Source organism: Plecotus auritus (genome assembly GCF_963455305.1).
Source record: "Plecotus auritus genome assembly, chromosome: 2".
Lineage (NCBI taxonomy): Eukaryota > Metazoa > Chordata > Mammalia > Chiroptera > Vespertilionidae > Plecotus > Plecotus auritus.
In genome coordinates, this window is record NC_137771.1 from 102,713,167 (window position 1) to 102,785,255 (window position 72,089).

General features: G+C 46.2%; 1 protein-coding gene across 3 annotated transcripts; it reads right to left on the bottom strand.

Annotated features, from left to right (window-relative positions):
* Nucleotides 1-12,914: 12,914 nt before the first annotated feature.
* RPIA (ribose 5-phosphate isomerase A) lies at nucleotides 12,915-50,356 on the bottom strand. 3 transcript variants are annotated; one of them, XM_080658188.1, is made up of 9 exons: nucleotides 50,032-50,356; nucleotides 43,753-43,813; nucleotides 42,007-42,062; nucleotides 36,407-36,466; nucleotides 30,469-30,533; nucleotides 29,153-29,221; nucleotides 28,328-28,469; nucleotides 23,838-23,937; nucleotides 12,915-13,784 (listed from the first exon to the last, which is right to left on the bottom strand). In XM_080658188.1, the coding sequence occupies exons 1-9, from the start codon at nucleotides 50,311-50,313 to the stop codon at nucleotides 13,687-13,689; spliced, it is 933 nt and encodes a 310-aa protein (XP_080514314.1). In that variant the 5' UTR covers nucleotides 50,314-50,356; the 3' UTR covers nucleotides 12,915-13,686. The 3 variants fall into 3 exon arrangements, with proteins under 3 accessions (XP_080514314.1, XP_080514316.1, XP_080514315.1); XM_080658189.1 differs by lacking the exon at nucleotides 12,915-13,784 and adding an exon at nucleotides 21,363-22,201 and having other exon boundaries at nucleotides 50,032-50,346; XM_080658190.1 differs by lacking the exon at nucleotides 23,838-23,937 and having other exon boundaries at nucleotides 50,032-50,355.
* Between the last annotated feature and the right edge of the window lie 21,733 nt (nucleotides 50,357-72,089).

Sequence of the window (72,089 nt, forward strand, 5' to 3'; positions counted from 1 at the left end):
TATTCTGAATTCTTTTTCTAACCTATTACATGCCTCTGTTTCACTTATCTGCCTTCTGGTGATTCTTCCTTTTCTTTCCTTTTAGGGTTTCTTTGTCCACCCATTTTTTATCTCACCAATAGATCTAGATTTTGAGTCAAGCAGGGGCTGCTCCTTGGGTGGCAGTGGCTCCTTGGGCTGCAGTTGCTCCCCAGGTAGTTGTGGCAGTGGCTGCTCCTCAGTAGGCAGTGGCTCCTCTGGTGGGTGCTGTTCGCAGCAGTGGTTGCTCCTCTGGCAGGTGAGGGGAGGCTGCTCGCACAGCTTCTGCTCCTTGAACGGGGGTGGGCTGATCACGAGGCTGCTGCTCCTCAAATAGGGGTGGGCTGCATGCAGCTGCTGCTCCTTGGACGGGGGCGGGTTGCTCATGTGACTGTTGCTTCTCAGACTGGAGCAGACTGCTCATGTCCTTGTATGGGGGCTGGCTGCATGTGGCTTCTCGGACCGGACGGGCTGCTCATGAGGCTGCTGCTCCTTGGACAGGGGCAGGTTGCTCCCAGGGCTGCTGCTCCTGCAATGGGCGTGGGCTGCTCGCATGGCTACTGCTCCTTGGACGGAGGCGGGCCGCTCACCCGACTGCTGCTCATCCGATGGATGCGGGCTGCACATCCGGGGCGGGCTGCTCACGCGGTTGTTGCTCCTCAGACAGGGGTGGGCTGCTCGTGTGGTTGTTGCTCCTCAGATGGGAGATGGGCTGCTCATGCGGCTGCTGCTCCTTAGATGGGAGTGAGCTGCATGTTCAACTGCTGCTCCTTGGATTAAGGTGGGCCACTCACCCAGCTGCTGCTCATCATACAAGTGTGGGCTGCATGTGGCTGCTGCTCCTCAGACATGGGCAGTCTGCTTGCAGAGCTGCTGCTCCTCAAACAGGAGCGAGCTGCTCACACAACTGCTGCTCCTCAGATGGGGGCAGGCTGCTTGTGTGGCTGCTGTTCCTCGGATTGGGGCAGGTAGCTCACGCAGCTGCTGTTCCTCAGATGAGTGCAGGGTGCAGTCTGCACACAGCTGCTGCTCCTCGGACTGGGGCGGGCTGTGTGGGGCTTCCGCTCCTTAGTCGTGGGCGGGCTATTCATGCAGCTGCTTCTCCTCAGACAGGGGTGGGCTGCTCGCATATTTGCTACTCCTCGGATGGGGGAGTGGGCCACTCACACAGCTGCTGTTCCTTGGACAGGGGCAGGGCACATGAGGATGCTCTTCATTGGCTTGGGGTGGGCTGCCCATGGGGCTGCTGTTGCTTGGACAGAGCGGGCTGCTCACATGTCTGCTGCTCATGTGGTCACAGTGCCCTGGGCTAAAGTGTTGGGCCAGTCAGAGGGGAGCGTGCTTCAGAACTCACAGGAGCCTGCACCCGGGGTGGCTGGAGACTCAGTGACTGTGGGACCACAGCTGCAGTAGCAGGTCCCTGGTAGAGTCCCAGGTAGAATCTGAGGGCACCCTGGGTGGAGGTAAGGCTGGGTTCCCAGTTACAGCAGCTGTCCTCTTCAAAAAGGTGAGGCATCTGAAGAAGAGCCAGCCTCCTGGTGCTGTTTGCAAGGGTAGCAGAGGCTGCCTATTTAGGCGACCCCAGTTAGCCTGCCCCCAAAGGTCCTGCAGGATCTAACTGTGACACACACACACACACACACACACACACACACACACACACCACGTGACCACACACTCCTCTTTTGCTCCGTCCCTCACTCACGCTCTCTCCCTCACTGCCGCCTTCTTCCTGCCTTTGTAGTTGGGTCTGGGGTATTATTGACCTGTTTGTGGATGGAGTTTTCTCTCCAGGTGTCTGGTTATGTGGCTCGGTCTCTAGCACATTGGCCGGACAGGATAAAATTCTCCTTGACAAGACACAACACAAAGGAAACAAAACATGAATGTACTCAGGACACCAATAACCCCAATATAAGTGACCATCTGAGAAAAGAGAATTAGGGGAGAGAAAAGAGAGCACAAATGATATCAAAGAGAGAAAAAAAGATAAGAGAGAAACGAAAAAGGAAGAAAAAGGAGAATCCTATATAATAAAGAGGTAATATGCATATTGACCATCACTCGAACACACAAGATGGCCGCCCCCATGTGGTCAAAGATAGCCGCCCCCATGTGGACACAAGATGGCCATCACAAGATGGCCAGCAGGGGAGTGCAGTTGTGGGTGATCAGGCCAGAAAGGGAGGGCAGTTGTGGGGACCAGGCCTGCAGGGGAGGGCAGTTGGGGGGGACCAGACCTGCAGAGGAGGGCAGTTGGGGGGACCAGGCCTGCAGGGGAGAGCAGTTGGGGGGGACCAGGCCCACAGGGGAGGGCAGTTGGGGGGGACCAGGCCTGCAGAGGTGTGCAGTTGGGGGGGACCAGGCCTGCAGAGGAGGGCAGTTGGGGGGGACCAGGCCCACGGGGGAGGGCAGTTGGGGGCAACCAGGCCTGCTGGGGAGAGCAGTTGAGGGGAGAACCAGGCCTGCAGGGAGGTCATTTGGGGGTGACCAAGCCAGCAGGGGAGGGCAGTTAGGGGTGACCAGGCTGGCAGATGAGGGCGGTTGGGGGCAACCAGGCCTGCAGGGGAGAACAGTTAGGGGTGACCAGGCCAGCAGAGGAGGTTCGTTAGAGGTAATTGGGCCAGCAGGGGATCAGTTAGGCATTGATCAGGCTGGCAGGGGAGTGGTTAGGGGGTGATCAGGCTGGCAGGCAGAAGCAGTTATGGGGCAATCAGGCAGGTAGGCAGGTGAGCTTTTGGGAGCCAGCAGTGCTGGATTGTGAGAGGGATGGCCGACTGCCCGTTTAGGCCCGATCCCACCAGGATCGGGCCTAAACGGGCAGTCAGGCATCCCTCGATGGGTCCCAGATTGAAGAGGGTGCAGGCTGGGCTGAGGGACGCCCCCCAGTACATGAATTTGCTGCACCAGGCCTCTAGTATAAATATATATATGGAGAAAACACCACAGAACAAACAGATAAACCAAAAAAAAGTGCAAACACCAAACACCCAGCAAAGAGAGTGGGGGCAGAATCTGTAGAGGCTGAGCTTATATACAAAAACTAGAGGTCCAGTGCACAAAATTTGTGCACATGGGGGGGGCAGGGTGTCCCTCAGCCCAGCCTGCACCCTCTCCAATCTGGAACCCCGCACATGGGATCGGGCCTAAACGGGCTGTGGACATCCTTCTCACAATCCAGGACTGCTGGCTCCCAACTGCTTGCCTGCCTGCCTTCCTGATTGCCCCTAACTGCTTCTGCCTGCCAGCCTGATCACCTCCTAACCACTCCCCTGCCAGCCTGATGATATCTAACTGCTCCCCTGCCAGCCTGTTTGCCCCCAACTTCCCTCCTCTGCTGGCCTGGTCACCCCTAATTGCCCTCCCCTGCAGGCTTGATCGCCCCCAACTGCCCTCCCTTGCAGGCCTGGTCCCTCCCAACTACCCTCCCCTGCTGGCCATCTTGTGGCAGCCATCTTGTGTCCATATGGTGGCAGCCATCTTTGACCACATGGGGGCAGCCATCTTGTGTGTTGGAGTGATGGTCAATCTGCATATTACTCTTTTATTAGATAGGATAGAGGACTGGTGCATGGGTGGGGGCCAGCTGGTTTGCCCTGAAGGGTCTCCCGGATCAGGGTGGGGGTTTCCTTGGGGTGTGGGGCGGCCTGGGCAAGGGGCCTGTGGTGGTTTGCAGGCCGGCCACGCCCACCAGAGACCCAAGCGGAGGCCCTGGTATCTGGGGTTTATTTATCTTCTACAATTGAAACTTTGTATCCTGGAGTGGAGCCAAGCTTTCTGCTTGCTCCGTGGAGGCAGCCATTTCTGTTGGGATTTATGTATCTTCTATAGTTGAAACTTTGTAGCCTTAAGTGGAGTCCTGGGCTGGCCAGGGTGTGCGGAAAGCTTGGCTTCCTCCATTGCCAGGGAAACCCAAGCCTCCTTCCTGCTCTCTCCATCTTGGTTGGGGTTAATTTGCATACTCGCTCCTGATTGGCTAGTGGGCGTGGCTAGTGGGCGTGGCTTGTGGGTGTAGTGGAGTGGTGGTTAATTTGCATATTACTCTTTTATTAGATAGGATAAGGTTAAGAATTGGATGAATATGGGGAGGACCTCAGTTCCGTATAGAGGAAGTAGAAAGGGGATGAGTGGATAAGAAGAAAGAGAACAAAATAATAATAATAATAAATTTACAAAAAAATTGATTTAAAATGGTATAAAAAATAAAAAATAGCAAGTAAAATAGAATGATGAAAAATAATGTGAAAAGAAATAGAAAATAAAGCAAAAAACAAAAAAGGAAAATAAAGGAAAAAAGAGATAAAATAATAATAAAATAAAATGAAAATGAAAAAGTGAAATGTCATTTCTTTGGCTGGCTTAAGATCCCAGTCTTCTGTACTGTCTGCAGTTTCTGTTTTCTGTTGCTTGGACTAAAGGCCTCTCTTTAGGCCAGTCCCTGTGGACTCTCAGGGACTATTCAGGTTTTTTTTTCCTTTGTACCCCTCAGGGCATAGTTTGGGTGTGGCTGTACTGGTTGCCTGGAGACTGGAGTGAGGGGCTATCTCTTCAGGAGAAAATGGTTGTCCAAGTCCCAGGCTCAGGCATGACTCAGCACCAGACTCACTGCCACTTCTCCTGGATCCCTTCCTCTCCCCAGGCTCTCCCCAGACTCCACAAGTCCGCACCTTCTCCTGCACGGGTGAGTGTCCTTATCCGAAAGGTCCTATGAACCAGGTTCAGTGAAGCAAAGCACAGGCCACAGAGAGGGGAAAGACTGCGCCTCTGTGAGCTCCTCTCCTGCCAGCACTGCGCGTTCTGGTCAGCTTTTCAGGCTGCCTCCTCTGGGCTCAGTCTTTCGTGACTGTGGACCCAGATCTAGAATCCCCTGACACCAGCAATCCTGTGGACCTCCTTTCCACAGTCAGATGCTGTGCCTGTCCCAAGGGATGCGGCTTGGTGCCGTGTGGTTTCCCTCTGACCCTCTGGGCTCAGAGGTCTGGCAGATCTCTCCTGCCCAGATCCTTGATTTTACCTTTCTCCAGGGGTCCTCTGCCCTTCCTGGCTGCAAATTGTCTCACCAGCTGAGTGTCCTTCACCAATTCGGGGTGGATGTTATTTGTTTCAGCTCATTCTATCTGCTCCGGGACAAGGCTCGGGACACATCCATCTATTCTGCCGCCATAGATATACAGATGTATAGGTGAATGAAATTTTTTCAGGATTTTTATATTTGTGTTCACAAAGATAACAGCCTTTACTTTTTCTCTTTTAATGACCTTACTAATTTTTGGAATGCAGGTTATTAAAACCTCATAATAATTTTACAAGTATTTCCTTTTTGTAATATTCACATAGGTTTGTGTAATTTTGATAAGGTATCAAGTCACCAGTCAAGCATATATGAGATAGATATTTTCTTTCTAGGAAGGTTTTTATTACAAATTTTATATTACTTTTTGCCTTAACATTGTTTTATCTATTTACTGTCATAGGCTCTATAATTTTCCCCTTTTAATTTCTGATATTGTGGGTTATGTCTTTTTTTTCTTCTCATTTTATTCTCTCTTCCCTTCATCAAATAGTGATAGGCTTCAGATCTATCTGGTGGTGCATGGCTCATGGGACCTGTGGGTTCTTCAGGCTGAAACTGTTCACCCTTTTACATTTAATACTATGGAAATGTTGAGACATCAGTTTCTCTTTACTAAACTGGGACCAGTGATTAAGTATCCCCTTCCAACAACATGAAATTTTTTTGCTCTTAACTGATACAGTTCAGACAAGCAGTGCAAATTAAAGGAGATAAACAACATTAATTGATATGAAGTGTCTTTAAATAAAAAATTCATTTGACAAGAAATGAACAGTCCTTTCACTACACAAAATAAGCAGTCTTTTGGGAGTAAATCTGGCTTACTGCATCTTTCTCAATCATATTAAACACATGCTACCTACCCAAATCTTTGAAACCACCAGCTCCCTATGCCTCAACCACTACCTGAGGGTTGAACACTTCTTTTTCACTCTAGTCCTTGCCTCTACAGGCCAGTGCCACCTTGTATGTGATTTAAAACAACATTTGTCACTAAAGCCATTTTGAATAGAGTGAATTAGACTTCTGTAGTGGGGTCAAAGATGCCTGGATCATCGTCTGAACATCACTGGATGAGTTGTATGAGAACAGAACTTGTGAGTGTCCCAGCTGCTTGTCCTCCCACTGTATCCCTAACAACCTCACAGGATAAGCCTCCACTGCTCTCAAGCTTCATCTCAGTGAGTCTGATGTTTTCATCTCAAAGAGAGGTTTCATAATCATAAAAATAGCTCACAAGTCGATTGTTATTAACAGGAAAAGTTGGCAAGTCTCAGTGTAATGAAGGCATTCCTAAGACAGTAATCCTTATATTTTTAGACTAGGGGCCCGGTGCATGAAATTCATGCACTGGGTGTGGGGAGGTCCCTCAGTCCAGCCTGACCCTCTCACAGACTAGGAGCCCTCAGCCTAAGCTGCAGTCTGGCCTCCCTCTGCGGGAGGCGACCGGGCTGATCAGGGGAAGGCGCCAACCCCATTACCCCGCTGCTGCAGCCACTGCCGGCCACTGCAGCCGCCAAGGTGTTTTCATCAACACAGACTCCAGTCCCTTCACCATGAAAAAATGACAACTTTCTTTAGGCATTTTCAAGATGTGTCTTTCATAGGATATGACATTTCTGTTTTTTTATCCTCACCTGAGGATGTTTCCATTGATTTTTAGAGAGTGTGGAAGAGAGAGGGAGGGAGAGACAGAGAAACATCAATGTGAGAGGGACACTTTGATTGGTTGCCTCCTGCATGAGCCCTGACCTGGGTCCCGGCCAGGAGGAGCCTAGGTACATGCCCTTGATCAGAATTGAACCCGGACCCTGCGGTCGGCAGGCCAAGGCATATCCACTGAGCCAAATCCACTAGGGCAGGATATGACATTTCTTAGCCCTCCAGCAGTGGACCTTCGTTTTTTCCTCCAGGAGTGTGGTGGAAAAACCCTAGATCACCTTTTTGGTTTCTTATTACCCAAGTTACCAAGAACATTACCAGTGGCGTACAGGGAGCTTAGCCAATGAGCAGTCAGAAAAGGTGTTTCCTCTGCAGCTCATGCGCAGAGGCAAGACTGCTGGCAATCCAAGGCTGGCACACCCCACCCACCCCCCGTCTCCAGGCCTGCTCAAGCCTCCTCCACGGCTTGGGCAGGCCCCCCGCCCTGCTCTGCTCAAGCCTCTACAGAGGCTTGGGCAGGGACCCCCAGCTCTGTTGAAGGTGGCTTGGGCAGGGCCCCCACCCCTGGCTCTGCTCAGGCCCTGCTCAAGCCTCCGCAGTGGCTTGGGCAGGGCCCCACAGCTCCGATCAAGCCTGTGCCGTGGCTTGGGCAGGGCCCCCACTGCTCCGCTCCAGCCCTGCTCAAGCCTCTGCCACCCTGACCCCAGCCTGTTCGGTGCCAAGGCCCATAGGCCAGAGTGGCCAGGGGCATTCTGGGACCCTGGTAGTTCAGGGCCTATAGGCTCAGAGTGAACTGGGTCCTGAGGATGTTCCCAGGACCCAGGCCGCTGAGCACCTGCGTATGCAAATTAACCCACCATCTCTGTTGGGTTAATTTGCATACTCACTCCTGACTGGCTGGTGGGCATTGCAGAGGTACAGTCAATTTGAATCTTTCTCTTTTATTAGTATAGATCATCATTGCACAGATATACACAGCATATATCCAATATATAGAGAAAATATCCATGAACCAATACTTACCATTGATTCATAGGACATACCCTTATTTTTTATTCTCTTCTATTTTACTCTATTTTATTCTACTACAGTTATAACATACAGTATATCATATTATGTCATACTAGAGGCCTGGTGCATGGGATTCATGCACTGGTGGGAGGCGTGGCCTGCAGGGATTGGCCCACCATGAAAGAACTGCTCATCCCGGTCAGTGAAGCAGCTGTGGACCCACTCCCGCAGCAGTAGCAGCTGCTCATCCTGGTCAGCCAAGTGGTGCTCCCACTGTGGGAGTGCACTGACCACTAGGGGGAAGCTCCTGTGTCGAGCGTCTGCCCCCTGGTGATCAGTGTGCGTCATAGCGACTGGTCGGCCGGTAGTTCTGGTCATTCCACCATTCCATCACTGGGCTTTTATTATATAGGACTAGGGGCCCAGTGCATGAATTCATGCACCTTGAAAGGAACTGTGGGCCGCGAGGCTGCTGGAGGCACAGAGGCAGGTCTTGGCCCATCCTCCATGCCCCCACCCAGCACCTCCTGTTGCGGCCCCCAATCTCCTGTCTACCTGCAGCCCCGCTCCCGCCGACACTGCTCCCATGGTCTGACGGCACCGGCCCACTTGCACCCACTGCCAGTGCAAGCAGGGATGGTGCAGTCAGTGAGTGCAAGTGGTAGCTGCTGCCCCAATCGCCCCTCAGGAGCAGAAGAAGGTGGAGAAGCCCTCAGGAGTGATCAGGGCCAACAGCCACTGTTTGCACCAACTGATGGTGCTGAGCAATAGGGACCAGCACAGGCTCTGGTGCCAGCAGTGAGTGTGAGCGGGGCCATTGCCAACAGTGGGTGCAAGAGGCAGCTGCCAAACCCAATTGCCCCTCAGGAGCAGGGGGAGGTGTAGAAGTCCTCAGGGGCAATTGGGGCCAACAGCCACCACTCGTACCCGCTGATGGCACTGAGTGATCAGGGCCGGCACTGGGCGCTGGCAGCAGGTGCAAGTGGGGCCAGCGCCAGCAGCAGGTGTGAGCGCCCGGCAGGACTGCAGCATGCAGGAGCAAGGAATTTTCAGTAAGCACCAGAGGCTCGCACTGATGACAGCTATTGGTGCGCCGCCTTGGTCTGGCACCCCTGCTCTAACATCCCACTGTGGCTGATGCCCACCATGTTCTGTGCTCTGCCACCTGCTGCCAACACCCACCATGTTCTGCGCATGCCCCCTGGTGGTCAGCGCATGTCATTGCGACTGGTTGTTTGGTTGTTTGCTTGTTCGGTTGTTCCACCATTCAGTCTATTTGCATATTAGGTATATATATATATATATATATATATATATATATATATATATATATAGACAAGAGGACCAGTGCACGAAATTCGTGCACTAAGAGGAGGGGTCCCTCAGCCCAGACTGCACCCCCTTGTATTTCTGGATCCCTCAGGGGATGTCCAACTGATGGCTTAGGCCAGCTCCCTATGGACTGTCGGACATCTTTAGTGCTGCCGCGGAGGCAGGAGAGGCTCCCACCGCTGCTACTGCTCTAGCCAGCCATGAGCCCAGCTTCTGGCTGAGCGGTGCACCCCCTGTGGGAGCACACTGACCACCAGGGGACAGCTCCTGCATTGAGCATCTGCCCCCTGGTGGTCAGTGCATGTCATAGCAACCGGTTGTTCTGCTGTTTGGTCAATTTGCATATTAGCCTTTTATTATATAGGATAATGTCTTATTATGGGCAAGGCCTCTAATTCAATTTTTTTAAGTAGTTAAAGGGAGGGGCAGAATTTTCACTTGAGCCTGAAGCTAAAATTGCCCTTAGCTCAAAAATCTGCATACCACTGAGACACATCTTGGTGAGGCTCATTCTGAACCCCCACAATCTTCTATTATGTGTATAAGTATTGAGAACCATCTTATCTCTTTAGTGAAAGGAACCTTTTGTTATGTTACAATGACTAATTTGATCTCATGAGTTGTGTTTTGGCTTCAAGCCTGTATCCAGTATTCATGCAGCAACTTCAGCTTTTCTGTTCAATATTTACCTGGCGTATCTTTTATTTTCTCTAAAATTTCTAGATTTTTATGTATTAGATAGGAATAGCCCATGGACACAGACAATAGTCTGGTGAAGGCTTGAAAGAGGTGGGTGCAGGGTGGAGGAGATCAATGGGAGAAATAAAAACTAAGACAAAGGGACATTTGTAATACTTTCAACAATAAAGATACATTTTAAATAAAGGAAAATAACTTATTTGAAAAGAGTTTAATGTGAAGTAATATAAGTTATTGCTCTACACTGTGCTTTATATTCTGAACTCCTCCCAAAGAGATATTGACCCTATGCTCACTTAATATTAATTAACCCTATGTTCACTGACTGAACGACTGACTTCCACCATGCTGACCCAGCACTGACTGCCACGGGGGCTACAATCAGACCCTACTTTTCTCTCCGGGCCTCTGTCCGGGCCTGATCGCAACCCCCTCGGCAGTCAGTGCTGGATCGCTGAGGCACCTGCAGCATGGCAGTCAGTGCTGGGTCGCCAACCCAGCACTGACTGCAGGACTGACTTCCGGTGTTCGGTCAAGACTTTGGTTGTTTTGGATGTTTTGGACCCTGGCTCTTTATATCTGTAGATTATATTATACAGTAGATATATTATTGTATCTGGTCATGAAATTCTAATTTCTTGGTCCACGCACAGATAAAATCCTCCATTTAATAAAATACTGCCATAGGGAATATGTTTCTTTTTAAAATTAAATTTATTGGGGTAATATTGTTTAATAAAATTATATAGGTTTTGCCCCAGCCGGGTGGCTTGGTTGGTTGGAACATCATCCCGTACACCAGGGGTCCTCAAACTTTTTAAACAGGGGGCCAGTTCACTGTCCCTCAGACTGTTGGAGGGACTATAGTTTAAAAAAAAACTATGAACAAATTCCTATGCGCACTGTGGGCCCTGGACAAGTTGGCTGCTAAGCAGGACAGGCAGCGGCACCCGGCGGGCCGGATAAATGGCCTCGGCGGGCCGCATGTGGCCCACGGGCCGTAGTTTGAGGACCCCTGCGCCAAATGCTACCAGAGACTGTTGGTTCTGTTTAAACCCAGAACCCCCCTACTACGTTAGAATAGGGGCAAATGCTACTGTTGGTTCAGACTCATCAGACATTAGAAATGTTTCAATTACAAACCCCTCAAGGGGTGTGCAGATGGGGGCAAACCCCAAAATTAACCCTTGGGGATTTCCAGGGACGAGGTACTTGTGTTATGTCCTCAGAGTTAGATTTATCAAAATCCCCCTATGGTGAATCCTGTTCCTCAGTACTGAGGTTTGGTCAGGACAATGAAAAGGAGACAGACCGGTATCTAGTGGCCCCTGAAGGTACCTGGTTCGCGTGCACCACAGGAATCACTCCTTGTACCTCTCCTCTGACACTGATGCACCCACGCAAGCCTTCCTTATGCGTCTTAGCTCATATCCTACCCCAGGTATACTACTATTCTGGGGAGGGAGGGCGCGAGCACCTAGGTCTAGCCCCTGGGTGAGTTCGTAGAGCCCTGGTAATTGTCCCCCTGCTTGTCGGTCTGGGAATAGCCGGATCAGCTGCAACAGGCACTACAGCACGGGTCAAGGGGGACAAAAACTTTAAGGAACTTAGCAGCCAAGTAGATTTAGACTTAAGCACCCTAGAGGAGAATGAAAACCGCTTAGAAGGTTCTCTCAGTTCTTTAGCAGAAGTAGTCTTACAAAATAGAAGGGGTTTAGACTTATTATTCATGAAGCAAGAAGGACTCTGTATGGCCTTAGGAGAAACTTGCTGTTTTTATACCAACCATTCCGGGGTCATCAGAGAAAGCCTAAGTCAACTCAGAAAAAAACTCCAAGATAGACAGGAAAGGCAAAGAACTGAGGGAAACTGGTATGAAAATCTATTCTCTTGGTCCCCATAGCTAACAACACTCCTAACATCTCTAGCAGGATCTTTGATCTTATTGCTAATAGCAGCAACATTTGGGCCCTATCTTATAAATAGCCTCACCAACTATGTACAAAGGCAGATACAGGCAGTAAAGCTGATGGTCCTGCGTACTCACTATCATCATGTCTGCACTGATGATAAAGAAACAATGATTTGATTCTCCCATAAAACCAGTGAAGAATGTTAGAGAGTGGGAATTTTTGAGCACTCGGGAGAGGCCGTGGACTATGCCCCAGATAGGGTTGTCAGTGCTGACACCAGGCCAGACCTTGAGATATGGTCTCATGGACCCTTTCCCCTTGCACCTCACAAAATAGCCTTGCAAGATAGAAAACTGTCAGCTTTCTGAAGAACAGGATAACCCTGTAAATAACATGGTCGTCAATAGCATGGCCCTAACATTATTTGGGAAAAACTGTTTTGTCTTGGGTTACTTACTCTGCAAAAACAGGATGTGGTTAATGTACTTAAAAGTGGTCTTGCACAAAGGGTCGGGGCTGCTCTCTGACCTCCCCCAGGAGAGAGGGCAGTTGCCGGCCGGCAATAAAGGCTCCCTAAATTTTAATTTGGTCTGGACTCCAGTGGTCTTTACTCGTGTTCGCTCCACAACACCTTCAGTCCTGATTAACTTTAATTCTGCAATTTAATTTAGGAGAAATTTAGATGTCAACCAATTTGTATCTACAATCCAATCTTCAAAACAGAGGGCAAGCCAACTGTCCCAAGTATTGTGCAAAGTCAGCATGGACAGATCAGGGTTCTCAGATGAGTCCCCCCCGTCCCATGAGACTTACCACTGAGTGCTCACAGCCTCTCCTGTCTATGAGGCTGTCTGAACAAGTCACTGCTCACTGGGCACACAATGAAGACTACAGTGGAGGGAATAAAGGTGAAATTCAGGTCACCCATGTCACTGCTTGTCAGCTGCCACAACTAAAGGTTTCACTAATATAAAACTTGGGAATAATTTGTGATTTGTTTAGCTGTGCTATACTCAACTAACAAAATAAAATTGACACCAAGCTCTCTCAGAAATAAAGGAAATATTTACCTACTCTTTGGCTCAAGATTTCTTGAGTAAATTCCACCCCTTATCAGAGATCCAATGTAAACCGGGTGAGCAAAATGGATTTCTACTTGACCACAAAACTGCTGCAAATTCTATAGTAAAGACAAAGGCTAAGAATGGCACCATATTTTTTATTCCAACCCTCAAACAATATAAAGAGGTAAGAACTTCTGATGCTGAGCCATGCAAGTAATAATAAAGGAACAGGTAAAATACTAACAACAAAAAGACAAGCATTTAAAAGTGTCTCATTTCAAGTGCTTCTGGCCACCTGCTTCCAATAGCAGGGTTCCGAGTGAAGCCCTGGCCTTCACAGAACCACCAGTTTCTCCCTGAAAGTTTACAATCACTGCACACCACACCCTACTTCTGTAAACCACACCTTGAAAAGTACAACAAGTACTGTGCGTAATCACAACAAAACTGAATCCCAGGAAGGAGCGAGGAAGAAAAGTGAGCTCTCATGCTTCCAGTAAGGTGTCAGGGAAGCACTGCTGCTGGGCCCTTCCTTTATCAGTTTAAAGAAAAATTCTGATTTACATAATTCACCAAACTCAATATTCAGAAGCTTAAACAGCAGGCTCACGTTAAAAGTTTAAAAGACAGTCCCCCTCTTTTTATTTTGGTAAATGCTTTATATAAAACATGAAATCAAGTTGTACCTTATTTTAAAAACACAGCATTTTTAATAGTAAAAATATATGTTTATACTTCTCTTTTTAAAAAAGACATTTAATAACAATACAAGAAGGCTGGATTTCACTCCCCACCCCACCCCACCCTGCCAGCAGGACCCTGGCACAGATACATTAAGGCAAAGGCTCCGGGAGAGGCGTGTCCACCTGCTGTGGGCAGGGATTCCAAGTGAGCACACTGCACACCTGTAGCATCAGCAGCAAGGCTTCTCCCGCATGTTCACTGAGCCGTCCTGCATCCCGAAGTAGACCCTCTCAGCCATGTTGATGAACAGACCAGTGTCCACCACACCTGCAGGACAAAGGACAGAAGGAAACATTAAGTTTCAGCTTCCCAAGGCAAGAAAAGAATCAAGGATCTCAGGTTCAGTAGGAGCAGCGACCATCAGCAACACTGGACAAATGAAAAGAGATTCTCATTATTTCCTCTTACAATTCCTTTCTCCCCTGCTTTCTACGCCCATATATAGCAAGCTCTCTTCTGCTCAGAGCCTTTGGTCATGCTGCTCCCTTTGTCTGCACTAGTCATCTTTGAGAGCTTCAAAGCTGCCTCTTCTCTGTTCTCCAGATGCCATATGACAAGTCATTTTCCAGTTGAAAGGTCTCCCATGACTACTCTACATAACCATTCCCAGGTACTCTAAATCACACTGTCAGCCTTACAGGTTTTCCCAGAGCCCAAGAGGATATTTGCAGTGTGTATATACAACCAAAGACCTCCATCAAATTCTATAAGCAACTCTCCAAATCAGTCAGAAGACAGACAACCTAGCAGAAAAATGGGCAAAAGACTCAGGAGATTCTCCACAAAAAAAAGTTATCCAAAATGGCAAATAAACATGAAAAATGGGGGTCAAACAAGACAAAAAGGAATGCAAATTATAACTATAAGACCCCACCAACTGCTCCCCAAGAAAGAGTAGGATGAAATTTGATGAGGATGAAAAAGACTTTTCTACACGTGAACAGAGGGAGTAATTGGCAAACCACTTTGGAAAATGTTTGTTGATATATTCTCTAAAGCCAAACATATTCATACCTAATGATCCAGCAATTCTACTCGTTATATAAGCAACTGTTAGGAATACATATGGTCATCAAAAAACATGTACAAGAATGTTCACAGCAGTACTTTCCCTAGTAGCTAAAAACTGGAAACACCCAAATCCTCTGCTCATCAAGAGCAGAATGAATGCCCTAGCCCGTTTGGCTCAGTGGATAGAGCGTCGGCCTGTGGACTGAAGGGTCCCAGGTTCGATCCCGGTCAAGGGCATGTACTTTGGTTGCGGGCACATCCTCAGTAGGGGGTGTGCAGGAGGCAGCTGATCGATGTTTCTCGCTCATCGATGTTCTAACTCTCTATCCCTCTCCCTCTCTGTAAAAACCCAATAAAATAAATTTTAAAAAAAGAGCAGAATGAATATGCAAACTTTCTTTCACACACATAAATATGATGGAATACTATTCAGCAATAAGAACTAACTACAAGTGTGAGCAACCTGTACTGAAAATATTTACATCATCCAGTTAACCCTAAACAATTGGGTGCCAACCTCCCTTAGAGCAGAAGACTGAAGTATAACTACAGTTGGCCCTCTGCATAAGCTGGACTAACCTTTGGGCAGCATGGATTTCAACCACTAATGTTAACTGAAAAATCTGCATATAAGTGGACTCACACAGTTTGAATCCTGTGTTGTTCAAGGGTCAACTATATGCACATATGCTACAATGAAATAATAGTGTTCAAGTATCAGAAAAAAGTTTAATGGGGAAAGTGGCACCTGCATAAGGTGCCATTAGGTAAATTGGTACAATCCATGCAGAGCAATTCAACACCATCTAGAACACAAGACACACTTATCCTTTGATCTAGTGACTCCCTTCTAGCAAAGGACTGGAAACAAATATCCCCTAATGGAGAGCTGGGTAAATAAAATATGCAATACTTATAAAATGAAATGTTACACATTATTTTATAACACTGGTTTAGTGGTGATAAACTCCTTTAGCTTTTTCTTGTCTGGGAAGCTCTTTATTTCTCCTTTGATTTTAGATGATAGCCTTGCTGGGTAGACTTGTCTAGGCTGAAGGTCCTTGCATTTCATCACTTTGAGTATTTCTTGATAATCCCTTCTGGCCTGAAAAGTTTCTGTTGAGAAATCAGCTGACAGTTTTATGGGAGTTCCCTTGAAGGTAACTTAACTGCTTTTCTCTTGCTGCTTTTAATATTTTCTCTTTGTCTTTAACCTTTACATCATTGGGGTCATCTTGTTTGGGACTCTGTGTTTCCTGGACTTGTGTATCTATATCCTACACCAAGTTAGAGAAGTATTCAGTCATTATTTCTTCAAATACATACTCAATTCCTTACTCTCTTTTCTAGTACCCGTATGATACGGATGTTGTTATGCTTCATGTTGTCCCAGTGGTCCCTTTAAATTATCCTCTAATCTACTTTTTGTTTCTAATTGGATGTTTTCTGCTACCTTGTCTTCCAAATCGCTGATTTAATCCTCTGCTTCATCTAATCTGCTGCTGATTCTTTCTAATGTATTCATTTGTTATTGTATTCTTCATTTCAGACAAATTCTTTGTGATTTCTATGTCATTTTTTATGCTTACTATCTCTTTAAGTTCTCACTGAGTTCATCTATTCTTCCCCTAAGTTCCTTGACCATCCTTATAACCATTGTTTTGAACTCTCTATCTGGTAGATTACTTGCCTCCATTTCATTTAGTTCTTTTTCTGAATATTTCTCCTGTTCTTGCATTTGGGGCATGTTTCTTTGTCTCCACATTTTGGCTGCCTTGCTGTATTCGTTTCTGTGTATTAGGCTGAACTGCTGTCTCCCATTCTTGGTAAGATGGCCTTATGTAGTAGGTGTCCTGTGGGGCTCAACAGCACAGTCTCCTTGATCACCTGAGTTAGGTGCTCTAGGAATGTCCCTTGTGTGGGTTATATGAACCCTCCTGTTTTAGTTGAGTCTTGACTGCTGATGACCCTTGGGCTGGCTATGTGTAGGGATGACCCTTGGGCTGGCTAACTGTGAGTGTTGAATGCAACCATAGTATATGAGGTACTGTGTGGGGGCTGACCCACAAGGCAGAATGTGCCTCAGGAGGGGCTGTTATCTGCAAAGATCTCCCTCTGGGTGTGTCACTTGTGGAGCTAATTTCTTGTGTTCAGATGTGGTCTGAAGCCTGACACTGGATGTACTGGTTCTGGGGCCTCTTGGGAGAAACACTGGTATAGGTCAATGCCAGTTGCTACCTATGACTGCCTATTTAGAGCTCCAAAGCAATCCGTAGTTAGTGGCTGCCTCTGCTGGGCATCAGTGCATATGGGAAGAGCCAAGCTGGGCCTGAGGCAGAATACCTACCACCAGAACTGAGCCTGGGGCAGGTCAGCAAAAGACACAGCACCCAAGACCCAGCTCCACCAGCTGGCTGCCTGTTTAACTCAGCCACTAAAATAGCCAGCGCTGCATGAGTTACATGAGGCAAGTTCTCAGAGAGTCACCAGGTAGCAACAATAGGTATTCTCCAGATCTATACAGGATTCAATATCAGTGCCAGTGCTGAGATTGAGGGAACTCAGCAAAAGTGTAAGGGTATCCAAGTCCAGCTGCCACCCTGCCAGGTGCCCATAAACCTTTGTTCTAAGGCAGGGTCTCAAGGAGTTATCAAAGTGAGGCCAGCATAGTTCATCAGGCTAAAACAGAGTAAGAATTGTTCATGCAGAGGGAGTGCTCTGCACAGGAACAGTGACCAGTCAGTGTGTGCAGGGAATAATGGTCTTCACTTGAAAGCCACACAACTAAGTCTCTCCCTATGTGTCTCCAACACCCCCTGAGTCTTCGGGCCCTCCTTGAGAGTCCCTCAAGAAAGACTGCAGGAAAAACCAAGATGGCGGCCTAGGTAAACACCTAAAGTGCTGCCTCGCACAATAATTTCAAAACTACAACTAAAAGAAAAAACGGACATCATCCAGAACCACAGCAAGGCTGGCTGAGTGGAAATTCTACAACTAGAAAGAAAGAGAAAAGCACACTGAGACTCAAAGGAGCTGCAGGAGGCAGAGGTACTGAGACATGCGTGCGCAGAGAGGACTGGCAATTGAGTGCTCAGCGGGCTTTCTCAAGTGGGAGGGAGACAAAAGCTCCCGACTGCACTGAACTCCAGTTCCGGGCAAGACTCTGGGGACCCAGACTCATATGTGGTGAAACTGGTCTGTCAGGAAAGAGAAAAGCACACTGAGACTAAGAAGAACTGCGGAAGGCAGAGGTACCGAGGCGCGCGCGGAGAGGGTGGGCAACTGAGTATACGGCTGGCTTTCTCAAGCGGGAAGGAGACAAAAGCTCCCGACTGCACTGAACTCCAGTTCCGGGCGAGACTCTGACAGGACCCAGACTCATTTGGGGAGAAACTGGACTGTCTGGCAGCAGGCGGAACTCGAGGGCGGCTTTCTCTCAGAGGTGTGTGCAGCAATTACCACGGGACACTGTGACACAGGGGCCTATTAGGGCAGGGCTGACGGGAAACCAATTTGTCTGCTCCGCCCCATCCAAGCTGAGCACAGAGGCTTTTGCAAGCATGGTCTCATAAGGGTATCTCCAGCACAGAAGTTCTCCCAGCTTAGACACAGCTGATCCTCACAGCCAATTGGCCTGGAGGTCAATTCCTCCCAGTGATACCAACAACAATCAAGGCTTAACGACAACAAGACTGTGCACACAGCCCACAAAGGGGTGCACCAAGAGTGTCCATCTCAGGTAACTGGGGAGGCCGACCCACTGGGCCCTATAGGACACCTGGCACACAAAGCCACTCTATCAACTCAGGGAAGCAACGAAATGCGGAGACAAAGAAACAGATCACAAATGAAAGAAATGGAGGAAAGCAAACGACTGGATATAGAGTTCAAAACCACGGTTATAAGGTTTTTCAAGAATTTTCTAGAAAAGGCCGATAAATTTAGCGAGACCCTCGAAGATATGAAAAAGGACCAACTAGAAATTAAACATACACTGACTGAAATAAAAAACATTATACAGAGACCCAACACAGACTAGAGGAACGCAAGAATCAAGTCAAAGAATTGAAATACAAAGAAGCAAAAAACACTCAACCAGAAAAGCAAAAAGAAAAAAGAATCCAAAAATATGAAGATCATGTAAGGAGCCTCTGGGACAACTTCAAGTGTACCAACATCCGAATTATGGGGGTGCCAGAAGAAGAGAGAGAGCAAGATACTGAAAACCTATTTGAAGAAATAATGACTGAAAATTTCCTCCACCTGGTGAAAGAAATAGACTTACAAGTCCAGGAAGCACACAGAACCCCAAACAAAAGGAATCCAAAGAGGACCACACCAAGACACATCATAATTAAAATGCCAAGAGCAAAAGACAAAGAGAGAATCTTAAAAGCAGCCAGAGAAAAACAGTTAATTACCTACAAGGGAGCACCCATACGATTGTCAGCTGATTTCTCAGCAGAAACTATGCAGGCCAGAAGGGAGTGGCAAGAAATATTCACAGTTATGAATAGCAAGAATCTACAACCAAGATTTCTCTACCCAGCAAAGTTATCATTCAGAATGGAAAGTCAGATAAAGAGCTTCATAAATAATAAAAAGCTAAAGGAGTTCATCACCACCAAACCAGTATTATATGAAATGCTGAAAGATATTCTTTAAGAAGAAGAAAAAGGTAAAGATAAAAATTATGAACAAATACATATCTATCAACAAGTGAACCTAAAAATCAAGTGAATAAAAAAATCTGATGAACAGAATAAACTGGTGAATATAATAGAATCAGGGGCATAGAAAGGGAGTGGACTGACAATACTTGGGGGGAAAGGGGTGTGGGGGGTGCGGGAAGAAACTGGACAAAAATCATACACCTATGGATGAGGACAGTCGGGGGGACGTAAGGGCAGAGGGTGGGGTGGGAACCAGGTGGAGGGGAGCTACGGGGGAAAAAAGAGGAACAATTGCAATAATCTGAACAATAAAGATTTATTAAATTAAAAAAAAAAAGACTGCAGCAGGAGCCCAGGCTGGCTGCAGCCAGCAAGGTGTGAGCATGGCAGGGTGGGGCCACAGAGTCAGGAGGGTGAGTCATGCAGTTATTTTAAAGAGAATAAGGAAGCTCTATTGACTATTCTGTATTAATCTCTAAGACAGGAAAAACTAGGAAGCAAAACCTGTATCTAGTGTGCTTCCACTTGTGTAAAAGGGCTGAGGCCAGGGAGGGTTGATTTGTTTACAGAAGAATGACTCAAGGACACAATTTTGGTAACACTGGCTGCCTGCAGACAAGAAAAGTTGGAGAGGTAGAAGAAAGAGATTCTTCACTGTTTACTCTTATAATATTAAACTATGTAAATTCAAAAGAATAAATAATATTAAACTTCTAAAGACACCCCCAAGCCCTAGCCTGTTTGGCTCAGTGGATAGAGCTTCAGCCTGAGGAAATGAAGGGTCCTAGGTTCAATTCCAGGGCACGTACCTCGGTTGCAGGCTCAATCCCTGGCCCTGTTCAGGGTGCTTGTTGGAGGCAACCAATCAATGTGTTCACATCAATGTTTCTCTCTCTCTGTCTCTCCCCCGCCCTTCTACTCTCTCTAAAAATCAATGGAAAAATATCCTCAGATAAGGATTAACCAAAAAATTTTTAAAAAATAAAGACACCCCCAATAAAACCAGTTATTTTCAATGAAAAGCCACCAGGTAGAAAATAAATCTGCTGAAACACAAAGGTCCCTGGAACTGAACTATGCGAACATGACTGGAGCCTCACAAAGATAAGCCAAGTGGCCACTCAAGACCCATCCTTTTCAAATTTCTGTAATACAAGGTGACCCAGGAGAAAGTCAAACCAGGTTCAGAAAATGTTTCAAAAAAAGAGCAGAGCCGAAACCGGTTTGGCTCAGTGGATAGAGCGTCGGCCTGCGGACTCAAGGGTCCCAGGTTCGATTCCGGTCAAGGGCATGTACTGTGGTTGCGGGCACATCCCCAGTGGGGGGTGTGCAGGAGGCAGCTGATCGATGTTTCTCTCTCATCGATGTTTCTAACTCTCTATCCCTCTCCCTTCCTCTCTGTAAAATATCAATAAAATATATTTTAAAAAAAGAGCAGAGATGAATGGCAGCAGTCTAAGGTCTCCTCATGTATGAAGGGCAGAGATGGCTCAGGATGGACATGGGGAAAGAACCCCAGCAGCTCTGACCCTTCTATAGAGCCTGTCTTCTCTAAGTATAACCCAATGAAACATCCAAGGGGATGCATGGTTCAGCTATCCTCTAAGTGACCTTATGATATCACATGGGACAAGGTAGGTGACAGGGACAGAAAGGGAAACTTGCCCTGCTTCTCCTACCTTGATCTTGGTCCAGCAGCAAGTATTACAATGGGCCAAATTGGGAAGAGGAAAAAAACAAAAACAAATCACATAGATGATCCTGGTCGCACTGTACTAATAATTTCATATATAGCCTCTTTTTTTTTTCATTTTCTTCCCTTTAAGTTCTTAAAATTTTAACAATCTCTAGGCTGTGACTTGTACTTGAGGTGAAGAGCAAAGTAGAGAAGAAATTTTCTCACAAAGGACATCTCAGTGCCTCAATAAGCCAACAAAGGTCTGACCAGGAGCAGCAGAGACACACAGTGGGACTGGGAGACCTTCCTGCAAAGGAGCAGTGCTGACAGTGGCAAGCTGTTTCCTACCTGCCCCCTGGGTTGCCTGTACTATCATTAAGGCAAATCCTCTTATTGTACTAACAGTGACCTCTATGTCTTATCTTCTTCCTGCTTCTTGGCTCTTTAGTTCTTCCACTAAAAACATAACACTGAGAGAATAAGCATAATTCAACAAATTTTTTTATTTAAAAACTAGTGGCCCAGTGCACAAAATTCGTGCACAGGGGCTGGGGGGGTCCCTCAGCCCAGTCTGCACCCTCTCAATCAGGGAACCCTTGGGGGACAACCCTCTCACAATCTGGGACCACTGGCTCCTAACAGCTCACCTGCCTGCCTGATCGCCCCTAACTGCCCCTACCTAATTGCCCCTAACCCCTCTGCCTGTCTGAACGATCACCCCTAACTTATCTGCCTGCCTGCCTGATCACCCCTAACTGCCCTCCCCTGCTGGCCTGATCTCGCCCCCGACTGTTCTCCCCTGCCAGCCTGATCTTGCCCCCAACTGCCCTCCCCTGCTGGCCTAATTACCCCTAACTGCCTCTGCCTGCCTGATCGCCCCCAACTGCCCTCCCCCGCTGACCTGATCTTGCCCCCAACTGCCCTGCCCTGCAGGCCTGATCTCTCCCCCAACTGCCCTCCCCTGCTGGCTTGATCTCACCCCCAATAACCCTCCCCTGCCAGCCTGATCTCACCCCAAACTGCCCTCCTCTGCTGGCCTGATCTCGCCCCAAACTGCCCACCTCTGCCGGCTTGATCTTGCCCCCAAATGCCTTAAAACCCCTCCTCAGCCCCCACCTTAGGTTCTGCCTTCGCCGTTCACCCAGATTAGGTTCTGATTAGTCAGTTTCTATACCAGTCAGCATCAAAAGCTCCGCCTCCTAGGCAGCCACTGGCTCCTCGCAGTTCACCCAGATTTGGTTCTGATTGGTCGGTTTCTATGCCAGTCAGCATCTCCGGGCCTGATCAGAGAGGTGGGGCTGATCAGCAGTCCCCACAGGGGCCTGGAGAGAAATAAGAGGCGCACTGCTAGAAGGCCCATAGAGAAAGAGAGAGGCAAGGGCTGATCAACAGCTGCCATGGAGGCTACGGATCAGACCCTGCTTCTCTCTCCAGGCCTCTCTCAGGGCCTAATCTGCAGCCCCCTCAGCAGTCAGTGCTGGGTCACCACGCCTGCAGTAGCAGTCAGTGTTGGGTCGCCAAGGCAACCCAGCACTGACTGCAGGACTGACTTCCAGTGTTTGGTCAAGCCTTCGGTCGATACAGTCACTGCCTTTTTATATATACAGAAACCTGGTAAAAAAATACTCAGTGGAAGCCTAAAATAGTGAACTAAAGTAAGGGTGGAAGAATTAGCTCTTTATTACATGACATATACTGACACCATTTTCAATCCCAAATACCATGGATACTTTAAAATTTAGCATTAATTAATGGTGAATATCTTTTCTTTCATTCATTAAACACTGCCTTGTGTTTTAACTCAATCCTCCCAACATCCTGTGAGGTTAGGTATTAGAATGAGCCTTTTACAGAGAAGGGACAGTAACTAACCCAGGGGTGGGCAAACTTTTTGAGACTCGAGGGCCACAATGGGTTCTTAAACTGGACCGGAGGGCCGGAACAAAAGCATGGATGGAGTGTTTGTGTGAACTAATATAAATTCAAAGTAAAGGAGCGGAGGGGAGTGCAAGAGAACCGGATAGAACAGCTGGATCCGGCCCGCGGGCCGTAGTTTGCCCACGGCTGAACTAACCACACCGGGGCCATGCTGATGGAGCAGGGCTGGGTCAGGGCCTGTGCTCTAGTAGTCTGTTCCAAGATCTACCCAGCCATTATCATATGCTAAACTGACCTTCTCTGCCACATTAGCCAGTTCTGGGCCTAGAATATTCCATGTCATGGAATATTGGCAGCTAGAACGTTAGTCTCTCAATATGTAAGACTAATATTTCCCAGCTCTCCCTCCTTCTTTTGATCCCCTTATATGAGTACTTAATAGCTCCTCCAATACACACTCATAACTCACCTCTACACTGCCCACCCAGCCTTACCCGGCCCAGACCTATGGTTCTTCACTGCTCCAAATGTTCATGTCAACAGCCCCTCTGTGACCTGGCTCTCAAAGAAATAAGGACTAAAAGTTCAGGCCTAGAGGCCACCTGGGACTCCCGTTTTGGTACTGTGGCCTTTTGGGCACATCCTTTAACCTTCCTCAATCTGTGTCCACTCTATAACTATGCAATCTAAGTGGGAGTCAAAGGAGACACCTATAAACACTCAGTTCAGGGTCCAGATTACACTATGCTGAGGCATAGCTCAAAAACTACTTCTATTCATGGAACTTCCCCACACTCCCCAAAAGACGCAACCTTGTACACTACAGACTCTTGGTATTCCTCTACAGAATTTAGCAAATGCCATCTTATTTGCAGGTATGACTCTATACAACCACAAAGTTTTCCTCTGGTTTATTCCATATTCTGTAGATGGGATCATTTCTATAACACATGGCACAATATCTTGCCTGTGGTCTGTATTAATGAATGTGGGTGAATGGAGTCCTTTTCCCCTACTGCTTAAGCAAAGGTCTTGGGAGGAAAGGCTCTATGAGGGGAGGGTGACCACCACCCATATTACCTGGGGTCATTTTGATAGCTGTGTTCACTTCACTCCATTTGTGCACCCGATCAAACTTCCAGTCCAGGATAAAATTCCCATTATCCGTCACCACGGGACCCTAGGAAGTAATTTTCCACATTTTCCAAGGATGAAGATACAGGTAGGTAGAGAGGGGCAGGAAAGTGGAACCAATAACCAAAGACACTTATCCTAACTAACCCACTCCAAGCAGTACTCCCACCTCATGCTTTCCAGAAGGAAGTGTTGTGAAGCAGTACCGAGCAAAAGCTTTGAGGTCAGGACTTGAGTGTAGACCTTAGAGGAGCCACTGACTCCTGTGAGCCTCAGATTCCTCAACTGCAGAAAGGGAGCTTGTGATACTTTACAAGGCTGCTTAGGTATAAACCACATGGGTAAGCATTTACCACAGTGAATGCTCACAGTGAGAGTTTAATACTTCTTAGCTACCAACATGGCACGATATTCTCAGAGCTTCCCATTAAGTACCAGCAATAATGTAAAATGAGACAATGTTATTTCACAATTCAATTAGGCAGCCCCATCAAAAAGAAGCAGAAATGGGTTCTGAGGTCAAACAGGTAGGAGGTAGTTGCAGTTAATCCAGAATTCCTCAATAGGATTGGGCACAAGAAAATGTTTAGGACCACAAATGCTGACAGATCACTACAAAGACAAAGAAACTAGGACTCCCCTGCAGACTGGAGGAGAAGGGGTGGGTGCTCAGTTAAGAGGTCCACAAAGGCATGATGCTGAGGCTCTTGTCTAGAATAACCCCAGTTATGAAGGAGAACCTCTAACAATCTCTTCCTGGCCTTTCAGCTAGAAAGGGAGCCAGAGTCAGATCTCTATGCAACCACTATGATTAGGACAATGATTTTTAAGTCACAAAAACACCAGGAAGAAAACATATCAAAATAAAAATGGACCAGCTAGCATAGCTCAGTGGTTGAGCATCAACCTATGAACCAGGAGGTCATGGTTCGATTTCAGTCAGGGCACATGCCCAGGTTGCAGGCTCGATCCCTACTGGGGAGCATGCAGGAGGCAACCCATCAATGATTCTCTCTCATCATTGATGTTTCTATCTCTCTCAATCTCTCTCCCTCTCCTTTCCTCTCTGAAATCAATAAAAATAGATTTAAAAAAATAAAAATGTACCAAGAAAGATTTAGAGAATCTTTCTTTTCTATATCCTACAAGCTTTTTATATACAGTGGAACATCAGTTCTCAAACTTCATTCATTCCAGAAGGCTGTTGGAGAAGTAATTTGTTCGAAAACTGAATCATTTTTTTCCCATTAGAAATAATGTAAATTGCATTAATTCTTTCCAGACCCATAAATGATTCCGTTTTAACCTTTCTTATATACAGTACATGTACTACTATATAATGTACTACTTAATCTATAAACACTTGTTTTCTTAAATTTACTTGAAGCACCCTACTAGCCTTAAATGAATAACTTTCAGCACTGGTTCTACAGGTGTCTTTCAGGAGGTCAGTATGTGGCATCTTCGCTTTTTCACATCTTTACCTCCAAAATGCTATCACTGATGCCCTTCAATTCTTAATGATAGCTTTGCTGGGTAGAGAAATATTGGTTGTAGGTTCTTGCTATTCATCACTTTGAATATTTCTTGCCACTCCCGTCTGGCCTGCATAGTTTCTGTTGAGAAATCAGCTGACAATCGTATGGGTGCTCCCTTGTAGGTAATTAACTGTTTTTCTCTGGCTGCTTTTAATATTGTCTTTTTGCTCTTGGCATTTTAATTATGATGTGTCTTGGTGTGGTCCTCTTTGGATTCCTTTTGCTTGGGGTTCTGTGCACTTCCTGGACTTGTAAGTCTATTTCTTTCAACAGGTGGGGAAAGTTTTCGGTCATTATTTCTTCTAATAGGTTTTCAGTATCTTGCTCTCTCTCTTCTTCTGGCACCCCCATAATTCGGATGTTGGTACGCTTGAAGTTGTCCCAGAGGCTCCTTACATGATCTTCATATTTTTGGATTTTTTCTTTTTGCTTTTCCGGCTGAGTGTTTTTTGCTTCTTTGTATTTCAAATCTTTGACTTGATTCTTGCGTTCCTCTAGTCTGCTATTGGGTCTCTGTATAATATTTTTTATTTCAGTCAGTGTATGTTTAATTTCTAGTTGGTCCTTTTTCATATCTTTGAAGGTCTTGCTAAATTTATCAGCCTTTTCTAGAAAATTCTTGAAAAATCTTATAACCGTGGTTTTGAACTCTACATCCAGTCGTTTGCTTTCCTCCATTTCTTTCGTTTGTGATCTGTTTCTTTGTCTCTGCATTTTCGCTGCTTCCCGGAGTTGGTCAAGTAGCTTTGTGTGGTAGGTGTCCTATAGGGCCCAGTGGGTCGGCCTCCCCAGTTACCTGAGGTGGACACTCTTGGTGCACCCCTTTGTGAACTGTGTGCTCAGCCTTGTTGTAGTTAAGTCTTGATTGTTGTTGGTATCACTGGGAGGAATTGACCTCCAGGCCAATTGGCTGTGAGGATCAGCTGTGTCTATGCTGGGAGAACTTCTGTGCTGGAGACAGCCTTATGAGACAAGACTTGCAAAATTGCAAAAGCCTCTGTGCTCAGTTTGGATGGGGTGGAGTCTCAGGGCTGAGCAGACAGCCTTGGCTTCCCATCAGCCCTGCCCTATGACGCCCCTGGGTCTCAGTGTCCCTCGGTAATCACTGCAAGCACCTCTTAGAGAAAGCCGCCCTCGATTTTCGCCTGCTGCCAGACAGTCCAGTTTCTCCCCCAATGAATCTGGATTCCCAGATTCTCGCCTGGAATTGGAGTTCAGCGCAGTTGGGAGCTTCCGCCTTCCTCCCGCTAGAGAAAGCCAGCGGCACACTCAGCAGTCAGTCCTCTCTGCGCGCACTCGCCTCCAGACCTCTGCCTTTCGCAGCTCCCCTGAGTTTCCGTGCGCTCCTCTCTTTTCCCGACAGTCCAGACTCCCCCCCGTATGAGTCTGGGTCCCCAGGGTCTCACCCGGAACTGGGGTTCAGTGCAGTCGGAACTGGAGTTCAGCGCAGTCGGGAGCTTCCGCCTTCCTCCTGCTAGAGAAAGCCAGCGGCACACTCAGCAGTTAGTCCTCTCTGCAAGCACTTGTGCGCGCCTCCAGACCTCTGCCTTTCGCGGCTCCCCTGAGTTTCCATGTGCTCCTCTCTTTTCCCGACACTCCTGACTCCCCTGGTATGAGTCTGGGACCCCAGGGTCTCGCCCAGAACTGGGGTTCAGTGCAGTCAGGAGCTTCCGTCTCTCTCCCGCTAGAGAAAGCTAGCCAGGCACTCAGCCGCCCGTCCTCTCTGCGCGCGTCTCCGTACCTCAGCCTTTTGCAGCTCCTCTGAGTCTCCGTGTGCCCCTCTCTTTCCTTCTAGTTGTAGAATTTCCACTCAGCCAGCTTTCCTGTGGTTCTGGATAATGTCCGTTCTGTCTTTTAGCTGTAGTTTTGAAATTGTTGTGCGAGGCAGCAGTTTAGGTGTTCAGCTATGCCGCCATCTTGGTTTCTCCATTTTGTGAGCACTTTCACAGCCTTAGCAACAAGAGCACTATTGATGGCCTCTTTACCGTATGTTTTAAAATTGTGCTAACTGTCCATTTTGTCAGTAACAAAAGCTAAAAAAAAAAACACAAAAATATTCACAGCACAATTTCCTGAGATGTTAACAAGGCAAGGCTTATTGTGAAAATGACCCATACTGGCACATTCTCTCCTCTGTTTGTGGCCTGAGAGATGCTTTCCATGCTGATATATCAGCATAAAAGGGTTGTCAGGTTAAGAACTAAAGTTTTGTTACAACTTGGTCAAGAACTGAATTGTTTGAGATGGGAGCCTTTTGAGCACAGAGGTTTGACTGTAAATATGTTTTTCACTATAGTTAGTTTTTAGACCATTACTTTTGCTTTTTTGTTTATTTATGGGTAAGAAAAACAAGTTCAGAGTAACCCACCTTAGAAGCTGAAGGATTAAGTATCTAGAATCTATTCCTAAGGAGGGGTTCACATCCCCCAAGAAATTCTACTTCTTGTCAAATTTTGTCACAGAATGAGAAAAGAGGAAAACAGAAAATTATACCATGAACTCTGAAAAACTTTATGCTCCAGGGGCTTCCCCAAAGCCCAGTTTAGCAGATGTTAATCAGAGTGGTCCAGGGTTCAGGTACAAAGGTCAGATCACCCGAGGAGTATCAGCCCCAACAAGAGACAGAGAGAAAGAATCGTTTCCCCACTTGTACAGAAGATACACACTGCATTAAGTCTTATCTACAAGAGTCTGAATATAGGAACTAATAAAGAAGCACTCTACAAATAAAGAAACCAATTTAAAGTAAATAAAGGCTTGCTGCCCATCAGGCCCAGAGGACCTAATGAAACAGAAGGAGTACACTGAGAGCCTGGGGATACAAGGACTTTCCCAGAACTGATGCAGACACAATACTGAGACCCTGAACTGTCCTCAAGAAACCTCACCGCTACTTACTGCCTTGTTGACGGCCATTCGAAGTTCAACCACACCCCCGAACTTCTGAGTCACAGCTCGGCTCACTGGGACATAAGCCATGGGGATGACCTCGATGGGGATTCCCTTGTGCCACTGATCCCCAAGGTTCTTTGAATCTTTCCTGGAAACAGAGTGAAAAACTACAATAAATATAAATAAGCTCAATGGTACAGATAACACCAAATTCAGGAATGGTGTTAATTTATATGGTGAAATGGCAAAGGAGGCAAACAGGGATAATACACAGAGGTTTTAAATGCATCTGAAGTAACAATAACAAAAATGTGCAAATTTAATTATGACTAGTTTTGTGTGATATACAGGTGTTTATTATTTATGTTCTTCCCACAACTATACTTCACAAGTAAATACTTAAAAAAAAAAATAACAGCCTCAGCATAAGTCCTCTCCCAGACTCCTTGAAGGAGAACCTGAGAGACGGGTCAGACTGTCCACAACAGGAATCACACGTGACCCTGGAGGAAACAGGGTGTGCTGAGTCACTGCCTGTGGGCAGTGCTTGCCTAGCTTCCTCTGAGGCTCCCTGGGAGGATCAAATGAGTGACATATGAGGACATGCTCTGTTGACAAGGGAGACAAGCTGCTCCTCCTTCCAAAGGACACTTAAAGAGCAATGTCTCCCTTCAGCATGAAAGCAGATCGTAACACTCCTCGACACTGCCAGGCACGAGTCTCAAAGTCAGACAGTCCCTCCAGGTCTCTAGTTCCTCCTCTGTAAAATGCAGATGAGGCCCAAGTCTGACTACCTCCTTGGTGGACAGTTCAGAACACTAAACACTATACCTAAAGTCAGCAATCACGATGAAGCGACTGGCATAGCCCGCCACAATCTTCTCCTGGGTCAGGCAGCCTCTGGGAATGGGAAGAAGAAAGTAAACACAGGGCTAAGATAAAAACTGGATTTGAGAACTAGTCAGATACAGAAAATCCAAATTCACTCAATTCTGGTACTTAAAGAGAACCTCACTTTTTAATTCTTAAAGGACATGACCCATCCTGCTATGCAATGAATTGAATTGTGTCCCACCCAAATTCTAAAGTTAAATCTCTAACCTGCATGTGACTGTATTTGGAGATGGGCCTCTAAGGAAGTAATTATGGTTAAATGAGATCATATGGGTGCGGCCCTGGTCCAGTAAGATGAAAGTCTTAATGATCAGAGAGTTTACTTACTCTATCCCCTCACCATGTGAAGACACAGTGAAAAGGCAGCCACCTTCAGTTAAAGAGCCTTAAGAACTAAGAAATTTCTGTTGTTGCAGCCACCCAGGTAGGCTATGGTGTTTTGTTACGGCAGCCAAAGCTAAGACACACTCTTTCCACCACATGGACCACCTTGTGTCTGGGAGAAACCCAGATATGAGACAATGGTTCTCAGTTAGACCGGGCCAAATGCCATCTACGATGCATATGTGAGGAAGTCCCAAGCTTAGGGAAATGTCATCTGAGCATAGGGAGGGGTCTATAGCTTGAGAAGAAAGGTAAGCTTGGAAGAATCTGGCTTATAGGCTATTTGCTTGGAAGAATCTGGCTTATAGGCTATTTGACAGTCAGGGTGATGAAGCAGAGAGCACAATGAACTTTTAAATAAATTTTGTGTCATTTCAGATTCTACTTGATTATAAGAACCAGCAGAACAGGAAATTCTGCAACTCACCCTTTCCTAACCCCCAAATCACCACTTAAGAAACACCTGATGTTTTCTAAATGAATGACTACATACATCACTAAGTACTCAGAGGTAAGAGCAGCTGTAAAGCAAAGATCACACACTGGTGCCCACAGACCTAGTAATCTAGCCCCAGTAACATGCTTGTTTAGCTCACATAATTTTAAAGCTTGAAATCACAGAAGAATGTGGACATGGAGAACCTGTTAGGATGAATAATCTCACAGAATAGGCCCAGGTTCCTAGTCACCAAATTCTGCAACTAATGACCAGAAATGCCAATTTGGCTCTCCAGCCATAGCTCTTGGCATCCTATCAGAAAGACAAACTCGGGTACGTCACAGTGGCAATTTGCTTCTTCTGCAATCCATTTTGCTTTGCTAAGAATTAACTGGCAGATACTCCTTAGCAAGAAAGTCACAATACTCACCCACCACCCTTGATGAGATTGAGATCAGCATCTACTTCATCAGCACCATCGATGGCGAGGTCGATCTGTATTGGGAGAAGGAAAGATAGAAAAGCCACTATGCCTTTGAAGGGAAGGCTCTGTACCAAGCTTGAGCATGCAATAGCTTATCAGACCCTCAGCAGCCCACCCAACTAGCTAGGCACAGGTATCTGCTTTTAACCAATCAAGACCCTAAGGCTCTGAGAGGTTAAACTGTTCTCCTAGAGTCACCGGGAAACAAGCATGGGGCCTGGGAACCACCCTTGGGTCCAGCTCTTACACACTCCCTTTTCTCACTGAAGGGCTTCTCTGTGAACAAGTTGGAATTATGGGGATCATGCAACCTCAATATGGGTGACATCACCCCCAAGTATAGAAACATATATACATGTATCTGTGGTATTGAAATGTCATGGAGGAAGGGAGGAGATCATAGAAAAGAGGCTGAGAAATACTGACACAGAAGTCTCCATACTAGTGTGGCAAACACAGGACATTTCAAGTGGACAAAGAAGACCCATAAAGAGTTATAAAGCTGACACACAGTTGCTGTGATCCAGAATTTGAAATTACCTGAGGAACCTTATGGTCCTGCCAAAGTGCCTTTTGGGGTTGCCCACTCTTCCATTAGAAAGCTCCATTACTAGCCCCAAATGCGGTCAAAGGGCAAGTTAATTAATTTACCTTTCAAAACTCGGAATCAAGGAAGCTATCCTATATAATAAAAGCCTAATATGCGAAATGAATGGAGGGCAGCGGTGACTGCTGCAGCTGGCTCAGCTGCGCGGGCTGTGCCCCCTCCCAGCCTATGAGAGGAGGTTTAATCACTGCTCTGGTGACATCTGCATTAAATGAGGGCGGGCGTGGTGGAGAAAAAGGATGCCCCAACAGATGGAGAAAGAAGCCCTCTGATTAGTGTAAGGTGACTTCATCACTCCTCACAGCATGCCTTGGAGCAGGGGTGGGCAAACTTTTTGACTCAAGGGCCACAATGGGTTCTTAAACTGGACCGGAGGGCCGGAACAAAAGCATGGATGGAGTGTTTGTGTGAACTAATATAAATTCAAAGTAAAGGAGCGGAGGGGGCAGCAAGAGAACCCTCCACTCTTTCGGCTCCGCAGGCCGGATAGAACAGCCAAACGGGCCGGATCCGGCCCGCGGCCCGTAGTTTGCCCACGGCTGCCCTGGAGGAAGGTGTCACTGGCTCTGTCCTGCAGGAGAATGACGTTCCAGTGACCCAAAGACTGTACAAGGCAGAGGTGAAGAGACCAGGACCCTGATATGGAACCTTCACCACTGGCCCGGTGCTTTTCTTTACTCCTATATCTTGGACAACTTCACTTCCCACCTGCGTGAACATTCTGCCAGCCCAGCACATTCTCTGTTACCTGCCCTCCCAGGAGAAACCAAGATGGCGGCATAGGTAAACACCTAAACTGCTGCCTCACACAACAATTTCAAAACTACAACTAAAAGACAAAATGGACATCATCCAGAACCACAGCAAGGCTGGCTGAGTGGAAATTCTACAACTAGAAGAAAAGGGAAAAGCAAACTGAGACTCAGAGGAGCTGCAGGAGGCAGAGGTACTGAGACGCGCGCACGTGCGCAGAGAAAACTGGCAACTGAATGCGTGGCTGGCTTTCTTAAGCAGGAGGGAGACAAAAGCTCCCGGCTGTGCTGAACTCCAGTTCTGGGCAAGACTCTGGGGACCCAGACTCATTCGGGGAGAAACTGGACTGTCTGGCAGCGGGCGGAACTCGAGGGCGGCTTTCTCTCAGAGGTGCTTGCAGTGATTACCACGGGACACTGAGACATGGGCCTATTAGGGCAGGGCTGATGGGAAACTAAGGCTGTCTGCTCTGCCAAGAAACTCCGCCCCATCCAAGCTGAACACAGAGGCTTTTGCAAGTCTTGTCTCATAAGGGTGTCTCCAGCACAGAAGTTCTCCCAGCTTAGACACAGCTGATCCTCACAGCCAATTGGCCTGGAGGTCAATTCCTCCCAGTGATACCAACAACAATCAAGGCTTAACGACAACAAGACTGTGCACACAGCCCACAAAGGGGTGCACCAAGAGTGTCCACCTCAGGTAACTGGGGAGGCTGAGCCACTGGACCCTATAGGACACCTGGCACACAAAGCCACTCTATCACCTAAGGGAAGCAGTGAAAATGCGGAGACAAAGAAACAGATCACAAATGAAAGAAATGGAGGAAAGCAAACGACTGGACATAGAGTTCAAAACCACGGTTATAAGGTTTTTCAAGAATTTCCTAGAAAAGGCTGATAAATTTAGCGAAACCCTTGAAGATATGAAAAAGGACCAACTAGAAATTAAGCACACACTGACTGAAATAAAAAATTTTATTCAGAGATCTAACAGCAGACTAGAGGATCGCAAGAATCAAGTCAAAGATCTGAAATACAAAGAAGCAAAAAACACTCAACCAAAAAAGCAAAAAGAAAAAAGAATCCAAAAATATGAAGATCATGTAAGGAGCCTCTGGGACAACTTCAAGCGTACCAACAATCGAATTATGGGGGTGCCAGAAGAAGAGAGAGAGCAAGATACTGAAAACCTACTAGAAGAAATAATGACCGAAAACTTCCCCCACCTGGTGAAAGAAATAGACTTAAAAGTCCAGGAAGCGCACAGAACCCCAAACAAAAGGAATCCAAAGAGGACCACACCAAGACATATCATAATTAAATGCCAAGAGCAAAAGACAAAGAGAGAATATCAAAAGCAGCAAGAGAAAAACAGTTAGTTACCTACAAGGGAGCATCCATAAGATTGTCAGCTGATTTCTCAACAGAAACTATGCAGGCCAGATGGGAGTGGCAAGAAATATTCAAAGTGATGAATAGCAAGAACCTACAACCAAGATTTCTCTACCCAGCAAAGCTATCATTCAGAATTGAAGGGCAGATATTGCGCTTCACAGATAGGAAAAAGCTAAAGGAGTTCATCACCACCAAACCAGTATTATATGAAATGCTGAAAGGTATTCGTTAAGAAGAGGAAGAAGAAGAAAAGGTAAAGATAAAAATTATGAACAACAAATACATATCTATCAACAAGTGAATCTAAAATTTAAGTGAATAAAAAAATCTGATGAACAGAATAAACTGGTGAATATAATAGAATCAGGGGCATAGAAAGGGAGTGGACTGACAATTCTCAGTGAGGGAAGGGGTGTGGGGGGTGCGGGAAGAGACTGGACAAAAATCGTACACCTATGGATGAAGACAGTGAAGCGGGGGGGTAAGGGCTGAGGGTGGGGTGGAAACCAGGTGGAGGGGAACTATGGGGGAAAAAAGAGGAACAATTGTAATAATCTGAACAATAAAGATTTATTAAATTTAAAAAAATAAAATTAATAAAATTAAATTTTAAAAAAAGCCTAATATGCTAAGTGTCCAGTCATCCGGTCATCCATTCAACCAATCAAAGCGTAATATGCTAATGATATGCTACAGCCGCTCAACTGCTCGCTATGATGTGCACTGACCACCAGGGTGCAGACAGTAGTCCAGTCACTATGACGTGCACTGACCACCAGGGGGCAGATGCTCTGACCGGTATATTAGCTTGCTGCTGGGGTCCAGCCGATCGGGACTGAGCAAGATGGGCCGGACATGCCCTGGAGCCCTCCTGCGGTCCCTCCCCAGCCGGCCAACCTCCCGTGTCCCTCCATGCCCCGATTGTGCACCAGTGGGATCCCTCGGCCTGGCCTGCGCCCTCTCACAATCCAGGACCCCTCAGGGGATATCGGAGAGCCGGTTTCAGCCTGATCCTGCAGGCCACTCCCCTTGGGAGGTTGCCAGATGGAGGGCTCATGGCAAAATATAATTGTAACTTAAGCAGCTCTATCTCTGCTTTGAGCATCATATGTAATAAAAGCCTCATATGCAAAGTGTCTGGTTGTCTAGCAGCCATTCAACCAATCAAAGCGTAATATGCTAATGATATGCTAAGGCCGCTCAACTGCTCACTATGATGTGCACTGACCACCAGGGGGCAGACAGTCGACAGGTCGAGTAGCCGCTATGATGTACACTGACCACCAGGGGGCAGACGCTCTGACCGGTAGGTTAGCTTGCTGCTGGGGTCCGGATGATCAGGACTGAGCAAGACAGGCTGGACATGACTTGGAGCCCTCCTGAGGTCCCTCCCCACTGGCCAACATCCCATGTCCCTTCCCGGCCCCAACTGTGGATGGGAAGTAATCAACCAAAGACCATCCTATATAGTAAAAGGCTAATATGCAAATCGACCAAACAGCAGAACAACTGGTCGTCATGATGCGCACTGACCACCAGGGAGCAGACGTTCAACGCAGGAGAGCGCCAGTCAGCCAGAAGCCCGGCTCACGGCTGGCGAGCGCAGAAGCCTCTCCCACCTCCACGGTAGCACTAAAGATGTCCGACTGCCAGCATAGACCACCTCCCTCCCCGAGTGCATGAATTTCATGCACCGGGCCTCTAGTATATTTATATTTCCCATCGCTCCTGGTATTCTACATGGACAATGTGAGAGTTTCGAGTATGGTTTTTAAAAATAGCAAGAGAAAACCTCAGGGTGCAGATTCAGTTCAAGCTGTAGTTGGAAGGTGCTTGGTGCAGCTGCTGGGGCACAGGAGGAAGACCCACAAAGCTTCAGGCATGCACCCTTGCTGCCATCTCTTACCGATGTGCCCTTTATCCTAAGTCACGGCCTGCATAGCCCCTGGTCCAGGCTTTGCCTGGGCAACTGACTCTCCAGGGCCTGGAAGGTGGCAGCCCTTTCTGTTGGGATGGCAGGACCATATTCAGGCTAACCTACTCTCCTAACAGTATTCAACAGCTAATTCCACCTGTGCCAGCTCTGCCCACAAATTTCTCCCAATGAGCCTTTCCATGGTTCTTGCTAAGCCCTCTGAAGCCCATGTGCCTCATGACAACTAGACCACCACCAAGCTCCAACCACCAGCCTGGTTTTGGACTGTCATAACCCTGCCTGACTCCGCCAATGCAGCCTTGTCCTCTTTCCCTTCCCCCACTACATCAGTGTATTCCACCTCTCGGTCCTAATCACCCCAGCCAGCCTGGGTACTGTCCACATACACCCATGTGCCTGCCCAGAACTGCTCCTGTGGTGCCCATCTATCCCTCTCCAGAATGTTCTCTCCGGCTCTTGTCACCTAGCCTTCACAGTTCCACTCATCTTTACCTCTTCCCACAAAGCCCTTCTAAGTAGCATCACTCTAGAGCTAGAGGCACCTGATTCATACTGAGGCTCCACTACTTACAAAAAGCATGGCCTTGGGCAAGTGGCTTGCCCTCTCTGTGCCTTTTTCATAGCCTTGGAAAAGGTGGGTACATAATGGTACCCACCCTCAAGACTACTGGAGATTAAATAACTTAGCACTGGTACAGCACTAAGCAAAGTATCTAGTATTCAGTAAGGGCTCAGTAACTGCTAACTATGAGCATGCTACTCACCTTCTCAACTTCAGCCTCCTGATTGACCAGGTGTGTAATCATCTTGACCATAAAACTCACTGTAACCCATTTCCACATGAGCGTGGCACCTCAGATGATCACTTCTCTTCTCCACATGGTGGTAAGCCCCGTGGGCTGACTATCATACATCTGTCCAAGGACTGAAGGAAGAAGCCCTGGGTGCAGCCAGGGCTCACCTAACCCCCTTCATGACACTCAAACTGAACTCTCACAGTTAAACCAAAGGGAAGGTAATGGAAACCAAACACCGCTCTGCTTGTGACCTCAGCCAGGATTAATACTCAAGGTCTCCAGAGAACAGCTGATATGATGAACTGACCTCTCTCCTACACGCAGCAGATACCCTGACCCATAGACAAACGACAGCCACAAAAAAGGAGACAGCAAGACAGAGCAGCCAGTCTCTTACCTCTGGGTGTCGGTCCAGGTCACTGAGTGTTAAGCCGTACTGCAGGATCAGCTGACGGGCCTGCAGAGGACAGGGAAAAGCACCCATGATCACTTACTTTGAGCACGTGGCAAGGATTTGCAGAATTCCGTTGGATTTCAGTGTCAAACACTGAGTCCTGACCAAGGCTCCCTCCCAAATCAAATCCAAACCTGGCTAACCAGGAGACAGGAGATCTAGACCCATGAAATGCAAAGCTAAGCAAGCTACTTCATCCTAGAGCTAGAAGGCAGCAACCCAGCACTAAGCCTCAGTCCAGTGCCAGCTCACAGCTCTTTCTCAGTGGCTTCCTATTGAAGACAATGCCTCCTAAAGCAATGGAGTTTTTTTAAAAAACTTCCTAAATTAAGAACCAAATCTATAAAAATATTAGAAAAAAATGTTTTAAACTCTAACAGTGGTGTGGCTCAGTGGTTGAGCATCAACCTATGAACCAGGAGGTCAGGGTTCGATTCCCAGTCAGGACACATCACTGGGTTGCTGGCTCGATCCCCAGTAGCGGGTATGCAGGAGGCAACTGATCAGTGATTCTCATCATTGGTGTTTCTCTCTCTCACTCTCCCTTCCCCTAAAATCAATAAAAATATGTTTAAAAATAAAAATGAAAAACAAAAATCCAACAATGTGGAAAAATGACTGAAGATGACTAAGAATTGATAATGGAGTGATTCCCAGGCTATACTATTGAGTAAAAATAAGCAAAGAACATATCCTCGGAGGAGTGCATAAAGGTAGGACTTCTGGAATGGCTAAGTGGCTCAGCAAATTGAGAGGCCAGCCTGGGAGAGACAGGATGTTTGTGGGGAAAAATCAGCACCACTGACTTTATAGACATGCCTATGGTTAACCTTTAAGAGGCTGCTGAACAAGCGGAGAGTAGTGGTGGCCGCCACCACATGGCCCTGTGCGGGACTCACAACTGGAATAACTGCACATGAACATTGACCACCCAACTCCAGGAGGACTCACGTTCACATCATTGCTCACAACCTGCAAACTAACCAAAGGATGTAAAGTTCCTTTCAAAGGCATGCCTTGAAAATATTTTCTGCTTAAAATGAAAAGCACCTGAGATTAAGAATCAGGTCTAGGTTTTAATCTTAAATAAACCAGCTACGTAACCCCTGGCAAACTTTCTCATCTATAAAAAGATGGGGATGGATGAAATGACCAACATAAATCTTCACATCCAAAATTTAAGAATAAAATACAAAGACCCTGGAATTTGCAATACGTGGACTTTATTTGAATCCTGGTTCAAACTGTAAAAAAATATTTTTAAGGATAAGACAAGAGGGGAATTTTGAACCCTGGATTTATATTTGATGCTATTAAAGATTACTGTTACATTTTTAAAGTATTGTTGGGATATTTAAAAGTCTCCCTAGTTTTCAGACAGCCATAATGAAATATACAATGAATTGACACTATGACTGAGATGTTTCAAAATAAACAAGGTGGATAAGAATGGGGTACAGATAAAAATAAATTGGCCATCAACTGATAATTGTTCAAACTGGGTAATGGGTACATGGAAATACATTATATTGTTCTTTAGCCTTTCTGAAGTTTGAAGTTTTCCATAATAAAAGGCTAAAATAAAATGCTGACTGAAAAAAATGAAAGTTAAAAAAAAAACAGATAATTTTTTAAAAATATATTCTTATTGATTTCAGAGAGGAAGGAAAGGGAGAGAGAGATGGAAACATCAATGATGAGAATCATTGATCGACTGCTGCCTGCATGTCCCTCACTGGGGATCGAGCCTGCAACCCAGGCATGTGCCCTTGACTAGAATCGAATCCAGGACCCCTCAGTCCACAGGTTGACGCTCTATCCACTAAGCCAAACCAGCTAGGGCGATTTTATTCTAATTAAAGAGAAACATAATGATGGGAGAAAACAATAATAAAAATGGCACTGCTTAATTATTTCCAAGTACCTAGATTTCTCCAAAATAGTACTGGAGAAATCCTAGTTCCAGAACTCGAGACTATAAACACATTGGGAATACCTCAAAGGCAGCCTCCAAGATGACCCCCAATTATCCCCTCTTGGTATTCATGCCATTGGGTAACTCCTTCCCACAATGTCCCAGGGCTGGTCTGTGTGCCCAATGCCACAGGGGAGATGGCATGACACTGCTGAGGCAAGTTTATACAGAGTCCAAAGGGGGCTAGGGGTGTGACATGCTCAAGCCTCCTCTTCTCCTTCCCTCCTCTCCTTCCTTCCCTCTCTTATAACACCCTCTATGGCCTTAAGACACTGAGACAGCCCTGGGCAAAGGCCTTCTACCCAACAGCCTATGAAGAACTGAGGCCTGCAAACCCCCATGTGACTGAGCCTGGAAGCAGATCCTTCAACCATGTTGAGTCTTGAGATGAGTGCAACCCTGACCAACAGCTTGACTGCAACCTGACGAGAGATCTGAAGCCAGAACCATCCAGATTCCACCCAACCAAACCATCTAGATTCCTGACTCTTGGAAACTACAAAATAATAAATGTTAGTTGTTTGAAACTGCTAAGTTTGGGGGTAATTTGTGCCATAGCAACAAGTACTTACTACAGTTGGTTGGAAAAATGACAAAACTGCATATAGTTCAGGTAATAGTTTATCATGCAAATAAAACTGTGATATACTATGATTTCCTATTAATTTTATATACTTTAGAAACAGTACCAAACTGTATTCAAATATGAAAAATGGATGCAAGAAAAATGTTCTATCACGATTCCTAGGGGAAAAGTCCCGTGTAAATATATCATTTTATTTAACTTTTCTTAAGTTCAAAGCACCACTTGACTGTGGTACTATTTGATGAAGATATCCTCTCTGTCCATCTAGGCTGCAGCAGAGTAGGAAAGAACACATTTCAAACACCTTGTTACCCTACAGCAGTTAGCGCCACATTGAGCCAACAGCTGAGTAAATAACTGATCCTTGTGAGTTCAATCCAAAAGGAGTCATTTTGGAGGTCACACAGTGATAAGTTAAGGACAGACCAAGGACCAGAATTTGTGTCTCCTACTTCCTGTCCTATGTAGGAACTAGGAATGGGTTAGAAGGGAAATGGAGAGAACGAAAGAAGGAAAAAAGGAGGACAACCCTGCTTATAAATGAAGTTACCTGACAAAATAATATGCTACTAATAATGCTATAAACAGTAGCAACTTGAAAGGAGTCTTTGTGCTCTTGGCATTCCTCCTCTGCCTAATAATCTCTGCCCTCTCCCAGACTCCAACACTCATGTCCAATTCAAAGACCAGCCTTTCTAGGAAGCCTTCCCCAAGCCCCTGGCAGAGTGGGCTCTCTCCTGCTCCTAAAAGACACATATCTCTACTTCTTCTCTACTATATATTTGTGACAAATGACACACATAAATTCACCCAACGAGCACTTGCAGAGTGCCTAAGAGCCAGGCACAACACTAGGATTATGGAGACAGCGAATAACACCTTGCATACACAGGGAGCCTCATATCCCTGATAAAAATATATACACCCTCAATAATCACTATGTTCAACTGATTCTGCTTCCTCACCATCAGAGCACTAGCCGCCCACCCCTGCACTGGTCCAGAGTCCAGGTCCAGAGTTCAGCATGAGAGGGCTGGGAGGTAAGTGCTATCTATGTTGTGTAGCTGGGAGGCCTGCGGCTAACGCCCCTGCCCCATACCTACTCTTATTTCCCCAGATAATAAGCAATACATGAGCATAGGATCTGTACTTTTTGTAAACAGTGTGCACCCCATTCACATATGGAAGACCCTTACTAGGACCTCAGATCCCCTGGGCTGGAAGCCTCTGAGCTTGCTCCCATCAGCAAATCCTCCAACCCTCCCTTCTTCCATCTCCGCTGGAGGCCCATGTGAGTACCCTGCACACACAGAGAGGTCATGCTCACAAATGATCTGAGTGTTAGGGATGGAACTGTGCTCCCCCAAGAAAGATATGTTGACATTCTAGCCACCCATACCTCAGTGTACCTTATTTGGAGAGAGGGTTCTTATGTTAGGGGCAAAAATAGAATATTGGGGACTAGTTATGGTTATGGGAAATATTAATCATACCCTGTTAACCATGACTGCCTTGTTCTGATTAAAGAAAGGACATTTTAATGTGGCTATGGCTGGAGGTTGTACGCCCCCAGGACCTGGGAGTCAACCTTGAAATGCAGTCCATGCTCATTCAAGAACTGCCTATTATCATGGAAAGATTGACAACATTGTTGCCCAAACAATGGAATACCACCCCTGCCCACATTGCCTTCTTCCCCATGCCTGTAATCCCAACTTCCCCATACCTGTAATCCCTACTTCTCCATGTAATCTTTATCCTATCCTATATAAGCAGCTGGCTTATGGGGGGCTACAGAGCAGATTTTTGTGGATGACCTGCGGCTCTCCCTTACTGCCACCAGTATTGGAATAAACACTCATATATGATTCAACCCTGTCTCTGCTTAATTGGCTCAAGTAGTGACAGGCAGCTTGGACCCACTGATTGTCTGGTTACATATTCTGGCAATAATGAAGGAACGTATGCGAGATCCCTCTAGGGTGAGTACCGGGGACCCCACTTGCTGCCTGGACTGGGGGTTCCTGGGGCTGAGGCTTGGACTCTTATTTGCAGCGCTGCCAGGAATTTTCCTGTTCAGAGTCCCAGCCGCAGCCTCAGCAATCCCCGTCTCACCTGAGACTTAAGTTGAATCAAGCATTTTTGTAGGAGGAATCAAGCATTTCGTATGGCATGAGAAGCACTTGCTGCCTCTCATCTGGGCTTCCTTCTAAGGAAGCATGTACTGTGTATTGCAGTACTGTGTACTGCATGGGAGGCATTTTACTACCTCTTGTCTGGGCAAGCCTGATCAGCTCGGGTGGCAAGGGACCTCCAGTGTCCTTGCCTGGTCTCCAAGCCATTAGTCTGATCCACTCTGGGACAAGAGACATTGCTCTGCTTCAGTCAGTTTTAAATGCAGGCATTTGTCCGCCTTTCATACCATGTCCCCACCTCTTTGACAAAGTTGATGAACATACCTCACACATCACAAGACAGGGACAGCAGTAAGTACTAACCATGGAAGAGGTTTCTGTGGCCGGACAGACAAGGAGCATGGTGTGAAGTTCTTGTCTGTTGGTTGTGCACACCTATAAATATTGTACATAGAGTGTCTCTGTTGATTGTTGTTTTGTGTCTCTTTGTGTTTGGTTTACTTTGTTTAAATATGGGGCACAGGAATTAACAAATTAGACACAGCTGAGGAGACAATTATCAACAAGGAAAGGTCGCCTGGAGAACAGTGTCTTGTGTACATTCATGTGGTTCCTTTTGTGTCATGTTGTATTTTGTGCTCTTTGGTCAGCACCTCCACAAGGGTTGGCACGGCTTGGTAGAGAGCAAGCTACATAACCAGACACGATTTCAGTAAATACACTCTCCTGCTCCCGGCCCTCTCACAGGGAACAACCCTGGGTGCACACCCCACAGCCACACCTCCATGTGCTCAGGGACCCGGAAGATTCAGCAGCCACTAAGATGCAGAATGGAAAGCAGGCCCACCTGGAAGGACGTGGGAACACAGACGAGGTTCAGGTTCTCCTGCTTCACTCTTTCAGCTGTGGAGAGAGAAACATGTCGGTGGGTCTTCACTCTCTCACTTCACTTTTCTTGTCTTGGACACATTTGCTCAAATCCAACAGAAAAGGAAAGTCTGCCTTTCATACCATGTCCCCCCTTTTTGACAAAAGTTGATGAACATACCTCACACATCACAAGGCGGGGACAGTAAAAAGCCTAAGGCAGTAAGTACTAACTATGGAAGAGCAACCAGTGTCTGCAATTATGTGCCTGGCAATAGTCAAGGAACTGTGTACCTGTGAACTCTTTTAATCCTAAAGGTCAGTTATAACCCAAAGGAAAGGTACAATTATTACTTCCATTTTACAGAAGAGGAAACTGAGGCAGAGAGGTAGAGGATCTGGATAGTTACACAGCTAACAAGGGGCAGAACTGGAATATGACCCCTGGCAGTCTACCTTCAGTCTTTTTTTTTTTTTTTTTTTTTTAAATATATTTTATTGATTTTTTACAGAGAGGAAGGGAGAGGGATAGAGAGTTAGAAACATCGATGAGAGAGAAACATCGATCAGCTGCCTCCTGCACACCCCCTACTGGGGATGTGCCCGCAACCAAGGTACATGCCCTTGACCGGAATCGAACCTGGGACCCTTCAATCCGCAGGCCGACGCTCTATCCACTGAGCCAAACCGGTTTCAGCTACCTTCAGTCTTAAATACTTCCCTATACTGCCTTTTACAAGGAAAAGCTAGAAGTCAATTTTCACATTTAATACAAAAAATATAATCATTTGTAGCCCCAGAGGGTTGTTAGAGTGGGTTTATTCATGCATTTGGTGTTTCTACCTTTCAAGAAAACTTAATTTTTTTAAAAAAGGTCTTAAGAAAAACACTGTCTTGTTAAAGCTTAAGTTTTTTTCATCACTGGGTTGCATCTTGTGAGGTTTAGATGTCACTATTACAAAACCCACAGTTAATTCTTGAACTTAAAATCCTCCACACACTCAGTGCTAAGGCCCAAGGATGTACAAGTTACAGCCCCTGTTCGGCCCATGAGGCAGCTTCCAGAAGCCAACACACCAGCACCACAGCCACTCCTTAAAGACAGAGTGGTGCTGGACTTTGTCTCCTGAGCACTTTGCCCTGGAACTAGAGGAGGCCAGCACTCTAGCAAGCCTCTCCTCTGGGCTTTGTTCTTACAAACAAAAGCAGGGCAGTAAAGCCTGTGGAGCAGCCACAGGGGCTGGGAATTCCTGCCCCCTTCCTAAGCACAGAGACACCCTAATCAGAAAAAGCCAGCATCTTCGAGAACCAGGCAGCAACTGAGGGGACCTCCCATTCACTCAGGGTCAAGCCTGCACTGACCTTAATTTGTTTACCTGAGACTGTCTGAGGGTCAGGGAGCTTGCCTCAAGGTCCCTGAGACCAAACACAAACACACACACACACACACACTGATGAGGATAAAATTCTTTTGAGACCTCACTCTAAGTCTGCTCCTCCCCTTCAGCTGTGTAAACAAAGCTAGGGCAACCCCCAAAGATGGCTGAAGAGACCCAAGAATTTCTCTCTCAGGGAAAAGCAGGAACACACAGCTGACAGACAAGCAGCTCCAGTGCTGGAGCCATACCCAGCAGGTGTTTTCTATGCCCCAATCCTGCCCCCAGCTTCTACCACCCCATAGCATCCATACCTGACAAAACATACAGGAAACAGCCCAAGGACATACCTATTCGCTGCACAGCATGGACAATTGTAGAACCACTTCCAATTCCCAGCACTTGGTTATTCTGACAAAAAAAAGAAAAAAAACAAAACTTAATAATACCATCTTTTATTCCCTCTCCAGCCTGCTTCCTAGAGCAATAAAATTATTATGAACAATAATTCACCAACGAGAGTACAAGGCAAGCACTGTGCCCATTTTATAGAAACATCAACCTGGTCTTTATTATAGTGCCCAGGGGCAGTTTATCAGCAGAGCCCTTCTCCTTTCATCTGACACTGACATCACCATCTCCTCCTGATGAAAGATACACTGAGCAAGTTTACAAATGAGAAGAGTTGACTTGAGCAAAAACTGATTTGAATTGGGCAACATCCAATCTAGTAGATAGAGAGGAGGCTCCACAGAACTGTCCAAAATGAAAGACTTTCACAGACTTCCCTCTAAGGGATGGCAGTGTCTATCCGGCTGACTGACTGGATTAAGATTCCATTTCTGGGAGAGCCAAAACTGTCATTAAGTCTTGGTTTGGTGACGTGGGGCTTAGCATATGTGACTCCATTTGGGCCTGTTGTCTAATAGTTAACCCTCCCTACATCCTGTCACACAAAAGGCTTGGCTCACTTTCAACATAAAGTAACTGAAGTTGTCCTAATAGTGGCTAGCAGATGAGCACTGAAAGATCCCTGACCAACCCCTGGGCCAGGTGATCAGAAAGGAAAAGCTCTGGGCATTAATAAGTCAAGGTTTCTGGCTTCGGTGCCTTTTCAGAAGAGCTTAACATCTAGAAGGTAGGGGACTGACCATAGATACCTTACTTAGGTAGCATCACAGGGAACCAGAGGGACATATCCAGCCCACAATCTAGAGCTCCCCCAGAGTTGACAGAAGAGGAGTCTGAAGTAACCTCAAAACAGCAAATTGTATCAGCTTCTATCCAGGTGATGCAAGCCTGCCTCAGAGAATCTGCAAAGATGGCAAAGGCTTAATTAGGAACATGAGAAAAAGTCTTCATCTGCAATAGGAAGGCCTTGTAAAGATGTAGAACACTTCCTGAGTGCAAAGGACAAGAAACAGACATCACACTTGTGAGCCTGCCTTCTTAACAAAGGGGAAGGTGCCTAGGAGCAGGGGCAGAGCTGGGGCCCAGCAGAGGACAGTTAAACCACAAACAGCACTAGGTCAGAGCACAAACACTCAGGAACTAATATGGAGCTCAGTTCCTCAGCAACTTCCTGGGAGCAAAGTCCTGCCAGTCTAAGGCAAAATGGCTCAACTGTATTTCAGGTCCACACCCAGAAAAGCAGCAAAACCAAACAAGTGACACTACAGCTGACCTCAGGACCAGCAGCACTGAATGATGACCCCCTACCCTGGCACCAACCAATCAATCAGTGGAGACCCCTCCTTGTGGTTCTTGGGTTCTCCATGAGAAATGGAGAGAATACCCCACAGACATTTCCAGACAGATTTTATCAAGCTTATGCTAGAGCTCAAAGGAGGCAGCACAGAGGAAAGGAAGGTCCTCTGAACAGGCTCAGAGGCTGGCTCTGCTTGGCTACTTTTAGAAGCTAGGGACAAACTGGGGGGTCTTTTTGAAAAAGGCCGGCTTGCAGAATTTTCCATTCCTGGCTTGGGTGACTTCCCATCAGGGGTGGCTATAATCCCAGAAACTGGCAGATCTGAGCTCAGGGTGGCTATCTCCAAGTTCTCCATCCATCCAGATGTGGAGATGGTTACCACAATAGAACACCAATAGAACACCAGTGGACTACAAATTGGACCTACTCCCCAGAGATTCAACCCACCAACAATTCCACAACCTCCATATTTATGTCCAAACTTCACATGATTCATTGAACTAGGAAGGTCCCATTGTACCACTGCATGAAGATAAGGAGCGTATCCTTTTCAGGACTGGGAGACACAAACACAGAGATGACCAGAACATAAGACACCTAAGAGATATAAAGTGCTACAAAATCAAAGACAATATGCGCCCCCGCCCCCCCTTATGAGGCTAAGGAAAAACTGAAAGGAAGAAATGGCCTTTGCAGCAAATCCTGAAGGACGTACATGATTTTAACATAAAGGCAGAGTGCTGGAAGCCATCGCTTGCCAATACTGTCATGAGAGTGCACCAAGGAACACCAAAGGCAGATGGACCTTGGGCTGACGCTAAGCACCTTGTTCCCTAAGCACAGATTGTTGAGATAGTGGTGGCTCAAGGCAATTCCCTAACCCAGTGGTTGGCAAACTCATTAGTCAACAGAGCCAAATATCAACAGTACAACGACTGAAATTTCTTTTGAGAGCCAAATTTTTTAAACTTAAACTTCTTCTAACGCCACTTATTCAAAATAGACTCGCCCAGGCCGTGGTATTTTGTGGAAGAGCCACACTCAAGGGACCAAAGAGCCGCATGTGGCTCACGAGCCGCAGTTTGTCAACCAAGGCCCTAACCAGATAATCCTTTTGTCTATGGATCCTTCCCACCTGGCTGAGTACCTAAGCTTACAATAGATTCTCCAGGTGTGTCACATGGAGGTCAGGATGAAGCCCCAGGAGGGCCACAGTGACAAGAGCAGATGAGAGCTTCAGAAGATAATGCTGGGAGGCTGATAGAGGGGAGAAGATAAAGGCAACCACTATCATCTGACCCTGGGGAGAGCCTAAATGGGGCTGGTAGGTCAAAGAAAAAGGTCAGCTCTAAGAACATTCCAAAGATGGAACCAATAGGACTTAGCATATAATCTACCCTGATAATCTTACACACGTGAGTAAAGGAATCCAAGTTCCAAATGCTAGAGGACAAAACGGCCCTTAGATCAGTGGTTCTCAACCTTTCTAAAGCCGCAACCCTTTAATACAGTTCCTCATGTTGTGGTGACCCCCAACCATAAAATTATTTTCGTTGCTACTTCATAACTGTAATTTTGCTACTGTTATGAATCGTAATGTAAATATCTGTGTTTTCCGATGGTCTTAGGCTCTACAACAGCGGCCCACAGGTTGAGAACCGCTAGCAGGGTCACCTAAGACCATCGGAAAACATTACGATTCATAACATTACGATTCATAACAGTAGCAAAATTACAGTTATGAAGTAGCAATGAAAATAATTTTATGGTTGGGGGTCACCACAACATGAGGAACTGTATTAAAGGGTCGCGGCATTAGTAAGATTGAGAACCACTGGCTTAGATGGAGTAAAGGTTACCCCCTGGAGAGAGCAATTAATTACATGACAATTAAATACATGGATATGCTCAATAAATGTGTATTTGAATTAGTTATCCCACTTGCAAAGTATCCAGGACCAGACTCTTCCCGCCCCCCCCCACCCCCGCTCTAACCACACTTCTGATAACCATACCAACTGACACTGCTGGGCACTCAATAAATACCTGGTAAACAAAGGAAAGAATAAATCACCATTAAACAGCAGAAAATACAAAATTGAAGTAGTGTTGGAATCTCAGGAAAGAATGTTGGTATGAAAGTGGGTGCCACTGACATTGGGTGAGGTGCCCCCAAAAGGCCCTGGAGATCTCCACAGAATTACCTGGCAACTTTTGGAATAATATAGCTAGAATCTAGTGTTTTGGGGCTTTAGCCTGAGGTGGGGGCTTACAAATTTTATTTAAGCAAATATCCTATCTAATAAAAGAGTAACATGCAAATTAACCATCACTCTGCTACACCCACAAGCCACACCCACAAGCCACACCCACAAGCCAATCAGGAGCCAATATATAAATAAACCCAACCAAGATGGCTACAGCCACAGAGAGCAGGAGGGAGGCTTGCCTTTCCCCAGCAATGGAGGAAGCCAAGCTTTCCGCCTGCCCTTGCCGGCCTAGGCCTCCACTCAAGGCTACAAAGTTTCAGTGATAGAAGATACATAAACCCAAACAGAAATGGCGGCAGCCACGGAGCTGGAAAGAGCAGGAGGCTAGGCTTGCCCCCGGCGATGGAGGAAGCCAAGCTTTCCGCACACCCTGGCCAGCCCAGGCCTCGCTTAAGGCTACAAAGTTTCAATTATAGAAGATACATAAATCCCAATAGAAATGGCTGCCACCATGGAGCAAGCAGAAGGCTTGACTCTGCTCCAGGCTACAAAGTTTCAATTGTAGAAGATAAATAAACCCCAGATACCAGGGCCTCCACTTGGGTCGCCAGGAGGCGTGGCTGGCCTGCAAACCACCACAGGCCCCTCGCCCAGGCCGCCCCACGCCCCAAGGGAACCCCCACCCTGATCCGGGACACCCTTCAGGGCAAACCAGCTGGCCCCCACCCATGCACCAGGCCTCTATCCTATCTAAAAGAGTAATATGCAGATTGACTGTCACTCCAACACACACAATGGCTGCTCCCATGTGGTCAAAGATGGCTGCCCCCATGTGGACACAAGATGTCCACCACAAGATGGCCAGCAGGGGAGGGCAGTTGGGGGCGATCAGGCCAGCAGGGGAGGGCAGTTGGGAGGGAGCAGGCCTGCAAGGGAGGGCAGTTGGGGGCGATCAGGCCAGCAGGGGAGGGCAGTTGGGAGGGACCAGGCCTGCAAGGGAGGGCAGTTGGGAGCGATCAAGCCTGCAGGGGAGGGCAGTTGGGGGGACCCAGGCCTGCAGGGGAGAGCAGTTGGGGGGGACAAGGCCTGCAGGGGAGAGCAGTTGGGGGTGACCAGGCCTGCAGGGCAGGGCAGTTAGGGGTGACCAGGCCGGCAGGGGAGGGAAGTTAGGGGAAAACAGGCTGGCAGGGGAGCAGTTAGGCATCAATCAGGCTGGCAGGGGAGTGGTTAGGGGGTGATCAGGCTGGCCGGCAGAAGCGGTTAGGGGCAATCAGGAAGGCAGGCGGGCGAGCAATTGGGAGCCAGCAGTCCTGGATTTTGAGAGGGATGTCCGACTGCCCGTTTGGGATCGGGCTTAAACGGGCAGTCAGACATCCCTCGAGAGGTCCCAGATTGGAGAGGGTGCAGGCTGGGCTGAGGAACACGCCCCCGTGCACGAATTTCATGCACCTCGCCTCTAGTGTAATTATAAAACAAAGGTCAGGAAGACATGCACCACCAAATATTAATGCAAACAGGTTAACAGGAAAACTAAGATACGGGGCTTTTCTAATTGTATCGATTTCTTTTTATTTACCTGTCCATTAGCTATTCACTTTATCCAGGCACTTTGAAATCTCAGCTTATTGTCCCAATTTTGCAGCTGAGGCACTGAATCCCAAAAGTAGAGCCAAAGTACACATTTTACATTAACTCTGTGAATTACCACAGAAAATCCTATTGCTAACCAGACCTGTAACAAGTGACACCAGGACAGGGCAGCTGTGGACGTGGTGGAAGGTACTACCTAACAGGAGTCACTAGGTTCTGGAGGATCCTTGGCCATTCCTTCTACAGAACATGCTGAGCCAGCTTACTGCACTGGCCCCTCCCACTTAAACAGGCTGTGTGGGGATCAAACATCATCTATGTAAGCAAAATAACTTTGTAAGCTAATGTATTCTCAAGCACTAGCACTAGAAGATAATACAATTTTTTAAGTAGAAAAGACAAAAAGCCAATAAAGTCTACTAAGAAACTCCACCTAAGGACAAAGATACTCTACTTGGCTACCCAAATATTTTAATTAAGATAATTAACTTGATAGGCAACAACAAATCCACTCGGGTTAAAAGATTCCACTAACAGCAAGAATCACACCCGCTTAACAAACAAGTGAGGCCAAGACCTCACCACTAACAGTCGAACATCTCGGAACAGCATCCTCCAGGCTTCAAATGTCCACCCCGCCCCGTCGAAGGGGCGTTTAACGCCCAGGTCTTCCCCTCAGACTCTGTCTCCCCTGTCCTCTGGCGAGTACACTCAGGAGCGGGCGCGCCAAGCTAAAAACTACTTGGAGTCAAATGTGAAGGCAATTTTCAAGCCAGTTCTCCACCGGCTTCCCAGGAATGTGAAGAGAAGACCTGTCAGCAGCCCGGAACTCATCAGGTTCCCTTAGTTGGTAAGGAAACCAGAGGGCAAGTCTCTTCCGGCCCCACTCAACATCAGACACCACCCAGGCTCCGCTTTGCAAACCTGTTGTCGGGCCACACAAAGAGTCTTTGGGAAGCTCGCCCCCAGCAGACCCCACATCAAAACGGCCTTTAAGGAGCAGGGAAGAAACCCGGGGAAAGGCGCGTCCCCTCCCAGCTCACGCAGCCCACGCCCTTCCAGGAACAAGGGCGTCCCAGCGGAGCCCACCAGCAGCCCAGCCCGCAGCCCGAGCTGCTCACCCTCACATGATTCTCCACCGCCGCGTGGCCCGCAAGCTTCTTGGCCTCCTCGGCCTTGGACATCGTGGAGGGGGCTGGGAAGGCACTACTGGCTTCCTTGACGTTGGGGCTTGTTTGGCCCGCGCCGCCGGTCCCGGAATGAGCGCACACCGGCGGCTGCACGTGGGAGCCCGGGGCACCCCACCTGTTCCCGCCTCCTCCAGAGGCCGCGCCCCCGGCCCGTCCGGGCAGCGGGGCCAGGACCCGCCCGTAGAGGGTGCTGAAGGGCCCGGGGCGCTGCATCCCGACGCCTAGCTCCAGCCACAGCCACGGTCCCGCCCCAGGTTCTTCCGGAAGGCTAGTCGTCACGCGCACGTACGGCGCCCGCGCGGAGCTTCCTGGGAAATGTAATTCTGTGGCTTTCGAAGTCCTGAGGCGCGCTTCAGCCTGGACTACCAGCCCCACAATGCTCCTCCAAGGGCACGCAAATCCCGGCTACCGGTTTAGGCGCATTGGCCTGTGTGGCGGGAATAGCCGCGGTTGCGTGAATCATAGAGGTTTTTCTGTCTTCCTGTGTTTTTGAGGAGGGGGTGTACCACCTGACCTGTTGTTTTTCCCAGCAGTGACAGTGTGGCTGTGGACGAGACCTTAGGGCAGGGAGTCGCTCTCATGGAGACGTCCGCTTGGAAGTGACTTCTCTAGCCTCATTCCCAAGAGAAACGCGCACGGGACCCCCGCGCCCATTGAATCTCCCTACCCCTGCGGAGGCCCAAGAATAACAAATTTAGGACTCCTTGCCCTAAACATTGTCCTTCACTCTGCGGTACTGGATGGCCTGCTTCCTCCGGATGGAGTCTTGTCCTGCACCGAGTGTTCCCTGCAGAGACCCTGCAGTTCTTGAATACAAGGCCTTTCACTGAACTTAAAAGCTTTCTCTTCTCTATCTGTAAGGTGTCCTCCTGTAGGGAATAGTAAGGACGGGGAATTTTTATTGTCCCCGTTTTACAGGCGAGGAAGTTAATGCTAATCCAAGCCACACCTACTACTTGGAGGTCCTTACAAAGCTCACTGCCTTTGTGCTTCTCACACATGTTGGTGGAATTCCCTGTCTGCCCACGAAGTCATCTTGAAACTCTGGGCCTTCTACCTCTTCTGTGTGCAAAGCTCCAGTATGGGCCGATGTAATCGCCTTCATCACGGATTCTCTTTGCTGTGTCCACTGAGGTTGTCAGCCCCTGGACCTCTTCACCTTAGTCTGAGAAGGAAAAGTTATTTGAGGTGATATTTGGATACTCGGTTTTAGACAGAATTTGGAAATTAGCACAAAGTTCTGTTTAAGATGCAAAACAAAATATTTGAGACTCCCACTATTGTTGGTCTCTGCACCTTTGAAGACTACCTGAGTCAAACTTATGACCATTTCTGCATCCCTTGGGGGGCCACCTCCATTCTGGCTCCTCAGTACTCACTACCCACAGGTTGAAGCAACTGTTAGTAGCCAATATCTACTTCACTCCTCTAGCCTCAAGGCATTTTCACAGTGGTTTCCCACCACATTAAATGCTCTGCCCATCTGCACTGCCAGCTTTATCCAGCTGAAATGCCACCTCCTCAGTCTTCCTGATCACCTTGTCTAAACTAGGTTCCCATCCACCCATCCTCTATCACGTTATCCATTGTTCATTTCCATCATAGACCTCTCAAGTATTTGTTTACTTAGCCTTGTACTTGTTTTTCATCTATCTTCTCTAGAAAATAATATTTCTGAGAAGAGGGACTTTGCTTTTCATCTATCTTCTGTAGAAAATAATATTTCTGAGAAGAGGGACTTTGCTTTACCCCTACAGCAACCTCCATGTGTCTGTCATATAGATGGTCCACAACAAACACCTAGAGCAGGATTGGATAACAGATTTGGTGCCTCAACCTCACAGTCCACCTTCAGCCAAAATTTTAGTCTCTGCCCCACTTAACCATTCTCCTTAGGTCTGCCAGTGATGTCCAGTGACTCATGAAATCCCACTGGCAACTCTTGGGGCTGAAAAGTATGCCAACCCTTGAAATGATATGTTATTGTGTTCCTGTGACACTTCTGCTTTGCATATCCTATATAATAAACACCCAGTGACTGAAATGGCAGAACGACCAGAGACCAGAAGGACCATGGCCTCTATCCTATATTATAAAAGGGTAATATGCAAATTGACCCTGATGGCAGAATGACCAGAACGACCGCTTGAGCAGTCATTATGAGGCACACTGACCACCTCTCAGTCCCTTCTCCTGGTCGACAGGCTCCGATTGCCTGATGGCAAACAGGGAACTGGGGTGGGTGGTGGGGGGTGGTGCTGGCAAGCAAGCAGGAACAGCCGACCTCTCAGTCCTTTCCCTGGCCATCAGGCTCCAATCACCGATGGCAAATGGGGATCTGGGGGTGGGTGGCAGCGGGGGGCGCACCAGCTGTGGGCAGCTGGGGAAGATGGCCCTGATCACAGGCCAGGCCTAGGGACCATACCCATGCACGAATTTCATGCGCCGGGCTTCTAGTTTATTTATAATCATGCCAAACACCATGCTAAATGCTTTTCAGATGCTATCACACTTAATCCTCCAAGAAGTGGGTAGTATTATCCCCATTACACAGATGAGGCATGACAGAAGTCCTCACTTAACTAAGGTCCCACTGCTCATAACTGAAGCTGAGATGCAAACCTTCAGTGACTCCAGGACCAAACTTTGATCTCATAGAATCATCCAGATGGAGATTTATTAATTGCCCCAACATTACCACCAATATAGCCCTAAACTTTGACAAGTGTAAACCACACAAGTCATGCCTTTACTCTTTCAAGTCACAAGTAATAGCAATGGCCCTGAGACAAAATGGATAATAAGGGGGAAAAGAATGAAAAAACTATAAATGAGGAAGTACTGAATAAAGTACTTAATAACCTACCAAAACTTTAATTATTTTTCCTAACACTGGGAAGAACCACCACTTGGGGCTCATTTTGTCATCTTTCATGGAACCTAACATCCTTGGAACAGAGGTTTCAGGGCCAGAATGAAGGTTCACGGGGTGGGGGGCCAAGAGCCCATCCTGCACTGTTACTGGTGGTGAGAGGGCCCTGGGCACCTCACCACCTTGATGACTCCAGTGTGGTCCAGTCTGAGAGGAATAAGGGCAACGGGGCACTATAGCACTTCCCTTAATCTGGGGTGAAGGCTTCCCCAGGGAGATACACAGCACCACTGTGTCCCTGACTGGGCTTCAGTGGAGCAGGAAAAACTCTCCCCACTTCACACCTCCTTTCCCTCTCCTTTTCCCTCTCTTTTCCTTAAGTGTGGTCATTTGGAAGGAGACTCCCAGGGCTGGCTGTACAGAGCTACAAAGCTGACACGAATGAATTTGAGGGTCCTGCCAGAGGCAAGTGGTGCTGGCTCAAATACACCTCAGGCTAGAGTTTGGATTGCCCTAGTTTTATCCAGCAGTTAGACTAATTTAGAAATAGGTACTTTAGCTGACATCCAACTCTCACACAACTTCGAGTGATCTTTTGGAGCCTTAACCTGTGGCCTGCATCCCCTTTCCTGAGGGCAGGTTTATTGTCTACTAATCATTTTGATTGACAGGTAAGGCCTTGGAAGACGACGAGACCTTATTATTTCTGATAGTCTATTGATTAAAGTGAGCCATGGTTAATACATCAGTGTTACTATCCTGCTATACATTTAACATTGGAAGGTAAACCAGCAATCTATTTACCAAAACCAAGTCTTCCTGCTGGTTGACTGCATGGTTCTAGAAAAAAAAAAAAAGGTATAGTTTCTTATTGCTGTGTAAAACCATTTCTTGCTTAAGGACCAAGCTGCCTTTCAAAATCTTTACAGAAGTATTTGTCAGCTTGGAGTGATTTTGCCCCCAAGGGGATGTTTGGCAATGTCTAGAGACATTGTCATGATTGGAGGATGCTCTTGGCATCTATTTGGTAGAGGCCAGGGGTGCTGCTAAACATCCTATGTGCACAGACAGCCACACACAAAGAATTTCTCCACCCTAAGTGTCAATAGTGCTGAGGTTGAGAATCCTCAAGTTGGGATTCATGGGTGGCTTGTATACCCTATGCAGCTTGTTTCACCTGCTTCATTCACACTCAGAACTCCTACATGGTCGGTCTTCTCCAGTCCCATCCTATCACCAAGGAACTCCCGCTTCCCACCACCACCACCACTGGTATTTGTTCCCTGTTGCCCTCCTCTTCTCTGTGGTCAAGGTTGTCACTCATTTCTATAATTTTTTTTTTTTCCTCTGGAGGGAGCTAGAATAGGGTTCTGATCCATGTGGGTGGAAAAGGAGGAGGATGGAGAAAATTAAGCTTTGCCTGGCAGACACAGGGAGGACTACCCACAAGAAGGTCCATCCTTTCTTTTTTTATTTAAATTCTTCATTGTTGACACTACTGCAGATATTCCCCATTTCTCCCCCTTTACCCACCTCCACCCAACCCCCGATGCCCGCCTCCCTTGGCCCTCACCACACTATTGTTTGTGTCCATGGTGTATGCATACATGTTCTTTAGCTAATACCTTCACACCCTTCATTGCTGACATTTGTCAGTCTGTTCCATCTATCCATGCCTCTGGTTCTATTTTGTTTGTCAGTTTATTTTGTTAGATTTTACATATTAGTAAAATCGTATGGTATTTATCTATCTCTCACTTGCTTATTTTACCTAGCATAATAATGTCTAGGTCCATCCATACTGTTGCGAAGATTAAGAGTACCCTCTTTTTGTTTTTTACAGCCCCACAGTATTCCGTTATGCAAATGTACCACAGCTTTTTTATCTACTCATGTACTGGTGGGCACTTGGACTATTTCCAGATCTTAGCTATTATAAATAACAGTTAATGTGCATATATTCTTTCTGATTGCTGTTTCAGAATTCTTAAAATATATACCCAGAAGTGGGATCACTGAGTCAAAAGGAACTCTTCCCTCCTGTAACTAAGATATCCCTCCTTACCCTCTGCCTGCTGCCTCTGGAAACAGGGCCATTCTCTCTCGTGACCCCACCCTTTCTATAAGTCTCAAAGGGGTTTCTGCCCTTCCTTGTTTAAAAGTCTCTTCAGCTAGTCTTCAGATGGTCATTCAGGGTGAATGTTCCCCAATTTAAATGTTTTTATTGATTTTTAAAGGGAGAGGGAGGAAGGGAGAGAGAGAAACTTGGATGGGGGAGGAAAACATTGATTGGTTGCATCCCACATGAATCCTGACCAGGAATCAAACCGCAACAATGGCACATGCCCTGACCATGAATCGAATTGGTGATCTTTCAGTACATGGGACAATGCTCAACTGAGCCACACCAGGCAGGGCTGAGTTCCTCAGTTTAGTTTTATTTCCAGTTTGGTTCTGGGAGGAGGTGTAAGAAAGATCCATCTACTCTGCTGCTATCTTGAAACCTCCGAAGGTCCATCCTTTCCATGTCAGAGGGTCTACTCTGGCTAACACCTGCATCATTAACCCCAAGAGCCCGCCTCTGTTCAGCCTTGAGCAGCATCTGTCTGATTTACCAGGTACCCACCTCCCAGAAGGAATTTGTTGTGTCCTACTTCAAGAAGCGGGGAGAGAGGAAGAAGATAGCCTGTTTTGCCACTTCAGTGGATAACTGAGTTTTCCAGAGAGTCAGAGGGGGGCTTTCTGAGACTGGTCCACACATTTTAGCCATGAACCTTCACTTGCCAGTTTCCTCACCTCCTTTAGGTCTCTGCCAGCACAGAGGTCTTACCTGTCCAATCACTTCATAAAGTACCATTACCTCAATCTCCCTGCAATCTCCACCTCATGCCCTTTATATCATCTGATTGTGCTCTACCATCATCTTGATAAGAAATTTTTTCCCTTTATTGCCTGTATTCCACCTACTCAGATATAAGAGGAGAACTGGTCTTTTTCACTGCTAGAACCCCACATTTGCAGAATGAATGAATACCGGGCACCAACCCTTGGTTCCTCCTTCCCCTCATCCTCCAATTCCCCACCTTCACCCTGACTTGGCCTCAGGCATAGTATAGACTAACCTCCCTCTTTATTAGTTTACAAGTGGTTTCAGTTTAATAAGTTGTTTTTCCAAGAAACTATGATAAAACTATAACTCAAGGTAACTATCTCAAATATTTGTCTGCATCCTTACAGCTGTTTACCATGCCTGAAGCACATAATATGCGCTATTGGGTGCTCAGTACAGCAACTGTTGTATTTTATAGCAACATTTTTTTGCTAATTTCTCTGACTCAAGGCCCTGACAAAGTTTAGAGGGGAGGGACTTCAGGTAGAGGCTGCTGGGCCTGGGCCTCCACAACCTATAGGTTCCAGAAAGAGGAACAGAAGCTAAGGTCAACCACATTTGTTCTCCCTACAAGAAAAGCAGGACGGACAAGTATTGGACATGAAGTGGTATTGATGGGGAGGAAGTGGCAGTAAATGAGCATTGTTTGTATTATTACTGGGAGGATAAAAGCAAAAGAAGTTGCTGATTTTCTCAGCATGTTTTTTTTTTAAATATATTTTATTGATTTTTTACAGAGAGGAAGGGAGAGGGATAGAGAGTTAGAAATATTGATGAGAGAGAAACATCGACCAGCTGCCTCCTGCACACCCCCTACTGGGGATATGCCCGCAACCAAGGTACATGCCTTTGACCGGAATCGAACCTGGGACCTCTTAGTCCGCAGGCCGACGCTCTATCCACTGAGCCAAACCAGTGAGGACAGCATGTTTTTTAGGTAATTGGAAAGTCCAGTCCCTCCCAGGCTTCATTTGTTTACTAAATTATAATCTAAATACATAGTGAATTATGACTCATGTTTTTACTATGATTTTTAAATAGGCTTCTTTTTAAAGCAAGTTTATGCCTATAGAAAAATTGAGCAGAAGGCCCCAGCTGGTGTGACTAAGAGGTTGAGTGTTGTCGACCCATGAACCAGAAGGTCACGGTTTGATTCTTGGTCAGGGCACATGCTCAGGTTGTGGGCTTGATTCCTAGTAGGGGGTGTGCAGGAGGCAGCGGATCAATGATTCTGTCTCATTATTGATGTTTCTATCTCTCTTTCCCTCTCCCTTCCTCTCTGAAACCAATTTTTTAAAAAATTGAACAGAAGGTACAGAGATATCCCTATACTCCCTGTCCCTACCCATGCACAGCTTCCCCAACTATCAACATCCCCACCACAGTGACACGCTTATTACAACGAATGAACCAACACTGACACGTCATTATCACTGAGAGTCCATAGTTTGCATTAGGGTTTACTCTTGCTGTTACACATTCTGTGGTTTGGACAAATGCATAATGACATGTATTCACCACTATAGTATCATGCAGAATAATTTCACTGCCTTAAAAATCCTCTGTGCACTGTCTGTTCATCCCTCCTTTCTCCTTAATCCCTGGCAACTACAAGCTTCTTACTGTGTCCATAGTTTTTCCTTTTCCATAATGTCATATAGTTGGAATCATATACTACTAGTATATAGCCTTGTTAGATTGGTTTCTTCCACTTAGTAATATGCACTTCAGTTTCCTCCATGTCTTTTCATGGTCTAATAGTTCATTTCTTTTTTCTTTTTTAATAGAGGCCCAGTGCATGAAATTCATGCACAGATAGGGTCCCTAGCGGCTGCTGGCTGCTGGCTGGGGTCTCCCTTCATTCCATGCCGCCCCCTGGTGGTCAGCACACATCATAGCGAGTGATTGAACTCCCAGTCTGTCAAACTCCCGAGGGGACACTTCGCATATTAGGCTTTTATATATATAGACTAGTAGCCCTATGCACAAATCCATGCACCAGTAGCTCTCTGTGGGGCCTGGCCGCTCCGTGCCTGCTGCCCAGAGGCTCTCCGTGGCCCAGAGGCCCATCCACAGCCAGGCACAAAATGCTTACCTCATTGCCATGGCAACAAAGCAAGCACTCTGTCAGGCCGTTCACGCTGCCCGCTCTCAGTGGCCGTCCCCCTGGGACTGGGGAACTCCAGCAGGGCTGAGAGGACTGGGCACCGCCATCTTGTGGCTATTGGCGCTGCCATCTTTGTGACGGAGTGACAGTTAATTTGCATATTACCCCTTTATTAGATAAGATTATTTTTTAATATATTTTTATTGATTTCAGAGAGGAAGGGAGAGGGAGAAAGAGATAGAAACATCAATGATGAGAGAGAATTATCAATCGGCTGCCTCCTGCACACCCCCTACTGGGGATCGAGCCCGCAACCCAGGCATGTGCCCTTGACTGGAATCAAACCCGGGACCCTTCAGTCCACAGGCCAACGCTCTATCCAGTGAGCCAAACAGCTAGGGAAGCTCATTTCTTTTTAGTGCTGAGTAGTAGTCCATTGTCTGATGTACCACAGTTTATCTACTCAGCTACAGAAGGACATCTTCATTACTTTCAGGTTTTTGCAATTTTGTGTAAAGCTGCTATAAACATCCATGTGCAGGTTTCAGTGTGGACATTACTTTTAAACTCCTTTGGTTATATTACAAGGAGCACAATTGCTAGGTCATATGTTAAGAGGAGGTTTAGTTTTATAGCTGTCCCTTAACTCTCCAACAGACACTCCCCGTGCGACCCTCAGCTGTTCTTTCTATCTGCTCTGGGACAAGGCTTGGGACACGTCTGTCTATTCCACCGCCATTTTTCCCTTTTTTGAGGAGGTTTAGTTTTAAAAGAGCCCAGCTGGCATGGCTGAGTGGTTGAGTGTCGACCTATGAACCAGGAGGTCACAGTTCGATTCCCAGTCAGGGCACATGCCCAGGTTGCAGGCTCAATTTCCAGTGTGGGGTGTGCAGGAGGCAGCTGATCAGTGATTCTCTCTCATCATTGATGTTTCTATCCTTTTCTTCCTCTCCCTTCCTCTCAGAAATAAAAAAATAAAAGAAACCACCAAACTGTCTAATAGGTCTGTAGTGCTATCTCATGGTTGTTTTACCTGCATTTCTGTGTGGACATAGGATGTGGAGCATCTTCTCATGTGCTTATTTGCTATCTGTATATGGTTGGTGAAGTTTCTCTTAAGATATTTGGGCTATTTTCTAATTGGAGTATTTGTGTTTTTATTGTTGAGTTTTATGATTTCTTTGTATATTTTGGATAACAGTCCTTTATCTGATATATCTTTTGCAAATATTTTTCCCAGGCTGTGGCTTTTCTTGTAATTCTCTCAACAGTATTATTCACAGAGAAGAAAACTTTAATTTTAATCAAATCCAGTTTATCAATTCTTTCTTTTTGTGCATTGTGCCCTTGGTGTTGTATTTAAAAAGCCATCACTAAACCCAAGGTTATCTAGATTTTCCCCTGTGTTATCATCTTGGAGTTTTATAGTTTTGTGTTTTACATTTAAGTCTGTGGTCCATTTAATTTTGTTCCCATCAGCAGTCACATACATGTGCTATACATCATCCTTGATTGTTTTTCCAGAACTCTGAGGAGTCTGGGATTTTACCTTGCCTGCCTGCCACAGTCTCATGAAGGTTCACAGACTGGCAAACTACTAGGTCAGAAAGGAGAATTCATTACTTACAGCATAGCAGCATAGTATTCCCATTTTTTTAAAAATATATTTTATTGATTTTCTACAGAGAGGAAGGAAGAGGGATAGAGAGCCAGAAACATCCATGAGAGAGAAACATCGATCAGCTGCCTCCTGCACACCTCCTACTGGGGATGTGTCTGCAACCAAGGTACATGCCCTTGACTGGAATTGAACCTGGGACCTTTCAGTCCACAGGCCGACGCTCTATCCACTGAGCCAAACCGGTTAGGGCAGTATTCCCATTTTTGTGCCAGTTCTCTGAGCCCCAATTCCCAGAGATGTGATGTGAAGAAGGCCATATGACATCTGTACACACACCAGGTAGTATCACAGAAAAGGAACAGTGAGCTTAGGAACCACATTGTTAGGGGCAAGAAAGGAATATTGGGGACTGGCTATGGCTGTGGGAAATATTGATCATGCTCTTTTAACCATAGTTGCCTTGTGTTGGTTGAAGAGGAGACATTCTGACCTGGCTGGGAGTTGTATGTTCCAGGACCTGGGAGTCAACTTTGGAATGAGGTCCATTCTCATGGAAAGATTAACACCCTTGTTGCCCAAACAAGGAGTCCCACTCCAGCCTCCTACTTCCCCATGCCTATAATCCAATTTCCCTGTGTAATCTTTGTCCTACCCTATATAAGCAGCTGGCTTATGGGGGGCGGCAGAGCGGATTTTTGTGGATGACCTGCTGCTCTCTCATACTACTGACAGTATTGAAATAAATAGTCTTTTTCTGAAGCTCCAAGTGCATATGGTTTGTTGCTTCCTGCCGATCTTATTTCTGCCATAACATCTTTAAAAATGGGCAGTAAGGACGTCTGCCCTTTGCTCAAAGGGAGACATCATCTCCGTCTTCTAAGGCTGTAAGCAAGCCTGCCCTTCCCTCCAGAGGCAGGCACGTCTTCCAAGGATGTTTCCTACACACAAAAAGTAACAAGAGCAAGCAGTGCCCCCTTGCAAGACAAACAGAACCATGAGGGGCCCCTCGGGAACTGTCTCCCATCAGGGCAACGTGTAACTTTCATTTTCACGAAACTGTATTATAAATGAGCACTCTTCTTCAATATCATGTTTCTTTTATACAAGTCAAGTAAAAGATGCAGAACCTGCTTTCCTTAAAAACAACAACACACAACTAAAATAAAAATGAGTGAAAATACCCAACGCTGGCAAGGATGTAGAGAAAGTGGATGTCTCTTACATTGTTGGTGGAAATGTCAAATGGTATACCACTCTGGAAAGGTCTTTGGCAAATTAATTTAATTAAAAATTAAACACGCAACTACAATATGACTCAGCAATGGTACTACTGGACATTTAATCCAGAAAAATGGAAATTTACTTCCACACAAAACCCTTTGTATAAGTGTTTATAAAAGCTTTATTTATCATAATCAAAACTGGAAAAACTAAAATATCTTTCAATGGGTAAATGGATAAACAAATTGTGGTACATCCATTCCATGGAACTCCACTCATCAATAGAGAAGAATGGATTATTGATGCATGCAGCAGCATGGATGGACTTCAGAGCATTATACTGAGTGAAATAAAAGGCAATCTCAAAGGTCACCTACTGATTCCAGTTAAAACATTGTAGAGATGGAGAACAGAATAATGGTCACCGTGTTTAAGGAATGGTGGGAGAGATGGGTGTGGGTGTGTATAAGGCCTGACAATTAGCTTCTCTGATTTTAATGTCAGTGGCTGAAATTAAGCTTTTTATTGCTAAGGCATCCACTTCAAATCTGGAATAAACACATTGCCAGCTACACAACTAGATGAAGAGCCAGGCTTCCCACCCACAAAGTTCCCCTTATAGAAAGCTCTGGTTGACCTAAATAATTGACCACCTGAGTGGCCCTGCTTTTCCCTTTCATCCCATTAATTCCTGAGTGACCCTAAGAAAACATAGGCATCACACCCTGGACCCAGTAAAGATAGAACCCCAGATCCTTCCCTCTCCCTCTCCCTCTCTCTCCCTGACTTGTGGCCCTGGGTGTGCCTTGTAGCCCCTAGGGCTAGTGAGTAATAAGCCTTGTCTTTTCAAAGTTTCCTGGTGGTTGTTGCTGAGCTGTGGTGTCTTATAATAAGAACCACATGCCCAGTTCAGCCGCAACACGGGTTCTGAGAGGAGAAATGTCTGGGTGATAAGGATTTTTGGACTGGAACCCGGATTCTTTGTCCGCCACAGTCGAAGAATGAATCCATGGACAGAGGGTGGTATAGCAAAGGTGGAGATTTATTGAAGAACAAGTACAGACTCCCATGTGGGGAGGGTGAAAGAGTCCCACAGAATGGACTCCCACGTGGGGAGCGGAAAGGGTCCCACTGACTTCCTGTTTCCATGGCTTATAAAGGCTGCAGTTCCTGTGTCCTGATATTCCCCTCTGATTGGTCAATATTCCCTTTCCAATTGGTTACTATAGTGACTCCTGAGGCCCCCCTCCCTCACTGTCCTCCTCTTCCTTCTGGGCTTTCTTCCTTCTTTATTTTGTAAATATAGATCTTTTTTGGCTACTTCCAGTTCCCTTATCTTATGTAAATGCAACTGTTGCTGTTCCCTTGTCTTTTTTTTTTTAAATATATTTTATTGATTTTTTACAGAGAGGAAGGGAGAGAGATAGAGAGTTAGAAACATCGATGAGAGTAACATCGATCAGCTGCCTCCTGCACACCCCCTACTGGGGATGTGCCCACAACCACAGTACATGCCCTTGACCGGAATCGAACCCGGGACCCTTCAGTCTGCAGGCCAACGCTCTATCCACTGAGCCAAACCAGTTATGGCTGTTCCCTTGTCTTATGGAGATGTAACTGCACCTGGCTTCATTGTGTTATGGAAATATACCTTCTCCCCATCTGTATCCCTATGTTTTTTTCCTGGACCCCACTTCTAAAAATTCCCTAAACCTGCCTACATTCCCCTAAAATTCCTATTTCATGGGGTTCACACAAGTAGTACAGGCCCAGGGAGTGCCCCAGTCATTTCCAGCTCACAGCACAGAGCAGTGTGACTATAAAGGGGGTCTTTGTGGTGATGGACTACTTCTGCCTCTTGATTGTAGCAGTGGTTACATGAATTTACAATATGTAGGTGTCTACATTGTACCAATATTAATTTCCTGGTTTTGATATTGTACTTAGTTGGGTAAGAGGTAAAATATCTGTAATTTCCTATTAAAATGTTTAAAAAACAGTTATATTGTTTGTAAACTATACTGCAATAAAGTTAATTTTTAAAAGTGATTTTGATACAGGATTTTTGGACTGGAACTCAAGGTATTCCCCTGGGCAGGATGGTTTGTCCCAGGCTCTTTGTCCATTGGAGTCGAAGAATGAAACCACAGACGGAGGATGGTATAGTAAAGGTAGAAATTTATTGAAGAACAAGTACAGGCTCCCACGTGGGAGGGGGAAAGAGTCCCACCATAGTTTATAAAGGCTGCAGTTTTTTGTGCCTCAATATTCCCTCTGATTGGTAGCTATTCCTCTTTGATTTGGTTACTATAGTAACTGCTGAGCTCAAAGGTCAAAACCTCACAAGGGACATGTGAGGCCCTCCTCCCTCATTGTTCTCCTATTCCCTCTGGGCTTTCTTCCTCCTTCCCTTTATTCTGTAGATGTGTACCTTTTGCTACTCCCAGTTTCCTTATCTTATGGAAATGTAACTGTTGCCTCTCCCAGCTTCCCTGTCTTATGGAAATGTAACCTTTTGCAGCTCTGCAGCCTGTGCTTTTTTCATGGACCCACTTAATTTTAAAAATTCCCTAAACCTGCCTATTTCACCCTTAAAAACTCCTATTTCAATTTGTTAAATGTTTGGCAAAATGCAGTTTAACAGCCTGAGTTCATTCTTTGGAGCCAGAAAGAATTGCATAAGACCCTTTTATTTTCTTGTTTAATGTCAGAGAAAAGTTGTAACCTCTCTGATTATCCGTTTTATCATCTGTAGAATAGATATAATACTATCCATATTACAAGGTTGTAGTGAGGGGGAAAAAATCTATATAGAGTACCTAGTTTTAGTAAGCATTCCACAGATTTTACTTTTCTTTTTCTATTCTCTTACCCATTATGAGATTTCTCATATAAATGAATTCATAAATAATAATAATAATTATTATTATTATTATTATTATTGTGTGTGTGAGGGATCACGAATTTATTCAATCATCCGCACTCCAGGTGGCTGAGCCTGGATGTTCCAGCCAAATTCATAGATTATTTAAAATACCTTTGTCCGACTTCTCTATATTAGTGGGTAGAAATATAGTTATAGCATGGGGATTCTTCCAACCCCTTACATTTAATGATTCTATGCCTAATAAATCACCCAGCACAGGAATTGTGGTTTACCAGGGAGCAATGCTAACAGCTACCACTAAGTGGCAGGCCATTCTCTCTATTTAAGGATCAATTTGGTTACAGAGGTAATGAATGGTAACCAGCTTTATTTAGATTACTAGAGGCCTGGTGCACGAAATTCGTGCATGGGGGGGGGGTGAGGAGGAGGGGGAGAGAGGTCCCCTCAGCCCAGCCTGCACCCTCTCCAATCCAGGACCCCTTTGGGATGTCTGACTGCCAGTTTAGGCCCGATCCCTGGGACATCTCTCTCACAATCCTGGACCGCTGGCTCCTAATCGCTCACCTGCCTGCCTGCCTGGTCACCCCTAACTGCCCCCCCCCTTGCCGGCCTGGTCGCCCCAACTGCCCCCCTCTGCCAGCCTGGTTGCCCCTAACTGCCCCCCCCTACTGGCCTGGTCACCCCCAACTGCCTCCCTGCTGGCCTGGTCACCCCACACAGCCTGCTTGTCCAGTCATTTGGTTGTCCCTCACAAACCCCCCTGCCAGCCTGGTCGTAGGCAGCCATCTTGTGATGGTGTGAATGGTAAATTTGCATATTACATTTTTATTATATAGGATGGAGTCTTTCTCTCTTTCCTGCTGTGAGGAATTTCTGGAATAGCCTAGTTTCTCCAGATTGTCTGCCCCTGAGGTTTTGGATGTGATCCAATAATGTACTCAGTTAAACTTGGTTCAATAGTTTATCAAATACTTATCAAGTTCATATGACAGATACTGTGCAAAGGGCTGTGAACTGAGCCATGTTAAGTGTTCAGGATGGATGGCACATTTGCTTCTAAGTTGTGTGTGTGTGTGTATGTGTGTGTGTGTGTACTTCAAGGTGTTTTCCTATAAAATCCTCCTATATACATTTATACAAGGTACTGCAAAAAGTATTTGTTCTTCTTTGGTACCTACACATATGTCCTGGGCAAATCTAAAATAAATAAATAAATAAATAAATAAATAAACCCAAGTGGGCAAAAGTGATGCTATTGGATTTCAGGCCAACTGTTGCACCTTCTCAAGACATCTGGGGTCATAGGTAACCCTAACCAACTTGTCTCAGTTTTCCTGGTCTTTCTTAGTTTTAGATATAAAGATCTTACATCTGGTGAGGCCCCCTCAGTCCCAGGCATACAGAGATGGTTGGTCCCCCGACCTAGGGATGGCTTTTCTCTTCCTCCCAGTCTGAGGGAATATCAGATCGAGAAACGAGAGTGGATTTTAGAATGACCTCTTTTGGGTTGTCATTAAGCCTGTCTTGTCACGGGGTCTGTGAGTCAGGTCTCCGCACAGTGTCTAGCTGTCAAGCAGACCTAAAGCCACCTTTTGAATCCTGGGACAGTGCCCACAATAAATCTGAGACAGAAAAGCCTGTGAAAGTGCAGGAAGGTCAGAAGATGGCCACTGAGGAAGTGGCATCGGAGCTGAGCCTTGAGTAAAATCGAGGAGGCAGCCCTCTGAGTCCTGAGGAAGCTGTGGACAGAGGGACTAGCAAGTCCCAAGGCCCCAGGACAGGGAGGGACCCAGTACAGGGGAACCAAACTAGGCTCAGTGTGGCTGAGCAGAACACCGGGAAGAAGGGTGGGGGTGAGTCTCGGGGGGAAGGTTCCGCTGGGGTCAGTTCGGGTGTGGTCTTGTGGGTCTTTGCAAGGAGTTTGGAATTTGTTCTCAGAAAAGAGAAACCTTAAGAGGGGGAAGGAGCCCTAACCGGTTTGGCTCAGTGGATAGAGCATTGGCCTGCGGACTGAAGGGTCTCACGTTCAATTCCGGTCAAGGGCATGTACCTTGGTTGCGGGCACATCCCCAGTAGGGGGTGTGCAGGAGGCAGCTGATTGATGTTTCTCTCTCATCGATGTTTCTAACTCTCTATCCTTCCTCTCTGTAAAAAATCAATAAAATATATATATTAAAAAAACAAAAAAAGAGGGAGAAGGACACCATCCAGTTTATGTTGTAAACCGATCGCCCTGGCTGCTGTGGGGAGAATGGATTGTGAGGGAGCAAGTGTGAATAAAGAAACCATTAGGAATAAAGAGACCATTGGGAAGTGCCCGCCGTGTGAATCAAGCTGATAGTGCAAGACTGGTAAGACAACTGGGCCACCACTTGAAGGTGCAAGGCCAGGTGCAAGGAGAGAGGGCGCCGCATAGCAGCTCCTCAGCCAGAACCTCCCCAGCTTCCACGTCCCACTTTGTAGCTAAGAAGCAGCGCGGCCGCTCAGCCTGAGGCCTCGCAGAGTCTGTGGAGTGGGCCCAGGATGACCCCCAAAGATAGGCACCCGGCTCTTAGGACCCCGCTGTCCACAGGGCTTCCCTTCTAAGCAGATAGAGTGAGGAGAGATGAGTGAAGAGATGTGGTAGAAAAGTGGAAGAAACGGGAAAATAGTGGACACTATAGAGTGCTCTATGTCCTAAAAGGCAACTCACTGCCGACTGCCGACCCACCAGCTCTCCCCTCTACCCAGCCTGATGGTGGAGCCCAGCAGAAAACTACTCTCAAGTTTCTTGCTGAATCTCAGGATACAACTGCTGTGTGGGGAGGCTGGTCCTGCATTCGCATGCTCCTTGGGGGCCAGACCCCTGGGTGGTCAGGCTCAGAGAGGAGTGGAGAAAAGCCAGTGGTTACTCCAGCTGTGGAGCATTGGTGAGATTTTTGGTGGCAAAGGCAAGAACTCTGAGAGGGAGAGAGCAAACTTTTTTAGGTCGCCCAAATGGTCATACTGCCTGCTCTTTTGTGAACCCCATTTCACCTTTGGACCGGGCATGAGCATACAGACAGTGATTCAAGAATAAAACTTGGGAGAAACACCAGAGACGATGAATGGTTAGCTGATGCTAATGATAACACTCAACCACACATTGTTGGTCTTCAGCAACGCCCCCACTCGTACTCCCATGGCCAAGCAGTGTGTGGATCACACAGCTCTGTACTCTGCTAGCAAGAGCATTTGGTTAAGCATGGTTAAGAGCAGCCACCAAATAGGTAAATGCTTAATATAAGTTAGGAGATTGCACAGAGGTGGATCACCTGTCACCTGGATGAGTACTGCTGGGAACAGAGGGACAATAGGGCTGACAAGTAGGACATCAGGCCCCAGTGTGGAGCCAGCAAGCTGTGTCCATACACAGCTGTGAATCAATAATAGGTGTGCTGCAGACACTGTGCCAAATTTTCAAGGTGAACAAGGTTCAGGATCTATGGCCAGTTGCCTCTGTGGCCAGCTTGTTTGATCTGGCGGGACCAGGGCGGGAGCAGCAGGCATCCCGTGATAATAACTCATAGCTGTGCTATTGACAGTGCCTGAGAATGGGGACATCTGAGAATGACAGACAGCACCTGGGAAGATGGGTGAGCTGCCATCCAATTACCTTTCTGAGAACCTAAATCTAGCCTGACTAATCACATGGCATTGTGGGCCAGTGTTCTCTCCTCAACCTCAGTGTGTACAGTCATTTCATGTGTAATACTTCAGCCCTGAGGAAAAGATAAAGATATCTATAAATATAAACCTTCACTTTCCTACTCTTTGGTCAGCCTGAGATTAAGTTTATGTAAGAAATGAAGGATATGTGACTGAATCTTTCTCTTTATTGATAGGATACTGTCACTTTCAATATGGGCCTAGTTGAAACACTCCATCCTGATACTTTTACCATTGTATCTGGTCATCATTATATTTGTATGTCTCCCAGACTCAACTGTGAGGTTCCTTTTTTTATTTTTCACTTGTGGACATTTTAATGAATTTCCCTCCATGTAGCTTCAAGCTACCAGGACAGAGGCCCCACCAACACCCTTCATCTTCTCCTCAGCTCTTCTGCTGAAGAACTTGGCCTTCACAATGACAGGCTGCTTTGGGAGTTCTCCCTTCCCCAGAATTTTGTAGTAGCTCAATCGCACCACATTAGTGATAGGAGCAGCTCCAGACTTGCTTTTGGCGCATTTACCCATGTCTGCTCACTGACCAAGATCCACAGTTTGTCAATGTTGACAGTTGGACAAAAGCTCTGGTTCCTCTTTAAGTGGTAATACCTCATAGCAACTTTCCCAAAGTCACATGGATGATATTTATTGAAGTTGATCATGTGATGATCCAAGCCACCAGCATGACTTCGGCCACCCAGGTGCTTCCTGTGCTTGCCTATGCAGCCGTGGCCGTGGATTATGTGGCCCCAAAGTTCCCGGGTCTGCTTTAGCCTGGATGGCATGTCAGTGGCCAAGATGCAAGAGCTGTGAGCTTCCTGAGGGCAAGGGTGGTATCAATCATCCCCAGAGCCTAGTGCTCTGCCTGGCATGTAATTGGTATGATAGTCAAGATTGTTTGTTGAATAGGTGAATTACTGTATTCTGGTCCAGGATTTTCTTTCTCTCTGTGTTTTTTTTTTTTTTTTAATCATAGCTATTTTATTTATTTATTAATTATTATTTTTAATCCTCATCTGAAGATATGTTTATTGACTTTAGAGAGAGAGGAAGGAAGGAAGGGAAGGTGAGAGAGAGAGAAACATTAATTGGTTACCTACTAATGGGAGATCGAACCCAAAACCTAGGTATGTGCCCTTACTGGAATCAAACCTGCAACTTTATTGGTGTACAGGCATCAAGCATGGCTGGAGTGGCTCAGTGGTTGAGTGTTGACCCAAGAACCACAGTTCAATTCCAGGTCAGGGCACATGCCCGAGTTGCGGGGTCAGTGCCTAGTAGGGGGTGTGCAGGAGGCAGCCAATAGATGTTTCTCTCTCATCATTGATGTTTCTATCTCTCTTTCCCTCTTTCTTCCTCTCTGAAATCAATAAAAACATATTTAAAATAAAATAAAATAAAAAGTCTAACTTATGCCAAGTTGGAGGGATTTATGTGATCACCGTCATGCACACAGTGCTATCCTGGGATGCCATATTGATGACAAGAGTCTGAAAATGCTAACCTTGGTCTATGCTGAAATCAATGCTGCAAAGAAGCAAGATCCCTGGAAGGCAAGAGGGGAAAGACTTGGATCCTAAGACATAGTTTTAGAGGACACCCCCTCCATCATCCGATGGTTGTTAACAAAAGGTACCTGACCAGTGAAAACATTGAGGAGTTCTGTGCCTTGGGCCCTATGCTATTTTCATTTCATCTATCCCATAAGCACTAAATGTGTGTCCCCACCTACCTGAGGGAGTAGCATTCCAAAAGATCAAAAGTTCCTCCAAATTGCTGCCAATTTTCTAAAAACATATAAAATGAACACAGTATGTTCCTGAAGACTAATAATTTCTGAGTATGAAATCTTAGTGCCTAACAGGTCAGTCATAGCCTAGGCATTTAAAATATTTGTTGAAGAATTGGCCCTGGCTAGCGTGGCTCAGTTGGTTGAAGCATCACCTGGTATACAGAAAGGTTCTGGGTTTGATCCCCTTTCATGGTACGTATAGGAGGCAACGGATCAATATTTCTCTCTCATATCTCTCTCTATTTCTCTCTTTCTCTTCTCTCTCTCTTCATTCCCCTCTCTCTAAAATCAATAAGCATGTTTTTGGGTGAGGATTAAAAAACAATCTATATCTATATATATAAAAGGTTAATATGCTAAGTCTCTGACCATCCAACCAGTCAGTATGATGTGCACTGACCACCAGGGGGCAGATGCTCAATGCAGGAGCTGCTGTGTCGCACACAGAGAAATGGCACCATGGACCTGGCGCCTACAAAGCAACACTCAACTTCCCCTAAGTGGGACACAGGCCCCGCCACCACCCTGGAGCGACACCCTACCAAATCTCAGCCAATGTTGCCAAGACCCCAAGGTACAAAATGCGGCCCACAGCACAGTCCAGCCCAGACACGGTTGCTCTGGGTGCTGGGTAATGTCGTCATGTAGCAATGCCCAGCTTCCTCTCCCTAGTGACTAGCCTCCTTGGAGTTTCTTCAGCCCAGGAACAGGACTTGCTTTATAGCCAGGTGCAAACATTTTACACTTTAACCCAGTGGTTGGCAAACTCATTAGTCAACAGAGCCAAATATCAACAGTAAAACGATTGAAATTTCTTTTGAGAGCCAAATTTTTTAAACTTAAACTTCTTCTAATGCCACTTCTTCAAAATAGGCTCGCCCAGGCCATGGTATTTTGTGGAAGAGCCACACTCAAGGGGCCAAAGAGCCGCATGTGGCTCGTGAACCGCAGTTTGCCGACCACTGCTTTAACCAAATGTCTGTGAAGCATTTTCCCATGTCTCATCTCATTTGATCCTCACAGAAGTCCTGGAGTAGGTAGATAGGAGACTCTGTGTGAAATCCTATTTTTTTTTTCATTAGCCAGAAACGAGATTTAGAAAGCTTAGAAACTTGACCCAACTGAAAAGAAGTAAGAAATGGTGGACCTGCCCTAGCTGGTTTGGCTCAGTGGATAGAGCGTCGGCCTGCGGACTGAAGGGTCCCAGGTTCGATTCTGGTCAAGGGCATGTACCTTGGTTGCGGGCACATCCCCAGTGGGGGGTGTGCAGGAGGCAGCTGATCGATGTTTCTCTCTCATCGATGTTTCTAGCTCTCTATCCCTCTCCCTTCCTCTCTGTAAGATATCAATAAAATATATTTAAAAAAAAAAAAAAAAGAAATGGTGGACCTTGGAAATGACTTCAGGTTTTCTCACTGCACAGAATATAGTCAAACACTGTTGCAGTTAAATATTTTACCCTTTGTTCTCCCTGCATGATCTACAATAATAATCTGCTTCATGTTGATATTTACTTCTGTGTTGCTGACAATTACCTGAAAGAGAAGTTGGGGTGCTTCACTGGGCTGGAAAAAGTTTAGCTAAATCAGAAAGCAGGTCTAATTAAGCAAGTTTATTCCATATATATATATATATATATATATATATATATATATATATGGCTAAGTTGACTTGAGCATGCGAGATACATACTAGTATAAAGCTCTTGTTGACACCAATCACATGCGTGTGTTTCGATCTGTCATTGTTGATCGTGAATTTGCTTGATACTTCTATCATAGAGGAAGGGCAAATAGCGATATTAAAATATTTCTTCTAATTAATTTCCTTCCAATGTGCAAGAATTCATGCACCGGGCCACTAGTAATAAAATAAAATGTTTGTTGAAGAATTGCATAAATGTATAATACATGTGGAAAACACTGAATCAGTTCACATGTATCCTACCCAATTGTATGCTAGATCACAAGGGCAATAGCAACTTTTTTGTTGGTAATTTTATTTATTTATTTATTTATTTATTTATTTATTTATCTATTTACATTGTAGTCGTTGATATACTATCATGGTTTCTAATTCAAAAGACATAAAAGATGACATTTAAAACTCTGTCTCCTGGTTGCACATATCTGTCAATATATTAAAAACAAAGTGTACACTTTATTTTTTTTCTTAATATTTTATTGATTTTTTACAGAGAGGAAGGAAGAGGGATAGAGAGCCAGAAACATCGATGAGAGAGAAACATCGATCAGCTGCCTCCTGCACACCTCCCACTGGGGATTTGCCCGCAACCAAGTTATGTGCCCTTGACCGGAATCGAACCTGGGACCCTTCAGTCCGCAGGCTGACGCTCTATCCACTGAGCCAAACTGGTTTTGGCCAAAGTGTACACTTTAAATAGGTGGATTGTATGGTATATAAAGTATTTCTTTTTGAAGCTGCTAAAAAAGGAAAAGGCATTCCTTCTATCTTTCCATATAGATATAGAAATATGTATTTTTCTCTCACTGTTTTAATACAGAATCCTAGGGCAGAGTTCTAAAAGCATTAGGGGCCATAGCCTAGAGAGGGTCTTGGTCCACAGCCAATCCCATGTGCTCATAGGACAGAGGAGCAGGCAGTGAGTGAGGTTGGGGGTCTGTTGTAGTCAGGAAGGGAAATGCCACAAATCAGAGACTCCAAGGAAACCTAGGGCATATTTTTGACACACAGATCTCTGGTCTATTGTACCACAAAAGGTGACAAGCATAGCCCAGTTTTCCCAGGACTTGCTCTGCTTTAAAACAGAAAGTCCCAAGTCACAGAAAGTCTTTCAGTTCCAGAATTATTAAGACATCTTGGTGGGTTGACCCGTTATTTTTTTTCTTTTTTTTCTTAGGAGATGGTGAGTTTTATTTTGTCTTGTCT

What these genes read in the sequence shown, in the direction of transcription:
- RPIA (XM_080658188.1), bottom strand. Translation starts at nt 50,313, where the DNA reads ATGCAGCGCCCCGGGCCCTTCAGCACCCTCTACGGGCGGGTCCTGGCC. An exon ending in CGGTGGAGAATCATGTGAGG is followed by an intron (nt 43,814 to 50,031) that starts GTGAGCAGCTCG and finishes TTTTTTTGTCAG; the next exon opens with AATAACCAAGTGCTGGGAAT. An exon ending in ACCTGGACCGACACCCAGAG is followed by an intron (nt 30,534 to 36,406) that starts GTAAGAGACTGG and finishes CTCCCAATACAG; the next exon opens with ATCGACCTCGCCATCGATGG.